This window comes from Callospermophilus lateralis, chromosome 8 (assembly GCF_048772815.1).
Source record: "Callospermophilus lateralis isolate mCalLat2 chromosome 8, mCalLat2.hap1, whole genome shotgun sequence".
NCBI lineage: Eukaryota > Metazoa > Chordata > Mammalia > Rodentia > Sciuridae > Callospermophilus > Callospermophilus lateralis.
Window position 1 is genome coordinate 76,141,820 of NC_135312.1, and position 72,089 is coordinate 76,213,908.

Here is a 72,089-nt window from a genome sequence, read left to right on the forward strand (position 1 = left end):
CGTGTCTTTTTGATTATAGTCATCCTAACAGGTATGAGATGATAACTCATTTTGTATTTACCTGACAATTAGTGATGTTGAGTGTCTTTTCATATACCTGTTGACCACCTTTAAATCTGATATTTCTTTTGTTGCTATTGTTTGATTTTTTATATATTTTGAATATTATCCCCTTATTAGATTTGTGGTTGGCAAATGTTTCTGTTCAACCTTTAGGTTGCTTTACCACAGTGTATTGTAAGACCAAATTTATAGAACATTTTTATTCAAGTACTTTCATTTTTTGGTCTTAAATTTAAATCTTTAATCAATTTGAGTAGATATTGTGTGTCTATGTGTGTGTGTGGGGGGGTATATGTGTGGAAGGTTACATTAAGAAATACATTTAAAAAGGACTGGGTTTGTAGCTCAATGGTAGAGTAGTTGCATAGCATGTGTTAGGCACTGGGTTTGAATTTCAGCACTGCAAATAAATAAATAAATAAATGTCCATTGACAACTAAAAAAATGAAATACATAAAACATTTTATAGTTGTAAGAGGCTCTTTTAGGTTAATAATGACTTAATTTTTATTATAAAAATCCATACAATTTTACCCCTTTTCCCCTCAGATTGTTTTTTATGTTCTCATATATATTTTTTTTATAATTTATATCCCTTACCAAATTATTACAACTCCATTTTTAATAGTTTTGCTTTTTACCCATTTATTTTAGAGAAATAATTGATTTACTCACCACCATTATAATATTGGAGTGTTTTCAATGTGACAATATGAGTTTTACATTTTCAATATTTTCATGTTGCTAAGTACCATACTTTTCATTCAACCCAAACAAATCCTTTTACTATTTCTTTTAAGATGTACCTAGTGGTACCTAGTTTTTTGTTTGTCTGATAAATTCTTTGTCATCCTTACTTTTTCATTTGCTTTTGGATGGAATCCAAGGTGTGCTTTACCATTGAGTTACATCCCTATTTTTTGAATTTTTTTGTTTTGATACAGAGTCTTGCTTTGTTGCTGAGAGTCTTGCTGATACAGGCCTTGAACATGCTGTACTCTTGACTCAGCCTCCCACATCACTGGAATTACAGATGCATGCCACCAGAACTGGCTATCCCTATGTTTTTTTAATATTTATTTTTTAATTTTAGGTGGACATTATATCTTTATTTATATTTATATGGTTCTGAGGATTGAACCTAGTGCCTCATGCATGCTAGGTGAGCACTCTACCACTGAGCCAAAATCCCAGCCCCTATCCCTATGTTTTTGAAAGAGGCTTTCTGGATATAGTATCTTTAGTTGGCACATTTTTTTTCTATCAGGAGGTTGAATATATCATCTCAATCACAAGGTTTCTTCTAAGAAATCTACTGATAATGTTGGGATAATTGCTTGCGCTTGGCAATTTTCTTTCCCTTGCTTAAAATTTTGTCAATTTGAAAATGTCTTCATGTGGGTCTTAATATGTTTGATGTGTGTCTCTTATATTTGGGTAATTTATAATATGTCCATCTGTGGCATTTCATTATGTAAGCACAGAATAAGAGGGAAACATATTTTTACATGTGTACATGAATCCATTACTAGATACATAATGTCTATTCACAGAAATAACACTATTTATAAAATACAAAGTAATATATTTTTAAAAATCCTGTGAAAAAGTATCTTTAAACTCTTCATTGCATGCATTCCATGTGGTATATATTTCCATTTATTGAATAAACATTGTTGGCTCTATAATGCACAAGTAACATATATGCCAGATCTTTTAATACATGTCTAAAATTACTTTACTCCATATCTACCATATATCACCACATAATCTCCACCACTACATTATCATTGAACCATGTTTTTTTCAGTGAAAAATTGGTTGATAACCTTTCATCATGTACCAATCCCATGGTATGTTGCTATTCATCATACTGCTTTAAAGGTAAACAAAGTAGCAATTAATTCACCAGTGGCATATGGATGAACACTTGTCTTCTTGCACACTGACATCCATAAGCCTAGAATACTCAATACTCATGCATTGTCAGTATATTTCCAAATGTTGACTTGTATGATTTGTGTAGGGTGGTGTAGTACTAACAATAAACATATATGAGTGGTGTGGAGGACAGTGGATCAAATAAAAAAAAAAAAACAAAGATAGTGGCAGAGAAACTTTGGATACAGAAGATTAAATTTTGTAAGTCCAGACTTCATAATGCTATTGTAAACTTTCTCAAATATAACATTCATCTATAATTACAAATAAAAACAACTAATGCATTACATTTTTAATTCAGACTAGAAAAATATTTGCTAATTTTTCACAAGAAAATAATTACATTGACTTGTACTATTTAATTTTAATGTGTCTTCATTATTATTCTGTGCATGCTTATCTTGCACTAAAGATTGTTTAGTAATAAATGATTTGGGGGTAATACTGGCACAATTTTTTATTTTCTTTTTTTTTCTTGTTTTATTGGTTGTCAAAACATTATAAAGATTGCAGAATCACATTGGTTACACATCCACATTTTTACATAATGCCATATTAGTAACTGTTGTATTCTACTACCTTTCCCATCCTCTAATATCCCCCCTCCCCTCCCATCCCATCTTCTCTCTCTACCCCATCTACTGTAATTCATTTTTCTCCTTGTTTTTTTTTCCCAATCCCCTCACAAACTCTTATATGTAATTTTGTATAACAATGAGGGTCTCCTTCCATTTCCATGCAATTTCCCTTTTCTCTCCCTTTCCCTCCCACCTCATGTCTCGGTTTAATGTTAATCTTTTCCTCCTGCTCTTCCTCCCAGCTCTGTTCTTAGTTGCTCTCATTGTGTCAAAGAAGACATTTGGCATTTGTTTTTTAGGGATTGGCTAGCTTCACTTAGCATAATCTGCTCTAATGCCATCCATTTCCCTACAAATTCCATATTTTGTCATTTTTTAGTGCTGTGTAGTACTCCATTGTGTATAAATGCCACCTTTTTTTTATCCATTCATCTATTGAAGGGCATCTGGGTTGGTTCCAAAGTCTAGCTTTTGTGAATTGTGCTGCTATGAACACCGATGTGGCAGTATCCCTATAGTACGCTCTTTTAAGGTCTTCAGGGAATAGCCTGAGAAGGGCAATAGCTGCGTCAAATGGTGGTTCCATTCCCAGCTTTCCCAGGAATTTCCAAACTGCTTTCCAAATTGACTGCACCAATTTGCAGTCCCACCAGCAATGTACAAGAGTACCCTTTTTCCCACATCCTCACCAGCACTTGTTGTTGTTTGACTTCAGAATGGCTGCCAATCTTATTGGAGTGAGATGGTATCTAAGGGTGGTTTTGATTTGCATTTCTCTGACTGCTAGAGATGATGAGCATTTTTTCATGTACTTGTTGATTGATTGTATGTCCTCCTCTGAGAAGTGTCTGTTCAGGTCTTTGGCCCATTTGTTGATTGAGTTATTTGTTTTCTTATTGTTTAATGTGTTGAGTTCTTTGTATACCCTGGATATTAGGGTTCTATCTGAAGTGTGAAAAGTAAAAATTTGTTCCCATGATGTAGGCTCCCTGTTTACCTCTCTTATTTTTTCTCTTGCTGAGAAAAAACTTTTTAGTTTAACTAAGTCCCATTTGTTGATTCTTGTTATTAACTCTTGTGCTATGGGTGTCCTATTAAGGAATTTGGAGCCCGACCCCACAATATGTAGATCGGAGCCAAACTTTTCTTCTATCAGATGCATAGTCTCTGATTTAATATCAAGGTCCTTGATTAATTTTGAGTTATCTTTTGTGCATGGCGAGAGAAGGGGATTCAGTTTCATTTTGTTGCATATGGATTTCCAGTTTTCCCAGCACCATTTGTTGAAGATGCTATCCTTCCTCCATTACATGTTTTTAGCCCCTTTATCAAATATAAGATAGTTGTAATTTTGTGGATTGGTTTCTGTGTCCTGTATTCTATACCATTGGTCCACCCGCCTGTTTTGGTACCAGTACCATGCTGATTTTGTTACTATTGCTCTGTAGTACAGTTTTAAATCTGGTATCGCTACACCTCCTGATTCACACTTCCTGCTTAGAATTGCTTTTCGTATTCTGGGTCTTTTATTTTTCCATAAGAATTTCATGATTGCTTTATCTATTTCTACAAGAAATGCCATTGGGATTTTGATTGGCATTGCATTGAACCTATAGAGAACTTTTGGTAATATCGCCATTTTGATGATGTTACTTCTGCCTATCCATGAACAGGGTATATTTTTCCATCTTCAAAGATCTTCTTCTATTTCTCTCTTTAGGGTTCTGTAGTTTTCATTGTATAAATCTTTCACCTCTTTTGTTAGGTTGATTCCCAAGTTTTTTTTGTTTTTGTTTTTGTTTGTGTTTTTTGAGGATATTGTGAATGGGGTGGTTTTTCTCATTTCCAGTTCAGAAGATTTGTCGCTGATATACAGGAATGCCTTTGATTTATGCATGTTCATTTTATATCCTGCCACTTTGCTGAATTCATTTATTAGCTCTAGTAGTTTCTTTGTAGACCCTTTTGCGTCTTCTAGGTATAGGATCATATCATCTGCAAATAGTGATAATTTAAGTTCTTCTTTTCCTATCTTAATGCCTTTAATTTCTTTTTTCTGTCTAATTGCTCTGGCCAGTATTTCGAGAACTATATTGAATAGAAGTGGTGAGAGAGGGCATCCCTGTCTTGTTCCAGATTTTAGAGGGAATACCTTCAGTTTTTCTCCATTTAGAATGATGCTAGCCTGAGGCTTAGCATATATAGCTTTTACAGTGTTGAGGTAAGTTCCTGTTATCCCTAGTTTTTCTAATGTTTTGAACATAAAGGGATGCTGTACTTTGTCGAATGCTTTTTCTGCGTCTATTGAGATGATCATACAGTTCTTATCTTTAAGTCTATTGATGTGGTGAATAACGTTTATTGATATCCATATATTGAACCAGCCTTGTATTCCAGGGATGAATCCTACTTGATCATGGTGCACAATCTTTTTGATATGTTTTTGTATCCAATTTGCCAGAATTTTATTGAGGATTTTTGCATCTAAATTCATTAGGGATATTGGTCTGTAGTTTTCTTTCTTTGATGTGTCTTTATCTTGTTTGGGAATCAGGTGATATTGGCCTCATAGAATGAATTTGGAAGTTCTCCCTCTTTTTCTATCTCCTGAAATAGATTGTGGAGTATTGGTATTAGTTCTTCTTTAAAGTTCTTGTAAAACTCTGCTGTATATCCATCTGGTCCTGGGCTTTTCTTGGTTGGTAGTCTTTTGATGGCTTCTTCTATTTCCTCACTTGATATGGTCTGTTTATGTTGTTTATATCTTCCTGACTCAATCTGGGTAGTTCATATGTCTTAAGGAATTTATCGATGCCTTCACTATCTTCTATTTTATTAGAGTATAGGGTTTCAAAATAATTTCTAATTATCTTCTATATTTTTGAATTGTCTGTTGTGATGTTGCCTTTTTCATCCCATAAGCTAGTAATTTGGGTTCTCTCTCTTCTTCTCTTTGTTAGCGTGGCTAGTGGTCTATCAATCTTATTTATTTTTTCAAAGAACCAACTTTTAGTTTTGTCAATTTTTTTGATTGTTTCTTTTGTTTCGATTTCATTGATTTCAGCTCTAATTTTCATTATTTCTTGCCTTCTACTGTATTTACTGCTGAATTTTTCTTCTTTTTCTAGGCTTCAAGGTGTAGTGTGAGGTCATATATTTGTTGGCTTTTCCTTCTTTTAAGGAATGAACTCCGTGAAATGAATTTTCCTCTTAGTACTGCTTTCATAGTGTTCCAGAGATTTTGATATGTAGTGTCTGAGTTTTTGTTTACCTCTAAGAATTTTTTAATTTCCTCTTTGATGTCTTCTGTAACCCTTTGTTCATTCAGTAGCATATTGTATAATCTCCATGTGATGTTGGATTTTTCCTTTCTCATTTTATTATTGATTTCCAATTTCATTCCATTATGATCAGATAAAATGCATGGTAGTATCTCAACTCCTTTGTAATTGCTAAGATTTGCCCTGTGACATAATTTATGGTCCATTCTTGAGAAGGATCCATGTGCTGCTGAGAAGAAAGTGTATCCGCTTGATGTTGGGTGGTATATTCTGTATATATCAATTAAGTCTAAATTATTAATTGTATTATTGAGCTCTATGGTTTCTTTATTCAACTTTTGTTTGGAAGATCTGTCCAGTGGTGAGAGAGGTGTGTTAAAATCTCCCATGATTATTGTGTTGTGGTCTATTAGACTCTTGAAATTGAGAAGAGTTTGTTTGATGAACGTAGGTGCACCATGGTTTGAGGCATATATATTTATGATCGTCAAGTCTTGTTGGTGTATGGTTCCCTTGAGCAGTATGTAGTGTCCCTGTTTATCCCTTTTGATTAACTTTGGCTTGAAGTCTATTTTATTTGATACAAGAATGAACACCCCTGCTTGCTTCCGGGATCCATATGAGTGATATGATTTTTCCAAACCTTTCACCTCCAGTCTGTGTATGTGTTTTCCTATCAGATGAGTCTCCTGTAGGCAGCATATTGTTGGATCTTTTTTTAATCCATTCTACTAGCCTATGTCTTTTGATTGGTGCATTTAAGCCATTAACATTTAGGGTTAGTTTTGAGATATGGTTTGTATTTCCAGCCATATTTGGTTATGTATGTTACTTAACATGATTTGTTTTTCCTCTATGCTTAGTTTTTCCTTTACTGTATTACATTCCGCTGTTGGTTTTTATTGTTATTTTTCATTTCCTCTTCCTATAATGTTTTTCCATGGATGTTTTGAAGTGCTGGTTTTCTAGCTGCAAATCCTTTTAACTTTTGTTTATCGTGGAAGATTTTTTATTTCATCTTCAATCCTGAAGCTTAATTTCACTGGATACATGATTATTGGTTGGGACCCTTTTTCTTTCAGTGTTTGAAATATGTTGTTCCCGGATCTTCCAGCTTTCAGAGTCTGTGTTGAAAAATCAGCAGTTATCCTGATTGGTTTACCCCTAAATATAATCTGCTTCCTCTCTCTTGTGGCTTTTAAGATTCTTTCTTTATTCTGTATGTTGGGCATCTTCATTATTATGTGTCTTGGTGTGGATATCTTATAATTTTGTACATTTGGTGTCCTGTAGGCTTCTAGTATTTGGATTTCTTTTTCACTCTTTAAATCTGGGAAGTTTTCTAGTATTATTTCATTGAATAGATTGCTCATTCCCTTGGTTTGGACCTCTATACCCTCTTGTATCCCAATAACTCTTAGGTTTGATTTCTTGATGTTATCCCATAATTCTTGGATGTTCTGCTCATGATTTCTTAACATTCTTGCTGAGCTGTCGATGTTCTTTTCAAGTCGAAAACCTTTGTCTTCGTTGTCTGAAGTTCTATCTTCTAAGTGTTCTACTCTGCTGGTAATACTCTCATTTAAGTTATTGATTTGGTTTATTATTTACTGCATTTCCAGGATTTCTGTTTGTTTGTTTTTTTATATCCTCTATCTCCCTATAGAGTTGATCTTTTGCTTCTTGGATTTGTTTATGTAATTCATTATCAAAGTGATTTTTCATTGTCTGAATTTGCTGTATAATGTCTTCCTTGAGACTCCCAATCATCTGAAGCATGTATATCCTGGACTCTTTGTCTGACATTGCATCAGCTGCAGATATTACCTCATCTTATGTTGAATTGACCTGTATTGTTTGTGGTCCTTTCTTTCCTTGTCTTTTCATACTGCTCATGATTCTTTCTAGCTTTGTGAAACTGTTGTGCTAATGTTTTTCCCCTTATATATTTGTATTGTTCTTGTACAGCTCCAAAATCCCTCTTTTGCAGAGAAAGACAATGTTAATAGTTCCCAATATCAACAGTACATTATCTAAGCACAAGTTTTCATTATTAATACATTTATAGTTAGATTCTAAGACTATAGATATTGGTTTTAATTATTACTTAAGAATATATTCATTAGTTTCATAAAAGGCATACCATATCTGGTGGCATATAGAAAACTTAACTTCAGACGAAGGATGTTATACTTAGAGGGAAAGGAGTGAGGGTATGAGGTAAAACTAACTTAGCACCTTTGGAGAACTCTAACCAATAGACTAGTAATTTATGGAAGAATGTATAGACTCAACCTCCTATCTGTATTTAAATAGTTACCCTATGTATAGATAGCAAAAGTTAGGAGATTGAAAGTGGGATAAAGAGAATATGAATGAAGAAAAAGAAAAAAAAGAACAAGGAAGAAAAGAGAAATAAGAGAAGGAAAAGGAAAGTAAGATAGAAATAAAGAAAAAATGGGGGGAAGTTGGGTATATGCAATTCCTCTATATTATATTACTTTGGTAATTCGGTTGTTCATGCACAGTTCTTGGTTTCACATATGCTGAAGTTGTGGAAGAGAGAGAAGAAAAGAGAGAAAGAAAGAAAAAAAAAGTCTCTCAGAACACTGTTTTTCTTGCTTCCAATAGGTGGCATTGTCTATTCCTAGCTTGAGCCTCTGTATTCAGGGTGGTGGGTATAGCCAGTGTGAAAGGAAATGAGCTTCCACCTGTATCTTCCCTACTCTAGTCTCTGAGGTAGAAACCAGGTGCCTGTACAGTTGTTGTTTTGCGTTGGTAGCTACAACCCCCAAAAGCTTGTGGGAAATATTTTGAGTTATCGTGGCTAAGGGTGGGGGAGTTGAACACCGGGTACCTGGATCAGCCGCAGAAACGTGCTGGTAGCCACACCCCTTTGATGTGCTTTAAGGGTTGATGGGCTTCCTCCAGACTAGCACTCGGGGCAGGGCCAGACTTCCTCCTCCGGTCTTCTGGCACAATTTTTTTAAAGAGCTCACATAATGGTCAGATTCCACTTTTTTGCTAAAATATTTGGCAAATAAATTGTGATGTTTATGCAATGAAGCATAATAACATCAATTCAATGAAATAAAGATTTATGACATGTTCACAACATGGTGATTAAGTGATATTTTAAGAAACACATTCGATTATATTTTTTCTTTTTATGGTGTTAGGTATTAAATCTAGGGCCTCATTCAGACATGCTGGACAAGCACTTTACCACTGATATGCATCCCCATCCCTACAAACATATTTAATTTAATTAATTTATTTCTTGGTACCAGAGATTGCCCAGGGATGCTTAACCACTGAGCAACATCTCAAGCCCTTTTTTAAATATTTTATTTAGAGACAGAGTCTTGCTGAATTGCTTAAGATCTCACTAAATTGCTGAGGCTGGCTTTGAATTTGCTATCCTCCTGCCTTAGCCTCCTTAGCCACTGGGATTATGTATGTGCCACCATGCCTGGCCCTAGAAATGTATTTTAAACTACCATCTTTAAATACTACATTATATGCATTTTAGTATATTAAAAATTTCCCAAACTATATTAACAAAGCTAACTTTCTTATATGTGTCTACAAGTACTTCACTACCTACATAACACCTAGTCTTTGAAACAACACTGCTAACAACACAATGATTAATAATGTAAGAAACATCTGAACATGTGTCTACAAGTACTTCACTACCTACATAACACCTAGTCTTTGAAACAACACTGCTAACAACACAATGATTAATAATGTAAGAAACATCTCTTAAGTAAATTTAAACTTTTAGTAAATATACTCTTAGGTAGATAACACTTTTTTAATGAACACTTTTGGAAACACTGCATTATACAATAGCATTCTAAAAAACATTTTTAAAATCTGTGTCTACAAAGAATTAAATGTATACATGATGTTAATTCACAAATATAACAGTATTTACAACAAAGGGTGTAACTGATATTCTAAGAACCATATCTGAACAAGTATATTTAAATACGTAGATACATGTATTCTAGCATGGTAAACACTTCAATTTACTGAATTAACAGTGTTAATAGGACAGTGTATGAGCTTTTTATTTTTTGTTTTTGGTAGTGCTGGTTGTTGAATCCAGGGCCTCACACATTATAGATAAGCACTCTATGAAGGAGCTATGGCCTCAATCCCCAAATAACATTCTTATAATTGTCTTTTAATATGTGTCTGAAAACATTCACTAAATCCACAATGTCTATTTACTGAAATAACACAATATTCAACATGACTAATAGCATACTAAGAAAATTCACTTGAAAATTCTTCTGAAACACTTCATGTATTAAAGTGTCTTAACCACTTATATTCAATGAATCAACAATATTAACAACATACTGTATAAATAACACCCTTCTAGTCATGTTTTTATTATGTTTCTATGACTATTTCACTACATAAATTACATTGTTACCAAGCTGCTCTAATATTTGCCTGGGAAAGAAGAGGCTAGATTACAATGCTTTCTGTTCCAAAAATATCTGGAGTCAAATTGATTGGAAAATAAGTTTTATTCTAAGTCAGCTTACAAGGAAGATAGAAGAAACTTAGTTGTTTTAAAGATTTAATCTCTGAAGTTCCTGAGTTGAGCAGAAGTTTTAAAGAAGATGCAGTGTGTTGAGAAAAAAGGGAAGGAAATATACCCATGCAGATTTACTTATCCTGTGTTAGACAGGCCTGAGTGGGCAGTCTCTGGTCCCATCTTCTTTGGTGTCTTGACAGGGTAGTGGTCCAATCCCCATTAGCTTTCACTCTCAGTAGGATGAAATAATTCCCAATTTCAGATGGAAATTGCTCCAAAATTCAGTCTGTTTCAAATTCCCCCTGTTTAGTGTCTATCTTCAATATTGAGGGAGTTGTGGTTTCCATGTCATCTGACTGATAGTCCACGGTGAACTGATATGCCGAGTGTGAATATGAGAGGTCAGATTCTTACTCCTGAAGGAGGCAAATTCTGATATATTTATTTAATAGCTCTGTGTAGGGGAAGGACTTCAACATTAGAACTCTCTTTCTATAACCTCACATCTATTTGTCTCTTTGGTGGACTTTAACAAATGACACTGCATGATTTTTCTCTCTGTCTCTGAATGATTTTCTCTGAAAATGCTGAAAATTTGCCAAAGCATCTTGGCCTCCACATCACAGGAACTTTGCCTCTATTGTTCATCTCAGTTGTCCCATCTTGGAGGGGAAGTTACAAGACAGTTTGAGTCAGCATCATTGTGTGGGCTCTCTCTCATCCAGAGAGGAGGTCCATGGAACAGGTAGAAGAGAGTGTGGCTGCGGAGTTACTAATCAAGACCTCTAGAGACGAAGCAGGAGGCAGGTCTGATTTTATTGCACAGTTACCATGTATATAAACTCGGGAAGTAGCTAAGCAGATTACACGCAGCCACCAATACAATTTCTGGCCAACTGTCCCTGCAGCGACCAATCAAGGAGTGGGCCATGGAGAAAACACAGGGATGGCAACACATGGCCTCATGCCCAGGGCTGTGCCTATGGTGTAAGCAGTTTGCTGGTCACATGCCTAGCACAGGGGAGGGCCTGCCTCTCAGACACCCTTAATGTATGCCATGTATGTACTCCATGCACTTGTCCCCCACACATCATAAGACCCCTTTTTAGTTAATTTTAAACAGAAGGTTTTGGAAATATTAGCTGCTAGGCCAGAAATATACAGACTAGTAATAATGGCAAATCAATTTATTCTGTGTATGAGACTTGAATTAATAAACACACCCAAAGAAAGCAAGTTGTTTGTGAATATACTTGTGCCAGATTTGCATTACAAAGTCCTTATTATCTAAATCAAGATTAGACATCAAATGGTTAGAAAACATCTTTAGAATTTAGATATAATCTCCAGAACTGTAAAAACTGTGAATACAGGTTGTAAGAATGTCATTTCATAAAAATTAAAACTACATTGAGATTTAATCTCACTCCAGTAAGAATGGCAGTTATCAAGACTACAAGTAATAGGCCTGTGGTTGTGGCTCAGTGGTACAGTGCTTGTCTAATAAGCATGAGGCCCTGGGTTTGATTCTGAGCACTACATAAAAATAAATAAATAAAATAAAGGTATTGTGTCCAACTACAACTAAAAAACTAAATATTTTTTTAAAGAATACAAGTAATAATAAGTGCATTTTAAAAGTCACTTCTAATTTTTCTAGAATTTGAGCATTGGCAAATTTATAAATTACTAGACGTTTTGATATTAGATATAGTGCAAAATCCACTTAATAAATGTTGGCAAGAATGTGAGGGATAAGGTACACTCACACATTGCTCATGGGACTGTAAATTTGTGCGATCACACTGGAAAGCAGTATGGAGATTTCTCAGAAAACTTGGGATGGAACCATCATTTGACCCAGTTATTCCACTCCTTAGTTTATACCCAAAGGACTTTAAAACAGCAAACTCTAGTGACACAGCCACATCAATGTTTATAGAAGCTGAATTTTCAGTAGCTAAACTATGGAACCAGCTTGGGTGCTCTTCAACAGATGAATGGATAAAGGAAATGTTGTATATATACACAATGGGCTACTACTCAGTCATAAAGAAAAATGAGATTATGACATTTGCAGGTAAATGGATGGAACTGGAGATTATATGCTAAGTCAAACAAACCAATCCCCCAAAACAAAAGGCTAATTGTTCTCTCTGATGTGTGGATGCTAACTCAAAATGAGGGGTGGGTAGGGAAGAACAGAAGTAGTTTGGATTAGACAAAGGGGAATGAAGGGAAGGGAGAATGAAAATATGAAAAATAGTAGAATGAATTGGAAATCACTTTCATATAAGCATGTATGAAAACACAACCAATGTAATTCTGTATCATGTACAACCAGAAGAATGGGAAATTATACTCCACATATGTATAATATGTCAAAATAATTTCTAATATCATGTATTACTAATAAGAATAAATTTAAAAGATCATTTCATTAATTAAGAACAAAAATAGTGAAATATACTTTGCAAAGAAAGTCACAACATAATGTAAAAGGTTCAATCAAAAAAAAAATTCCCCTTTAAAATAACCAGTATTGCAGAGACATAGCTTACATTATGACCACAAGAATATAGAAGGCATTATGATTACTTAGAGAACTTAGGATCTTAGCAAAAAAAAATTGTTATTTCTAAAGTATAAGACAACTATCATGATTAATACCACTGTATTTTGACCATCAGTATTGAAGTTTTAGAGCATTTGTACCAATAAATCATGTAACATCATTGTAAAAATATTAGTTTATTTAACTAGAGGTACAAAGATATTTTAGAACAAATGAGAATTTGGGTAAATTTTAACTCATTTCTTTTAAGCAATTAAAAATGTAATAAAATTAGCAAACGACATAAATTATCTCACTAAACATAAAATCTTTGTTCTTTAAGGTAGTTCTCTTGTAAACTTTGCTAAAATCAGTTCAATCATTGCCAGACTGTTGTAACTTACTTAATAATGCATTTTAAAAGTCACTTCTAAGTTTTCTAGAATTTGAACATTGGCAAATTTAAGTATTAGTAGACTTTTTGATATCAGATAGACTGCAAGATCCACTTAATATCCTAACAATATTTAGGTTACGTATCTCCAGGCTTCTCAGAGTGGACGGACCAGGTGGGGCTAGAGTTGACCTGAAAAATCTCCAGGGAATGGGTCCTGGGCCTTGCTAAACACCTCCACCCAATGCTACAGTGTGTCATCAAGCTCAATTTCCTCCACAAGAGCATTCTCCTCAATAACCTGGTGAGGTTAGATATTGTCATGAAGAACTATTTACATGTGAGTAAGCACAGGACTTGGATGAGGGGTGGAAGACTTGAATTGGGGGGTCAAGATTCTGAGGCCCAAGAGGAGCTAGCTCCTTGCTGACCCCTGGGCTCTTAGTACTTGTGAGAGCCTCAAAGGCCATCCTGTGTGCTAGGTAGCATGTCCTCCTACCTCATGATGATGTATAGCTTCCTAAATGTAGAGCTACAGGAGGGTTTGGTCACGTTTGACAGTGTATCCCTCACGCAGTTGCCATGAGCACAAGAGCAAAGCTGGGTTCTCCAAGGTCAGGAAGCACCTTCTGATCTGAAGATTTCTTCTCTGTATTATCCTAGAAAGTGTTGGGCAAGAAAACCTTCTCCCATGTCTCCTTGCCCTGTATTTGAGAGCCTGGTGTATGTGAACCCTGCCCCTTGGTGGGAATTCATAGCATCAGTGCATGAAACAGGAAGCCTTAACAGTGGATGGGCCATGAGCTGAGCTCCCATGCTGGATGCTGGTTAAGGTCTCTAGGATCACTGAGCAGCAGTTCAAGATGGACAGGGATTGAGGATATGCTCTCATCTACCTGTGATGCAGAATTTCTTTTCAACCTGGAGAAGCAATATGCAGATTAATGAAACTTGGTGGATTCACTGCTTACCTCTCGGGCCAAATAATTCCATGTTCTCTACTTTGCAGAAATAGACAGATGGACAATTTCCTCATGATCTGTGAAAGTCTTATGCAGAGCCAAAAACTTGGTGGGGTCATTGTTAATATTCTGGTATTGGAAAAAGACAAATACTGTCCTCCACAGATATGTACAGGTTTGCCTCCTAGGCTGGGGAAATTTTAATCAGAACACAAGATCTGGATGAATTCACCACTATTCTACGTGGATCATTCAGGGCCAGATATTCCCCTCTACAAATATTCATGGGCATCACATGCAACCCAAACAGGGAAAGCCATAATCAGAGCATTGAGGATTGATGGGATCATGGCTTGGTTACCAGGATCAGGAAGAGCCAGATGATTCCCTCCACAAATACTTGTAGCCATATCCCTGTCTCTCAGCCTCAGGAAGCCTTAAGAAGAGCCCTGAAGCTGGGTGGGAAGCATACAAGGGATTAATGCCTGGTAGATCTATTTACCATGCTTCCTGCAGAGTGATGCTGCTGCTTAACCTTTCTTGGAGAGTGTCTTCATGGGCTGAAATACAAAGCTGTGAATCATAAACATCTTCTTTATTTCCAACTAGCTGCAGGTGGTATAGGCTTGCTGTTAATCCTACTGTTATCAGTGGAGACAGAAGTGGGCCTCTTACAAGATGTCTCAGTGTTATGGGACACCTGAATTCCACTTGGGCTCTCTTCTCTCACTGGAGAAAAAAATATATTCTGGGGACTCTTTTGTGAAGAATGGAGAAGAAGTGTGGAATTGTTAAAGGGTTAAAATGAAATTGTTTTTCTGACTCTTCTAATTTGGCTATTCTCAGGCTGTCATTCAAGGGTTTTTTTCAGCTTCATGCTTGTGTTTGGGGATATTCATTCAGGTATTCTTGTCTGGGTGGTTGCTAACTTGCTAGATGGATATATATGAAGGAAACTAGAACTGAGGAAAATATATTCAGCCATCTTCCTGATGGCTTCTCCCTAAACAATTCTCTTTCAGCACTTATTGACATGTATTCTAGAGTTGTAAGCACTTCCATTCACTGAATTAAAAGCTTAATCGGGCACTTTTCAAGTAACATTATTAGAAGCTCTTCTAAACGTGTGTCTATAAATACTTCGGTTAATAACATTCACTCATTGTGATAACACCGTTTACAACGTAACATCTAGCATGGTAGGACTTACCATCTATGTGTGTATATATATTCATATTTCTTACTTATATGTATTCCAGAGTAGTAAGTACTTTCATGCATTATTTACATGGTAAATAACAGTGTACAAATGACATGCTTACAAACCACTTTTACTGCATGTATAATATCCATTTACTGAAATAGCACTGTTCATTATGGAGTAGGTAACAGCCATTGAAGCAAACATCTTTCAACAAATATTTTTACTCAGTTCTCAACAAAATTATAGTATTGTAAACATTCCCATTTACTAAATTAAAACTCTTATCAAGACAGTAGACAAGTAATAGTCTAAGGAACCATAAACATGTCTATAAGCAATTATTATATAAATATAAAGAAACACATTTATTGAAATAACACTATTAATTGTGTTATTTATTTTTTGGTGTTATATATTTTTTTCTGGTTTTTTTTTTGAGTTTTTTTATATACCCTGGGAATTAATGCCTCATCAGGGGTACTGGTGGTAAAGATTTTCTCCCAATCTGTAGGACCTCTGTATATGTTCTTGATTGTTTCGTTTGCTGTGAACCAATAAATATATTTTAAACAAGAACTTTTAGATCCTTCTTCATAAAAAATCCTGAGTGGTAATCATATCCATTTATTAATTACATTAATAACAATATAATATACTAGTAACAATCTTGAGAGAATTTATTTTTCTGGTACAAGGGATTGAATCCAGCGGTGCTTAACCATGGAACCACATCCCCAGCACAATTTTTATATTTTATTTAGAGACAGGGTCTCACTGAGTTGCTTAGGGCTGCACTAAATTGCTGAGGCTGGCTTTGAATTTGCAATCCTCCTGTCTCTGCTTCCTGAGCTGCTGGGATGGTTCCCAGTGTGAAAGCATCTTTTAAATTTCTGTCTACTAACTCTCATTATGTATGTAATATCAAATCAATAAAATAACATTTTTCACAATATAGTGTGTAAATAGAAATTTAAGAAACATTTTAAATAACTATCTTTAATCCCTCTCAACATGCATTCCTCTGTTGTAATCACTTTTATTCACTGAAACAACACTATTATCAAGACAGTTTAAAAGAAACATCTTGTAAATGGTTCTATAAATTATCACATATTATATAACCTCCATTCTACAAACTCTTTGTTAAATACACAAGAGTAGGTCACAGAGGTACTACTTTTCACAACACAGAGTATAACTAGCATTCTAGAAATGATCTTTTAAGCAAGTATCTTTATATGTATTTTTCAATGTTTTTCTGAGTAGAAAAAAAATCATTCATGAAATTGACATTGTTAGCAAGGTAATAGAGTAACATTTTTAGAAGCACCTTTAAAATATGTGTACAAATATACTATTGCATATAAAACCTCAATTCATGGAAAAACACTGTTCATAACACAGATGTGAAACTAGTATTCTAAGAAAAAAAATTTTAAATTTATTTTTATTGGTGTTTTATAAATGTGCATAATAATGAGATTCATTATGCCATGTTCCTACTTGAACATAATGTAGTCTGCTCAATCTCTTACCCCAGCACCTTTCATTTCCCTCTCTCCTCCCTCTCCACATCCATTTGCTCTACACTACTTATCTACCTTCTATAATTATTATTCTTATATTGATTAGTGCATTATCATTCTATGTATAAGCAGGATTTATTGTAGTTTTTGTTTCCTTCCCTGTGCAGAAGCCTTTAAATTTGATGCCATTCCACTTACTGTCTTTTGGTTTTATTTCTTGAGCTTTAAGAGTCGTATTAAGGAAGTAAGTGCCTGTGCACTCAATATTGGATGTTGCCACTGTGTTTTGTTCTAGGGTTTTACATTTATAGGCTAATTTCTTGGTCTTTATTTATTTATTTATTTATATTTATTTATTTATTTATTTTTATTTATTTATTTTTTGCAGAGTAAAAGACAGTGATCCTGTTTCTTTCTTCTACATGTAATATTCAATTTTCCCACCACCACTTGTTAAAAGGGCTACTTTCTTGAAGGTATATTTTTGGCACCTTTGTTAAGGATTAGATGACTATACCTATGTGGGTTTATCTATGTCTTCTATTCTATTCTGTTGGTATTTAGGTCTGTTTTGATGCCAATACTATTTTGTATTTGTTACTATAGCTCTCTACTATAATCTGCGATTAGGTATTGTGAGGCTTCTAGCAACTTGTCTTCTTGCTCAGAATTGCTTTGGATATTCTAGGTCTTTTATTCCTCCTATTGAATTTTAAGACTGTTTTTCTAGTTCTGTGAGAAATGTCCTTGGTATTTTGATGGGAATTGCTTTGAATCTGTAGATCACTTTTGATAATATGGTCAGTTTGACATTATTAATTCTGCCTATTGAAGAACATGTTCTAAAGGCCTTTTAAAATTTATTTCTTTAGTATTTTATAATTTTCATTATAGAGGTCTTTGATCTCCTTAGTTATATTTAGTCCCATTAGTCCAAAGGTTTTTTTTAATGTTATAGTGAATGGTATTATTTCCCCAATTTTGTTCTCAGCAGATTCATATTTGAAATATAGAAAAGTTATTAATTTTTATATGTTGATCTTGCATCTTGATACTTTGCTGAAATTGTTTATCAGCTCTAGAATTCTTCTGGTAGTTTTTGAGTCTTCTAAGTATAGGATCATGTCATTAGCAAACAGAGATAGTTTGAATTCTTCCTTTTGTCTATTTGTATTCCTTTAATTTCCTTCTCTTGCCTAATTGTGCTTGCTAGAGTTTGAAGAACTATATTGAATAGGAGTGGTGAGAATGGACATCCTTTTCTTGTTCCTGATTTTAGAGGAAATGCTTTTCATTTAGTATGACATTGGCTTTAGGTTTGTCATATGTACCATTTATGATGTTGAGCTGAGTTTTTTATAACCCTAGTTTCTTCATTATTTTAACATGAATGGGTGCTGAATTTTGCTGAATGCTTTTACTACCATTGTTGGGATGATCATGTGATTTTTGTCCTTAATTCTATTTATGAGTTACATTTGTTGATTTGTACATGTTGAATTAATGTTGCATCCATGGGATAAATCCAACTTGATCATCAAGTATAATCCTCTTAATGTATTTTGAAATGCAGATTGCTAGTACTTTACTGGGGATTTTTGCATCCATGTTCATTAGAGATATTAGGATATAATTTTCTGTGTTTGATACATCTTTATCTTATTTGGGTATCAAAGTGACTTCACAGAATGACTTTGGGAGTGATCCCTTCCTTTCTATTTCATGGAATAATTTGAGGAGAATTGGCACTAATTCTTTTTTAAAGGTCTCATAGAACTCAGTGAAGAATCCATCTAATTCTGGGTTTTTCTTTGTTGGAAGATATTTAACACCTTCTTTAATTTTATTGCTTGCTACTGGTGTGTTTAGGTTTTCTATATTCTTTTGGTTCAGTTTGAATGGGTAATATGTGTCTAGAAATTTGTTAGGATCTTTTAGATTTTCCAATTTAATTAAATGTAAGTTTCAAATAATCCCTAATTATCCATGCTCTAGATTTCAGAAACGTCTGTGGTGATATTTCCTTTACTCTAATTTTATTGATTTGGGTCTTGTCTCTCTTTGATAAGTTTGACCCTGTGTTTTTATCAATCTTGTCTATATTTTCAGAACAAACAAACAACAACAAAAAAAAAACACAACTCTCTGCCTATTGAAGAACATGAAATATCCTTTGTATTGGTTTTAAATCTCTATATCATTAATTTTGATTCTGATCTTAATTTTTTTTCCTACCTTATACTAGTTTTGAAATTTGTTTCTGTTTTTCTAGGGCCTTGAGATGTAGAATTAGATTTTTATTTAGTCTTTTTCTCATATTTAAGTTACTTAATGTTATAAACTTTCCTATACCTGCCTTCATAGTGACCCAGAAATCTTGGTACATCATATCACTATTCTTATTCATTTTAGGGATTTTAAAATTTGACCTCTCCTTTCTTCTATGATACCTTCCTCCTTCAATGAGTATTGTTCAATATTTGTGTGTTTGTGTGGTTTCTTGCTGTTGATTTCTAATATCATTCCATTATTTTTTGATAAAAATCAAGGTATTATATTGATGTTTTGAATGTGTTTATATCTGCTTTATGAACTATGACATGGTCTATTTTGGAAAAGGCTTCTTGAATTGTTGAGAAGAAAGCAAATTCAGCTGTTGTATAAAACATTTTAGAGATGTCTGTTAGGTCCATTAAATTTATAATATTATTTAAGTCAGAGTGCCTTTATTGATTTTATGTGTGGATGATCTCTTAGTGAAAAGGATGTGTTGAAATCACTGAATATAATTGGTTTGGGTTCTACCTGAGACTTAATGTCAATAAGTGTTTGTTTTATGTAGTAAGGTTCACTGATATTTGGAGCATTAATATTTACTATTGTTTTTTCTTCTTGTTGGATTTTTCTTTTTACTTGTGTATAGTGACCTTCCTGCCTCTTTTGATTAATTTTTCCTTGAAATCTGCTTTGTCAGATATAAGAATATGTACTCCGGCTTGTTTTTGGACTAAATTTAGATGGAATATATTTTTCCATCATTTTATTTCGATATGGATGTCTTTGTCTATAAAATGAGTCTTTTGCAAAGAGCCTATAGTTGGGCCTCATCTTTTAATCTACTCTGTCAGTCTGTCTTTTAATTAGAGAATTGAGAACATTTATATTTAGAATTATCATGAAAATATGTTTATTATTTCATACTCATTTTGATTTGTTTTATATATTTCATTTGGTATTAATTTCCTTTACTTAACTGCTCTTTTAGTGAGTTCCATGCTCTTCATTGTGAGCTTTTGGATTTGTTGTTGAAGTCTTATTTGTGTAGCATTCCTTTAAGTTTGTTCTGTAACACTGGCTTAATAGTCAAGAATTCTTTTACTTTATCCTTATCTTGAAAAATTATATGATTTGATTCTGAATGATCCTAAATTTTTGAGTCTGAGTTGAGACGTCAGAAGTAAGACATATTGGTTTATCTCCAATTATGTGACTTTAATATTCTATCCTTTTTTCTCTATGTTAAATATTATGATTATGATGTTTTTTGAAGGATTATTAAAAGAATATTGTCTAGTTTGGGTTCTATATGCCCCCTGTATGCAAATGTCCATCTCATTACTAAGTTTTGAATTTTTTTCTGCTATTATTCCACCTAAAAGGCTCTTAATTCTATTACCCTGTATGTCCATACCCTAGCCAGTCCCAATGACTGTTAAATTTGGTCTCTTACTGTTGTCCCAGAGTTCTTGTATATTTTCATTATGGTCTTTTAGTATGTTTTTTTCTTAACTGCCTACTGTGACTTTAAGTTTATATATCATGTCTCTGAGGCCTGAACTTCTGTTTTCTACATAATAAATCTGTTGGTGATAATTTTATGTAAATTTTATTTGATTTATTATGACTCTCATTTCTAGCATTTTTAATTGGTTTCTTTTCGGAGTCTCTATCTCTTTATTGAAGTGTTCTTTAACCTATATTTGTACTCTTCATTTATTCTTATATTTCATTAATACTTTTTATATTAATTTTTCAGTAATATTCATCTGGAATTTTATACCCTTCAATGCCTGTTTGCTCTGATTTTGGGGGGATTATAAATTTTTAAGTGGGTTGACACTTGTTCCCTTGTTTCCTCATGTTTTCAGAGGTATTATTCTTGCCTATCCGTTAAGATAGATTCCTCTTCCTTGTCTATGAGGGAGTCCTTTGGTAAGTATTTTCTCTTATGTGTTAAGTTCTGTGCTGTCTTCACAGAGCTTCAACACACAAACTCAATGTAATATAAGAGTTAATTTCCACATCCAAAGCCTCTTAGTTTACCACTGCAAAACTATTGATTTAAATAATTATTGTAGGGCTGCTAAAATATTGTGGATTCCTCTGAGTCTCTATCTTTAGCCCCCCCCCCTTTTTTAAAGAGAGAGAGAGAGAGAGAGAGAAAGAGAGAGAGAGAGAGAGAATTTTTTAATATTTATTTTTAGTTATCAGCGGATACAACATCTTTGTTTGTACGTGGTGCTGAGGGTCGAACCCGGGCTGCAGGCATGCCAGGCAAGTGCGCTACCACTTGAGCCACATCCCCAGCCCCAAGCCCCTTTGTTTTTGCTCTTTGGAACAAATGCTCTTTTTTCCAAAAAAAGGGGACTCAAGGATTCTCCCCAGTACATTCCTACTTGGGCCTGATCATCATAGTTTAATGTTTAAGTTAAATTAGTTCATGTGTGGAACAAGGTACACTGTCTGTTGCCTGGGATGTGAGTGTAGATTAGTAGCACTCTGCACACTGTGAACTTATAATATCCAATAAATTCCCAGAACCTCTTAGAAAAGGGGTAAACAAACAACAGCCACCTCATCGCCAAAAAATATACAACATTGAAGTAAATATTTGGTGCCTGCTATTACATATACAACATTAATGAACACAAAAATAGGAATGGTGAGAATAGCAACAATTGCAACAATACACTACCATGAACTAGATTTAGCCTTAAAGTAAAGAATATGTGCCAAGTACACCATCCACAGAACTAATAATAGCAACATAAATAGTAGGAATTATATAAACTTAGTAGTTCAAAAAGATAATAAAGTTACAATTCATTTAAAGAAAAGAAAATGGGGTAAAAGAATCTTTGGAATCTTCAAAATGTGAACAGAGTAGAACTATAAAGAAAGAAAATAAATAAATAAAGGAAGGAGAGAGAGAAGAAAATTTGTCTATTAAAGAAAGAATAAAGTAGAGAAACAAAAACAAACACAAATAAACAAAGACAAAAATCCCTAATTCTCAAGAGACAAAAGAAATCAAAATAACAAATGAATAAAAATATTATTAAAATAAAAATATATGTCTTTATATAGCAAGAACACAAAAGGGAAAAAGAAAAAAAGAAGGCAAAAATGATAGAAATGGAAGCTTTAATAAGACAAATGAAAGACATTTCTGCTAAGCTGGTCAGAGATATCAACAAGGATGGCTGTTCACTGCCTATGCCAGGCTGCCCAACTTACCATTTCTTCCTATGTATCCCTTACAGAATAAGAGCTTGGGGTGTTTAAACCTTTTTTTTCTTTTTGTGTTGTTCACCATGCTGCAAGCTGGAGTGGCCTGGAACCAAGGCTGAAATAACTCTAAATTTTCCTTCTCACAAGTATAAATTAGGATTAAACTGGAGGTACTGGCAATTCGAATTTTTGTCCAGACAAATTAGATTGATGGACTACCAAGGAAGCACTGATGCAAGATTCTACATAGAAAGTTCCCACAGCTGGAGTTTAGCTTTGATTGGAACTTTGGGACCTTGTTAGGTGGTATCTGCTCCAGAGATTAGATCAACACACCCCTAGGGCTGGGCCGATGGTGATCTATTCTGGACACCAGGATCTCAGGGCTCTCTCAAGAATTCTACACATAGGGTGGGTAGTCAATCATGCACAGGTCTCATATACTCCACCAACCAGGAATATGGCCTTTCCAGGCTTAATTCCCCAGTATAATCACCCTGCATGTCCAGGTATTGGACCCTTTTCATTTGATTCCATCAGCCACTGGACTCAATGGAAAAGAGAGCCATGTGCTCTTTTCTGAATTCCTAACCTGAATCTCCCTGGTACAATTCTTTCTGCACCTTTTTCCAATTGCACCTTGATAGCACACCATAGGACACAGAGTATGCACTTGCCAGGATAGTATTTCAATATTTGCTATGATTTTTTGGTCTCTTGTGTTAAGATGCCGGAGTATGGCCTTCATGATGGCTCCCTGTGTCAACTCTCTGCTTGCCAGTTGAGAAACAAAGAGCATCATTTTAATACCAGCTTGGTATGCAGTCTTTATTTTAGCTAAGATCAGACTACTTTTTCTGTTCTGCATGACAAATTTGTCCACCATGTTTGAGTTGTACTTCCCCAGTGCAGTGAACTGGTACCACTGCCACCATTAGCTTGGCTCTAGCGTACTTTTTTGTCCTTTGTTCAAAGTGTTGCAATTTCTGAGCCTCTATGCTTCTCTCTCTGACACTGAATTTCAGTGAATTCCCTCTGTCATGCACCTTTCTGAGAAACAGTACTTCCACTGCTTGACTCTGGAGCCTAAGGGAAATTGGAAAGTTCAGCCTTCACCTTACTTGCCATCTTTTATTCTCTAAAAAAAAAAGTGTTTTGAAAAGTAATTTTAAATACATATGTTCCTCCATCTATTCCAGTGTGTTAAACATTTTCATAGGTATAGAAAATAACTAGGAAGATATTGCACAAGTAATAGTCTTAGAAACATTTGTGTACAAACATTTTATGCAAATGATATCCTTTCCTAAGATTACTTTGCTCACTAGCATTTGAAATTGTGATCCCTCAAGGAAACACCTTTTAAGCGAGTATCTTTCAGTATCTTTTTTGCATGCACTTTAGTGTGATAAGCATTGACTAAAGTATAAAAGTAACACTAATATAAATGTCTTTTTAGCTTGTTTCTACAGTTTTTTTAATACAGATATAAAGTCTATTCAATGAAATTACTTAAAAGGTAGTTTGTAATTACAATTGAAGGAAACATTTTTAAGCAAACACCTTTTGATATTTCTTTGCTGGCATTATAGCGTAAAACACTTTAAGATACAGAATTAAAACTTTTAACAAGACAGTATAAAACTAATATATTTAGAAGTTTCTTTAACATATGTCTACAAATGTTTAACTATATGCATAATTACACTTGCTGAAATAACACAATTCACAACATAGTGTGTCTCTTCCATTTCAATAATCATTTTTGTGTGTGTGTGTGTGGTACTAGGGATTGATCCCTGGGTGATGATATACAACTGAGCTACATCATCAAGCCTTTTTATTTTTTATTTTGAGACAGGATATGCTAAGTTGTACAGGGTGGTCTCAAACTTGTTATCCTTCTGCCTTAGCCTCCTGAATCACTGAGATTACAGATGTGCATCATTATGCCCTGCTGCTAGAACTGTCTTTTAAAAATTGTATTTAACCACTTCTTTAAATGTATTTCACCATAGTAAGCACTTTGATTTATTGAATTGATAGAGTTAGCAAGGCAGTGAAAAAGAAACACTGCTAGAACTCTTACAATATGTGTCTACAAACCCTTCACAACTTTTGTAACATCCAGTCACTAAAATGGCACTGTTCAGAAGGTGAAGATAGCATTATAAGATATGTATTTTAAAAGAGTCTTTAGATACTTATTTACATGCATTTTAGTGTGATAAGAACATCCATTTATGGATTTAAGAAGTTAACAAGACTATGTATAAGTAAAACTGTTTGAGACACCTTTTAAGCATATTTCTACAAAATCTTCATTACACATATGATAGCTATTTACTGAAATAATACTGTTTATCACACACTGTAAAACTAGTATTCTAGTGAACATTCTTCAGAGAAATTTCTTTGTACAGTTCTCAATGAATTTCAGAGTAGTAAGCAATCTGTAAATTGAATAATTTACATGTTAAAAATACATACTAGATTTAACAATTACTAGCTATCTAAGGAAAATGGTTTAGAGGACAGAAGATGACTGAATAGAAGTGCCTGGTGCTTACCTCCTCTTCCAAGTAAATGAATTGCCATGTTTTAAGGTGAGTGGCCAAAGGAGTTCACTGAAAACTTGGCAGGAAGAATTCAGGAACCCTGTAAAATGTGGAGACCTGAGGTGGCATAGAGAGGTACAAAGTACATGACCAGCTGTGACACCATATTCATAGTCAGAGGAATCCTCCATTGAGAACAAAGAATAAAGAGGAGAGTCCCAGCAAAACCCACCATTACGCAGGCTGGCAATACTACATACAGAGGAGTTACAAAGTAATCACAGACCTGGAGCCCAGTTAAAGGAGCCCCTTAGAGCACACACAGAAGTCTGGTTTCAGAGAAGGAATTGGCATTATCTTTCCTCCAAACTCCAGAGCAGAGATTTCTGCAGCATGACAGTTGAGAAAGGAGCCACCACTTAGGACTTTGTATTGTCCAAGGGAACAGAATTATCTGCATATTTCCATCTTCAGGGACTGACAGACATTCCATCACACTAGTCTGAAAGGTTACAGACTCACAAACTCAACTAGACCAAACAGAGTGACCTTCAACCCAGCACCCAAGCTCTGTGCTATGAGACTATTGCAGCACAATTTGTGTGTTTGTGTTTATGGGGGGAGTTGCTTCCTGAAGACCTGAGAAGCTTGAGTGTTTACCCCTGGAAACCAATGCCCACCTCTCAATATCCCCACTGGAAAGTGCTGTGATTGAACTGAATGACACAACTGGTCTTTGAAGGGTAGAGGAGTGCTCCACACCAGGACCCTCATAATTCTCTGATCTCAGATTATGTACCAATGCTCGGTTTAGTCATGCATGTTCAATGTTCCTTCCCCTGTTGCTGGTGACTGTTCACATGTGTACTCTCATTGGACCTGAGGGGTGAACTGCATGGCCCTGCCCTCACTGCTGCTGTCATCTTTTGTAGGTGAAGAAGGTATAGGGAGACTACACTATGGCACTCAGTTTCAATCAAAGCCAACATAGTCTACCATACTGACACTCTAAGACACATTGTTAGGAGAAAGATTTCACTACAAAAACTATCCTACAAAAGAAGAAGAGATAACTTGTCTGCCAGAGATACAAAATACTACCACATGAACACACAAAGTATAAAAATAAGGTAATGTGATGCCACTTAAGGACAAAAATAACTCTTACAAAAGAACCCAAAGAAAAGGATACTAGCAAAATGCCTGATAATAAATTAAAAAGAATAATTTTAAAGAAACACAGTGATATAAAAGAGAATACAGGTATTTTGAGAAAATTGGAAAAAGAATTTATAATATAAATGAGAAATTCAATAAAGACATAGATCATTCAAAAGAACCAAACAGAAGTCTCAGAACTTAATAAGAAATATGATTGGTTAACAGATAACAAAAACTTCAACAACTTTAATTGGAATTAAAATTAAAACTACAATGAGATATTACTTCACACTTATCAGAATGAATATTATAAAAAATATGAAAGGTAAAAAGTATGGAGAGGATGTAGAAGAAAGAAATGTGTGCTGTTGGTGGGACTATAAATTATTACAACTATTATGGAAAACTATAGTAGTGTTACTGCAGAATATGTACCCAAAATATTTAAAATAATTCTATAGAAGAAATGCCTGCACTCTTATATTCATTTCAGTATTATGCACAACAACTAAGTTATGGAACAACCTAAGTGTCCATCAATGAATAAATGAATAAAGAAAACATGGTATGTATACACAATGGAAACCATTAAACTTAAAATTTAATGAAATTTTTTCATTTGCAACAAGGATGGAGTTGCAGAACATTGCGTGAAATCAATGTGGTAAGATCCTGTATATTTTCACTTATATGTAGTATCTAAAACAGTTAAACCCATAAATATAGAGGGTTGAATACTGATTACGAGGCTGATGGTGAGGGTAATGAAAAAAATGGCAGTTGATGCTATTTTTTAACTACCCCCAATTAGGAGGGCAACTTGTATTTTTTTTGGATCCACTTCATGGTAAATACAGTTAATATAAGTTATAGTATACTTCAAAATTTCCAAGAGAGTAAATCTCATATATTCTGATCACAAAAATAGTAAGTAGTATGATGATTGGCAGGTTAATTAGCTTGATTTAATTATTCAATATTGCATCCATAAGTTGTAACAACATTTTGTACCCTACAAATACAATTATAAATTATCAATTTTTTAAAATTTAAAAAATAAAAATTGATTTTATAGCAACCTTTTTGATTAGTAGCTAGATAAAGTAGAGGTTTTGTAGTCCAAATATGGACTTAAGTGAATGCATGAAAGCATAAGCTGGTGAGTACTGATGACTGGCTCATTTCTCTCTGAAAGGCAAGATACTTCATGAAAGCTAGAGGTAAACTTTGATGTAGAGATTAAATTTAAATCCCATCACTGGGATAGTAAACTGGACCAATAGATAGTTGACTTCTTAACATACAGAAAGTTGGAGTTCAGATGAAAGAACTTTCAGCAGTAACTATCTTTGTTATCTATTGATTATATTGATGAATAAATCTAGTTCACAATCTTGTGACTTAAATACCATCAATATTGATGTCAGCAAGGTTTCAGATAGTATATCACCCACTCATACCAACCCTAAACAATAAGAATTTTGCACCCATTTACAGGCAAAAGACTTTGTGAAAGTCTTGGAATATAGGTAGGAGGTTGTAAAATCCTGGTGTAGTTGAAGACATAGGAGGGTTGTTTTGAGAATGCACCCACGTGGCAGAAGTGCTAATCATGTTGCTTTGTTTAAATATAGAAACAGCCCCATTCTGCAAAGTGGCCCAATTTCTCTTTAGTCACTTTCTTACAAAGTCTGGGAAATATCACAGCTGTGCAAGAAGCAGCTGGGAGACTCAACCATATAAGCCTTTTTGACAGGTTTGCCAGCCTCCTCTCACAGGAAATCCTGAAGAGGAATTTTAGAACTGAAAGCACTCTTGTAAGTATTCTTAGGGACCACAAAGTCAGTCTGCTCAGAACTGACAGAAGGCCTACTGTAGAAGAACTGCCGCAGACTTCTTTAATGCAAAGGGATCAAGCACAATCTAGGAACGTCACATCACCAAGCAAATGAGGCAATGTATCAATGTCTGACTCTGATGAAATGGAAAAGTATAATATGCCTGAAAAAGAATTCAAAACAGCTTTTAAAGAGAAGCTCAATGAACTTTAAGAAAATATATAGAATTCAGAAATCAATATAGAAGATTGAAAAAATAAAAAAGATCAAACAAAAATCTTTGAATTGAAACATAAAATGAATAAAATGCAAAAATGCAGAGTAAGATCAGTGGAACTGATCAAGCAGAAAAGAGAGTGAGTTAGGGGAAAAAACACTATTTGAAAATAAACAAAGGAGAAGAATGAAAATATATAAAGAAAACCAGTGGGACGTATGAGACAAAAGGAGCAAATCTTGGTATCATTCAAGTTCAAGAAGGAGAAAAAAACGCATAGGGGTAGAAAGCATATTTAAAGAAATGATTGTATAAAACTTTCCAAACTGAAGGAAAAGTATAAATATACAGGCACAGGAAAGGTAAAGAGCACCAATAAATCCAACTCAAGATATGAATATCAAATTATGAAAACATCAATACAAAGAGAGAATTCTAAAAGCAGCAAGAGAAAAGAAGAAAATAACATAAAAGGGAGTTCCAGTACATTCACAAGTAGATTTCTTAGCAAAAAAACTTTTAGGTGAAGGCAATAGAATGATTTATTAAAAATGCTGAATGTAGTTAGTTGTAGTGGCATATTTCTGTAATTTCAGCTACTCAGGAGAACTGGAAGGAGAACCACAAGAGTGAGGATGGTTTGAGAAACTTAGTGAGAACCTGTCTTTAAATAAATAAATGTTAAAAGAATTAGGGTTGTAACTTAGGATAGAGCGTTTGCACAGCATGTGCCAGGCCCTGGTGCAATCCCCAGTAGCACAAAACAAAACCGAAAAAACTTCCTACCAAGAATAGTGTACTCAGAAATGTATTCCTCAGAAAATAAGAAGAGATAATTTCCTAGATAAACAGAATCTGAGGGAATTTATTGTCACCAGACCTATCATACACAAATGCTAAAGGTAGATCATAAAGGTGCAAATGAGGTACACAAAACATCTAAGGTGAAAGTAAGTATGTATTCAAATTCAAATAATTACAATAACTGTGATATGTTCCCCTTAAGTACAAAGATTAAAGACAATATTATTGTAAACAATAATAATTTATAGGAAATTTAAAAAATGTAAATTATGGTAACAAGACCAACATGTATTGGAACCAAAATAGGCAAGAAGACTAATGGAATAGTATAGAAAACACAGAAATAACCCCACATAAATACAGTTATCTCATATTAGATGAAGGCACCGTAAACATATTGGAGAAAAGATAGCCTCTTCAACTAATGGTGCTAGGAAAACTGGCAATCCATATGTAGTAGAATGAAATTTAACCCTATATTTACCCTGCATAAAACTAAAATCAAAGTGGATCAAAGACCTAGGTGATAGAACAGAAACCCTGCACCTAGTAGAAGAAAATATAGGATCAATACTCCAAAATATCAGCTTAGGAACTGACTTCCTCAACAAAACACCTGAAGCTCAGGAAGGAAAATCAATAATCAATAAATGGGCTGGTATCAAATAAGCTTCTTCACACAAAGAAAACAATCAAGAGCATGAAGAGAGAGCCTACAGAATGGAAGAAAATCTTCACCACCCACAGCTCAGAGCATTAATCTCCAGGATATTCAAAGAAATCAACAAACTTAACATAAAAAAGAAAAACAAGCAAATAAACAAAAACAAATAACAGGATCAACAAATGGGCAAAGGAACTACACAGAAATTTGTCAAAAAAAAGAAATATGAAGATTCAACAAATACATGAAAAAATCTTCAACACCTCTAACAATTAGATTAATGCAAATTAAAACTACAATTCAATTTCATCTCATGCCAGTCAGAATGACAATTATCAAGAATACAAATAACAATAAATATTGGTGAAGATATGGGGGAAAAGTTACAATCATACATTGTTGGTGGGACTGCAAATTGTTGCAACCACTCTGGAAAGCAGTATGGAGATTCCTCACGAAACTAGAAATGGAATCACCATTTGACCCAGCTTCTCAGTATGTTTCCAAGGAGTTAAAATCAGTGTACTACAATAACACATCCATATCAATGTTTTAGCAGCTCAATTCACAATAGCTAAGCTACAGAACCAACTTAGGTGCCCATCAATAGATAAAGAAAATGTGGTTTATATACACAATGGAATAATACTGAGCCATAGAGAAGAATTACTTTATAACATTTTCTGGTAAATGGATGATCTGAAGACTATCACATTAGTTGGTGAATAAGTCAATCCCTGAAAACCAAAGGTCAAATGTTCTTTCTGTTATGTGGATGCTAAGACATAACAAGGAGGTAGAATAGAAGTTAATTGAATGTGACAAAGGGGGATGAAGGGAAGTGAGGGAGGATAGGAATAAGAAAGACAGTAGAATGAATATGACACAACTTTCCTATGTACATAAATGAATGCAGAACAAGACTACATTCATTTATGTACAATTCCTAATTGGAATAAGATATATTTCATGTTTGTATAAATATTTCAAAATAGATTCTACTGTCGTGTATAACTAAAAAAAGAAACAGATGAAAATAAAAATTAAATAACTATATAAATTATGATATCATAAAAATGAAAATTAGAAATATGAAGTTAAAGTGTGTGGTTTTGTGTGTATGATTATGAGTTTTAAATGAACCATTTTCAGTATTTTACAATTTTTGTAAGCTTCAGGATAACCAAAAAATAAAAACCCTATAATAGACAAGATGTAAATATCAAGAAACCAAACTTACTAACAGAGAAAATCACTAAATCCTAAAGAAAGAATCTGAGAGGGAAAGGGGAGGGAGAGGGAGTCCACTAAACAAGTAGGAAATAATAAATAATAACTAAAATATTTATAAATAAATAATTATTTTGAATGTAAGTGGATAAGATCTTCCAATTAAACAGAATGACTGAATGGATTAAAAAAACAAGCATAATTAGGGCTGGGGATGTGGCTCAAGCAGTAGCTCGCTCACCTGGCATGCTTTTGGCCTGGGTTAGATCCTCAGCACCACATACAAAAACAAAGATGTTGTGTCCCCAAAAACACTAATAAAATAAAATAAAATAAAATTCTCTCTCTCTCTCTCTCTCTCTCTCTCTCTCTCTCTCTCTCTCTCTCTCTCTTAAAAAAAAACATAATTAAATGCTGCTCACAGAAGACTCTCTTTGCCTATAAGGATACATATAGATTGAAAGTAAGAGATTGGAAAAATATAATCCAAGCAGATTGAAACCAAAAAAGAGCAGGAGTAACAATAGTTATTTCAGAAAAAATAAACTTTAAGTCAAAAAGTATAAAAAAAGACAAAGTTATGTAATATAAAGTGATTTTATTATAGTTATGTAATATAAAGTGATTCACTCATCAAAAGGATATAACAATTATAAATATATATGAACCCAAAATCCATGTACCTAAATACATAAAGCAAACATTAATAGAGCTACAGAGAGAGGGAGACTTCAAAATAATAATGGTAGAAAACTTCAAAACCTCACCTTCACAAAGGACAGATAATGCAGACTAAAAATCATCCAGCATTACATTCAAACTGTTCTCTAGACCAAATTGGTCCAACAGATATTTACAATTGTCTTACCAAATAGCTGTAGAATACAAATTCTTTTCACAAGCACATGGAACATTCTCCAATATAGATTGTATGTAAAACCAAGAACAGTCTTGACAAATTTAAGATCAAAATCATATCAGTATGTTTCCTGGCTACAAAATTAGAAATCAGTAACAGGAATAATTTCTGAACTTTAGAAATACATAGAAAATTAACAAATGCTCTTCAACAACAATGAGTCATTGAATAAATTAAAAGTGAAATTAACTGGGTGTAGCAGCAAACACACCTGTAACCTCAGCTAATTGGGAAGCTAAAGAAGGAGGATAGTAAGTTGGAGGCAACTCTGGGTAAATTAGTAAGATCCTTTCAAAAAACACTTAAAAGATTAAAAGTCTGGGTTGTAGCTCGGTTATGGTAGATTGCATGAGCCTCTCTCTTGATGTAATCCCCAGGACTTTCAAAAAAAAAGGAAGGAAGGAAGGAAGGAAGGAAGGAAGGAAGGAAGGAAGGAAGGAAGGAAGGAAAGAAGAAAGAAAAAAGAAAAGAAAAAAAGAAGAAGAAAAATTTATTGAAACTGATAAATGCTCAAGTGATTGTAGAATGATCAAAGAGAAAGCAAAAATTATTTTATGAGCCTTATGGACTTGCTGACAGTAATAAGGTGCTACACAGAGACTCAAAAAAATTTAAAATGAGGGGTTGGGGTTGTGGCTCAGCAGTAGCTAGCATGTATGAGGCTCTGGGTTAGATCCTCAGCACCACATAAAATAAATAAATAAATAAAGGTATTGTGTCCAACTACAACTGAAAAATTAAAATAAAAAAACTTAAATAAAAAAATATTCAGAACATTGTCAATATTTAATGGGCATTTGGAACCTCCTGATGAATAGACTACCTCTGGTATGGATATTTCAGTGCACTTGCATATAACCACTCTAATTTGTTCCAGTATACCTTATTTAGCTCCAAAGAATATTTAACTATATGCCTCACCCCTAAATACTAAGCTGTGTGTTTTGTGTTCTCCTGCCATTTAAAATAAAAGCCTCAATCCTACCTCAATTCAGAACACCTGTTCGGTTTCTAAGGAAATTAGTGTCTCTTGATTTGCAATTGTATTCTGCACCTGAAAAAAAACTGCCTTTGCTTTAATTTTAACCTCATTTCTAATAGTTAGGTTCACAGTTTTGCAACCATGAATAGGCTTAGAGACTTATTTATGATACCTCCCTGATTCTCCCCAGCCTCTCAGACCTTTGAAACTGCCAGTGACAGCAACTCATTGCTCTTCCATCAATTCCTGGTTGCTCAGGGGAAACCTTGGCTAATTCTCTTAGCATCTAAATCTCCCACTTCTGGTTAGGTTCATTTTGTTTCAATTGATTTTACTCAGGTTCACTTCTCTTTTGGAAGTGTTTCTCCTTCTCATTAAAGAGAAGGTGGACCTCTTTTATGCCAGTGGTTTGAATATGAGGTGTCTCCCAAAATCTCATGTGAATAATACAATGTGAAAACACTGCATTGATGCAGCACTGGCCAGAATTGAATTCAAAACTGTGAAGGTAAACTGTCCCCAGCATTCCTGGCAATAACTTGGAGAAGGAAGTTCCCAAGATTGCTCCACTTGACTGGGATTCCTAGTCATATTGCATTTCATTTAATATTATTGGGTGTATACTGACATCTTGTGGCTATTTAAAAAATTGTAACTGGAACATTTTAGTCACTTGCCTATAGGAGGATATTTATGCTCAGATAAATGGAGAATACTTCTCTATCTGACTCCCTTGGTTGTATTTTTAGACATCTAGAGACTTCAGAGTAGTGTTAAAACTTATGGTTGATAACATATAGTGGTCTCAGAGGCCACAAACAAACCCCATTTCTAGGAACGATGGATCAATGTTGGTTCAGCTGTGTGGTGCTCACAAGACTGGTCATCTCAGCACCTTGAACACCCTTTCCCCAATGGGAATTTAGCTTCCTTCCTGAGACACATAAGAAAGTGGCTATTGACCCAGTTGGTGACACTTTGGAGAGAGAACCTTTAAACAGCAAATTTTATAACTCAAAACATGTATACTGGTATTATTCAACTAAAAGCAGCTTTCTTAAATTGTTAGTGGGCAGCTATTTTCTAAAAATAATACATTTCCTCCTGGAATATAATATGTTTGAAATTTATGATCCCTTATCTTGCAGGAACCTGTCACAATGGACTTGTATCATCCAGAATGATTAAAATTGTCTTGACCAACTTGAGATCTTTTAATACCATCCTAATTAGTCCATTCATTTGCTCAATTGGAAAATAAAATGCCTTGACAAAATCCCCAACATTTCCTGAGAGGGGCTGGGGATGTGGCTAAGCGGTAGTGAGTGCGACCCAAGTTTGATCCTCAGCACCACATACAAAGATGTTGTGCCCACCTAAAACTAAAAAACAAACAAAAAACCCACAAATAAATATTGAAAAATTCTCTCTCTCTCTCTCTCTCTCTCTCTCTCTCTCTCTCTCATGCTCTCTCTCTCTCTCTCTCTCTCTCACTCTCTCTTTAAAAACAAAAAGAAATTAGAAGATGAAAAATCTCACATGTTTTTAGATAGGCAGAATCAATATTGTTAAATAATTCAATTACCAAAAGCACAATATAGATTTAGTGCAATTCCTATTAAGATGTTCTTTGCAGAAAGAGAAAAGGCAGTCATGAAATTTATTTGGAAAAATAAGAGGTTCAGAATAGCCAAAGCAATCCTCAGCAAGAAACATGAAGCAGGAGGTATCACAATACCAGAACTTAAATTATACTAGAGCTATAGTAACAAAAATGCCATGGTATTGGAACCCAGGGTAGACTCATGGAACAGAATAGAAGACACAGAGACATACCCACAAACATAGAGTTATCTCATACTAGACAAAGTCGCCATAAACATACATTGGAGAAAAGATAGCCTCTTCAACAATGGTTCCAGGAAAACTGAAAATCCATATGTAATAAATAGACCCCTACCTCTCCTCCTGCACAAAACTCAACTCTAACTGGATTAAAGACCTATACATTAGAACAGAGACCCTGTGTCTACTAGAAGAAAAAGTAGGCCTTAATCTTTATCATGTTGGCTTAGGAACTGACTAAGCTCAGAAGTAAAATCAAGAATAAGTAAATGGGATTGTATCAAACTAAAAAATTCCTACAGAACAAAGGAAACAATCAAGAATGTGAAGAGAGAGCCTACATAGTGGGAGAAAATTTTAATCACCTAGACCTCAGATACAGCATTAATCTCCAGAATATATAAAGAACTCAAAAAACTTAACACCATAAAGACAAATAAAATAATCAATAAATGGGCAAAGGAAATGAAAAGACACTTTACAGAAGAAGAAAGAGGATTGATCAACAAATACATGAAAAAATGTTCAACATCTCTAGCAATCAGAGAAGTGTAAATTAATACCACACTGATATTCCTTCTCCAGTCAGTATGGCATTTATGAAGAATACAAGTAACAATAAATATTGGTGAGGATGTAGGGAAAAAGCTACACTCGCACATTGTTGGTAAGACTGCAAATTGGGGCATTCACTATGAAAAGCAGGGTAAAAATTTCTCAGAAATCTTTGAATGGAACCACCATTTGACCCAGATATCCCACAACTTGGTTTATACCTAAAGGTCTTAAAATCAGCATAGTATAATGACATAGCCACATCAATACTCAGAGCACCTCAATTCACAAAGATTGCTAAGGAACCAACCTAAGTACCCTGAAACAGATGAATGAATAAAGAAAATGTGGTATATATACACAATGGCATATTACTCAGCAATAAAGAAGAATGAAATTATGGCATTTGCCAGTAAAGAGATGGAACTAGAGATTATTATGCTAAGTGAAATAAGACAATTCCCCAAACCCATAGCTCAGCTATTGTGAATTGAGCTGCTCTAAACAATGATGTGATTCTGTCATTATAGTATGCTGATTTTAAGTCCTTTGACTAGAGACCAAAGAGTGGGATAACTGGGTGAAATGGTGGTTTCATTCCAAGGGAAAATGCCATTCTTAACTGCAATTATAGAATTAACAGAGGCCTTTTAACTTTATTTTACTTTGTTCTGTTAACATTTTGCCAATATTAAGATAATTTTGTTATTCAAGTTTGCTTAGAAATTGATTTCAACAAATCTTACCTAATATGTAATATCAAGAGTTATCTCAAAACACATTTGAGCCTGAAAAAAGCAATAAAATTATAAAAGGGAACATTTAAAACAACCAAGGTGCAATGGGAACACTTTTATCCCAAATTTTGGCTCATGGCCTTCATAAGTCTATCAATGCAATGGATCATTTTAAAGTTTCATAATATAAACAGAGTGTCTTTACCTTGTTCCATTTTGCCAGAAATATAAGTTGGAATGAATTGTCTTTCTATATCCTGGCAAATTTATATTACAATATTTTTTGTTCCATGACTATCACTCTAAAATCACTATATTTGTTTTAAGCAACAATAAATGTGTACAAGGATGTGGGGAAAAGATATACTCACACAATGCTGGTAGGACTGCAAACTGGTGCAACCATTATGGAAAGCAGTATGGAGATTACTCAGAAAACTTGGAATGGAACCACCATTTGACCTTGCTATTCCACTCCTTGGGTTTATGCCCAAAGGACTTAAAATCAGCATACTATAGTAATGTGGTCACATCAATGTTTATAGCAGCTCAATTCACAATAGGTAAACTATGAAACCAAATTAGGTGCCCTTCAAAAGATGAAGGGATAAAAAGTATATGGTATATAACACAATGGCATATTACTCAGCTTGAAAGAAGAATGAAATTATAGCATTTGCTGGTAAATGGATCGAACTGGAGAATATCATGCTAAGCAAAATGAGCCAATTCCAAAGGACCAAAGTCAAAATGTTTTCTCTAATATGTGGATGCACATTCACAATAAGGGGACAGAGCTAGGGAAGAATAGAAGTACTTTGGATTTCACAGAGCAAAGTGAAGTGAGGGGAAGGAGTACAGGGGTAGGAATGATAGTAGAATGAATTGGATATTATTGCCCTATGTGTATATATGATTACATAACCAGTGTAATTCTACATCATGGACAACCACAATGAGAAGCTATGCTTCATTTATGTATGATGTATCAAAATAAATTGTATTGTCATGTATAACTAATTAGTATAAAAAAGAAAAAGAGAACTAAAGGGGGAAGTAGAGAAAAGGGAAACCCTTAATGAGTGAAAAAGCTTCATAATTAGAATTTTTATTTTCTTTGTTATCATTGAAATAAAATAATGGGTTTATTAATAATAAAAAAGAAGGATGTGAATTTTCAAAGTTATGGGAGTGGATCTCCTAAAATCAAAGGGAGATTAGTTGAAGAAAGGAACCAAAGAGTGGGGGTTAGGGAGGGAGAGGGAAAATGCTGGGGAGTGATATTGGACAAATTATGTTGTTATGTGCAAGTATGAATATGTAGCTACAAATCCCACTGTTATGTACAGCTATAATGCACCAATAAAAATGTGGAACGAAAAGATCTTCATCTTTTTGTATTTTATGAATGTTACACACTTGTGGCAGTTACATGTTGTGTCTACATAGTAAAATTCCTGAAGAACTCTTGTTAGTTGGCTCACAGATAAATATGCTAATGTAAATTAAAATTATTAAATTAACCCAAAAAACTTTTAATTCACTGACTTAGGTAAATCTTTGACATATAAGCTGTTTTTAAATTTTCTGGTAAATAAAAACTTTATTAATGTCTTCCGAGTTCTGAAGCATACACTTTTGCCCAGGTTTGCTGGAGAGGCAGGATTAGGTTTATTTCTCTTTGTTGTAAAAAATTATAAAAATATATTTGTCCGAAGATCAAATAGTTCAGATAAAAGTACATGATATAATGTCATTTTTTGCATATATAAAAAACTGTTAAACTGTGGGTGTTTTTTTTGACAGATAAATAACTTGAAATGATGATTATGCTTCTTTAATATATTCTGATTTTCACAGATGCTCTAAGAATAATTTTCAAAAATAAATTAGTTAACATAAATGATATATACATTTTTAAATGAACTTTTAATGTAATTTAAATCTTCACAGTATGCTGTGTTAAGCTAAGTAATATTGCCTTCATATATCTTATATATTGCATATATAGATCTGTCAACTCTAAGATAAAATAAATTTTGTGGCCAGTAACCTCCATTCCCTATGAGCCAAAGGGGCTGGAAGGCAGGGCAGAGGCCAGGTTGTTTTTGTCCAAGTTTATACAGCTCAGGCAGATTATCTGATTTTGTTTTCAAGCCCAGGGCTGGTGTCCCTGACTCACAGCCAGATGATCTTCAGTCGTATGAGGTCAGGCAGAGAAACTGCTGTGATTGTCAGCACAGGTTTTAAATGATTTAATTTTTTATTTAAACATTTCTTCTGGTGCCCTGCTATCCTTGAATACCAGAGGCAGTGACTTTTTGTATCATCAACTCAGTTTTTGACTGTTCAAAACTCCTTATCACGCAACTACATATAAGTGTCTGCCCAGGCAAAATCTCTTCCAGACCAACTCTGAATGCAAGACAGTGCAATAATCCAGATAAAATTATTTAAAGGCTAGTGTTACATTAAAAAATATTTCTCATAGACAGGCTTCTACCTATCAGTGGCCCATTCAGCCAAGATCTCTCTCTGCAACAGGCTACTGGTAAGAACAACATAAAAGGGCCAGCAACAGATACAATAAAGAAAGAGAGAGAGAGAGACGACAAGAGAGGGTTCCTAAAACCATGACTGACAGACAGAAATTTTGAAACAGAAAAACTTGTATGTGCAAGCCAACTTCAAATGCAAGATCATGTAATAATTCAGAAAACTGTTCAATGACTATATCATTATAGTAGAACATTATCTTTTTCTTTGGTTTATACTCATAGATGACCCTTTCAGCCAAGATCTTTCCAACACACTTCTCACAGTATCAACACAGTATTGCCAATAGGTTCATAATTATAGCTGGCCTTTTCTTCCACTAACTTTACCTCTGACCAACAAATTCCCACTGAAATATTTTTAAAAAGTAAATACAGAGACATATAACCAGAAGGGGTCCCACAAAACTATGGCCAATAGATAGAAACACACCAGCCTCCAGGCACAGTGGCACACACCTCTAATCCCAGCAGCTCAGGAGACTGAGGTAGGTGGAGCATGAGTTCAAAGTCAACTGCAGCAATTTAGCAAGGCTCTAAGAAACACAGCAAAACCTTGTCTCTAAATATTAGAAAGGGCTGGGGATATTGCTCAGTGGTTAAGTGCTCCTGGGTTCAATCTCTGGTACTAAAAAAAAAAAATCAAAACAAAACACCCCAGATATTTCCAAAGAGACTATATATAGAATCAATGCAGTATTGCCCACAGCTTAAAAGGGCCAGTAATAGATCCCAACAAAAACACAGACAATCAGAGAGAATTTACAATACCAAGGCCAACAAATAGATAAGAATCTAGAACAGATCAGAAGGAGTAAATATCTCTTGGTTATTCTTTTCTTTTCTTTTTTTTTTTGTTTTAGTTGGAGACAATACCTCTATTTATTTTTATGTGGTGCTGAGGATCAAACCCAGTGCCCCACACATGCCAGGCAAGTGCTCCACCACTGAGCTACTAACTCAGCCCCCTAGGTTTTTGAGTCCCAATTTACCATAATTCCTATAACAGCAGTTCCAAAGACGTCCCTACAAAGAGGGACCAGATTTCCCACAAAGAGGAGCCAGATATGTAGAATCAAGTGCACACTAGAAGACTTAAGAGGTGGCTGGGGTGTCAGGACTTCATTGAGTTCAGTTTCTTTTTTCCCAAAGTGGACCAAGATGGAGAAAACTGTAGTGTCCAAGGAAAGAATGTAGGAGTTCCCTGAAGAAAAAGGAGCTTCAGCAGCTGCTATGAGGGTTTCTCAATCCTCCCCTTTACTCACAGGATAACTCCTCCTGTTTGACCCAAAGCAAAATCTTCTCTCTCTTATCTGTCCAGTAGTTGGCTGTCAAGATTTTCAGGCACCTTGCATCCTCAGCAGGGAAGTGGGGTTGCTTGGAGTGCCAGGTCTGCCCAAGAAAGCCAGAGCAAGGGCTGCTTTTAGATCCCTTTGTGGGTCACCAATTTTTCTATGAAAATCTTGGTCCTTGTCCCTTAAAAAGGAAAAAGAAGTTTTATTGCTTTGTTAATAAAGGAGAAACACAGGAGATTCCTGTCCCAGAGGCTGTGATTTGGGAGAACAGGGTAGTCTGTTTGTTTGTTTATTTATTTATTTACTATTAGGGATTGAACCCAGAAGTACTTAACCACTAAGCCACAACCCCACCCTATTTTATATTTTATTTAGAGACCGAGTCTCAGTTGATTTGGGCATCACTAAGTTGCTACACCTGACTTTGAACTTGCTCTCCTCCTGCCTTAGCCTTCAAGCCACTGATAATACAGGTATATGCCAGAATACAGGTATATGACAGCATACAGAGGGTGATTTAAAAGAGGATTCAAAATACCTGGTAATGGGCAGTATCACAGCCTCTGGGACAGGAGTGCTGTGTTTCTTCTTTGCTGGCAAAGCAATAAACCTTTTTTTTTATTTTCTCAAATGCATGTCCTCATTATTAGATTGACATCAGGGTAAAGGACCAAGATTTCAGCAAGAAATTTGTTTGGGTTAAACCAGAGGAGCTTTTCCTATAAGTAAAGGGAGTGAATGAGAGACCATCACAGCAGCTACTGAAGTTCCTTTTGCTTTGGAGAAGTCCTGCCTTCTCTCCCTGATAGGTACAGGTTTCTTCATCCTGGTCCACCTTGAGAAAAAGGAACCTGAACTCAGTAAACTGATGACATCTTTGGCCATCTTGTAAGTCCCTGGTTTGCATACCAAAACCCTTGATTCCATACATCTGATTCCTCTCTGTGGGAACATCTGATTACTCTCTGTGGGAATATCTGGTTCCTCATTCTGGGGACATCTGTGTCCCACTGGTATAGCAGTCATGGTTAAGCAGGAATTGAGAACCTAGGATATATTTTTCCTGTTTTGATTTGTTCTAGGTTCCTATCTATTTGTTGGCTTTGGGTTTTGGAATACCATGTGGTTGCCTGTGTTTTTGTTTTTGTTTGTATCTGTTACTGCTCTTTTTGAAACATGGCAAATGCTGCATTGATTTTATTGGTAGTCTCTTGGGAAAGATCTTGGCTTGACAATTTAAAGATTTCTGTCTAGTGGCTGTGACTTTTGGGTTTCTCCCTTGTTGTCTCTTTTTGGGTTCCACTCTTGTTGTCTCTGTTTCTTTTTTGTACAATTTTGCAATTGGAGTTTGTTAAAGGTAAAGGAAGTTGAAGAGTTACCTATAAGCATAAGCCTGTCTAAGATAATGTTTTATGTAGGCATTCTGACAATGGAAATGTACAGGGAAGCATTCCTCTTGTGAGCAAACTCCCAGGGGGTAACAGGTGCTCTGTTTTCCACTTTTAAAATGCCCAGTGGTTTTTCCTTGATGCTAGTAAGATAACTATACAGGTAGAGTATCTAGCTACAATGGTAATATCCTTAGAGAAAAAAAGGCTCTGTGTCTCATCAGCCTGGACTGTGATTGCAGTAACCTAGCACCTGGGATTAAATGAATGCTAAATAATAATGTAGTCATGGCACTAACAAAGGAATATAAATTTTGGTATAATAAATGCAGCTGCTTGGAGGAGCATCGACTTCTTTTCCTGCCTCTGCATCTTGTCTTTATGTTTCCTTTTATTTTCGTTACAATTGGTGCTCAGTGTTGGGGCATGAGAAGAGTTCTCTCCCCACATGGCCTCCCAGTCCACAGATAGTTTGGACAACAAAATCCACCCTAATAGAGACTCTCATGGATGTTTCAACAGGTAATGGGGAAAGGAGTAGCTTACTTATGCCTGGAACAGGCTTTTGAGGTGCATCTTTCATCAGCTGGTACTGATCCCTAATCAGTAATCTATGGGTAATTTTCAAACTGATGCTCAATGATGTCATTGGGTTGAGCTTTCTCTCTTACTTAGCAAGACTCGACATACTCTAAGTAATGCTGATCTTGCTGATCTTTCTGCTTTTCTGACAGAGATAAGCTTTTATTGTTCTTTTTATCCAGAAAGTGGATCACTAAACTTGAAATATTGGGAGAAGATAGGTGAGAGGCTTCATGAGGAGCCATGAGCACTGATACCTGTGCTACAAGCTTGGTTTCTTTGTCACGATATTATTGATAAGGCTTCTGTTTTTCAACCTGCCTGCTCTTTTCCTCCTGTGCCAGGGTATGCAGCCCTTTAAAGAATCAAGCACCACTCCCACCACAGCAGCACAGCTTTGGCAGCAACAGGATGCCTTAACTGTTCTGGAGCCTCCAGAGTGCAGGATTCCTTTAAGTAATTAATTGCTATTGCCTCCATGGCTGGCTATGGCAGCCACCCCACCCTCTACTAGATCCAAGTTAATTGAATATTTGGGACAAGCTGTGGAGGAAGCAGAGTATCATATGTTATCTGTCTGTCCTACTAAGCAACCAAAATATGAACAATTACCCTTTGCTGTATTTAAAGAGTTGCAACCTACCAACCCAGGAAAAAAAAGAAGGGAGAATTTATTTTTCCAACCTTCTTCCAAAAAAATCCTCTATTGCTCAATTTATTGTAATTTTCCATATTTCAGCCCAACAACCTTTAAATGAAAGGGGAAATACAAGGTTCCACTCTACAGTTATTGGAGCATGCTTATCAGTTACTGAAAATAGACCTATATTAACTTTTTGTTTAAATGAGCAGTCTATTACGGGGTTATCAGATACAAATACTAATGTCATAGAAATAAATATATTTATGGTATGGCCTTATACACAGCCTCAAGAGGGCATCCCAGTCTGGGGAGAGAAAACAAAAACAGACAAGTGTCTACATGGTAGCTCCCTGTGGCTACCATGCTCTGTTCTTACTGACCACAATAAAGCATTCCTTATATTCAACCATATGTGAAACTATTACAAGATTTGCAAGTTTTAAAACAAAAAGAAAAAAATTAACTCCCCAGAAAGAATATAAACTACAACACCATGCTTTAAGAGAATAGTCTTATTTTTTTTTTTAGTTTTACAAGAGTTTTCCTTACTTTTTAACTTCTGCAGGATCTCTAACTTTCCTAGCCTTATATTTAAAATAAGAATTAGAGGCCCTATATTATTTATTTGCTTATAAAACAACAACAACAACAACAGCAAAACGGTTTACACATAAGAAGGGGAAAAAAATGTCTGTTTTAAATCCAAGCCACTTGACTGGTTATCTTCTCTGTTTTCAACCAGCTTTCTTAACCAGTTCCTCCCTAATCTTACAGCACAGAAAGAGAAAAGTAAAAAGATTCCAAATGTATAAGCTTTCTTTTTTTTAAAAAAAAATACATTTATTTTTTTAGCTGCAGTTGGACACAATATCTTATTTTTGTGTGGTGCAGAGGATCAAATCCAGGGCCTTGCATCACGAAGCCATAACATCAGCCCCATCTTTCTTTTTTAAAAAATATTTTTTTAAAAGAAACTTGCAGGATTTCAACTGACTTTTTACACTCTGATCTGATAAAGAAGTTAGCATTATGGCGATGTAAATTTTTAAATATTCTATGTAAGTTAATGTATTTCTCTGATCAGTCTTGTTTTATTTAACTATAAAAGTTTTTACATTCTGTCTTTATCCAAAGGTCAAGTTCTCCAGAGTTAACTGTCAAATACATTAAAAATTTTCTTTTAATAAATTCTTAGTATGATATGAACATGGTTATGTTGGGAATAAGTCTGCTAACTATCAAGGAGAAAAATTTGGCTCTCTGAAACCTTTGATTTCAGTGTCCATCATGGCTGTTGGATTTTATAACTGACATTTCCAATTATGCAGGCCTGTCTTTTGTCTATATATTATATACTTGGTATTAAATTGACATTTAAACAAATGAGTGCTTATCACTAAAATTGAAAAAAATAATAATTTAATTCAAATCAAATAGTTAAATAAATACATAGATGTCTTTAAGGTTCTGACTCCTGGGTTTTTCTAGGTGGCCAAACAATAAAGTCTTAATTTCTAAAAAGTATCTAAAACAAAATATAAATTCCATTACTTCTAAAATTTTTATTCTATAGGAAAGATATGGTTAATACTATTAACCATGTTCCTCTGATATTTTTATTTTACAATTAATATAAGTAAATTAAATTTAAAATAAGTGGGATTAATCTTCATAAGTATGGTTTCTTAAATAAATAAACAAAAAATTACAGCTGACACCCAACTGATCTCTCCTTTTTTAATAGTTATTTAAGAAACAAGAGGACCCTGTCTCTCCTTTCTTTATTTTACTCCTTCTTTAAAACAGGTTTTACAGAAAATTAAGGATTGTCAACAATAATGGCAGGTCAACTTTCAATATCTAATGTGCCATTGTCATTAATATTTTTTGTTAAAATACCTTATACTTTTGCAGAGGTAGTTGCCAAGTATAATTGTATGTGTGTGTGTGTGTGTGTGTGTGTGTGTGTGTGTGTAATTTCTTTTAATAAATTCTCAGAAGAAATATATATATATATATATATATATATATATATATATATATATATATATATATATATTTGTCCTAATTTTTCAGGATGTAATTTTTGGCATTTTGCTGTTATGTATGCTCAATTAATTGCTGATGGTCATACTAAAATTTTATCCTTATCGGACATGGAAATTCATGTTTTATCCCTTATTTCTAAAAAAAAAATTTATATCTCCAATACTTACAGTTTTCTCTTACTATCAACTTGTATTTACTGACATTTTAGCACCAACGCCTTTAACATGTCTCTTGATGGCCAATTATCTTTTTTATATCAGGTTATTTAATTATATCCCTCTCCTTTAATTTCTACAATTTCTCTTGTAGATGGATTAATGGTGTACACAGATAGAGGTAAACAAGGAGGAGTAATATCTATTTATTTATTTATTTTTTTAGTTTTAGGCAGACACAATATCTTTATTTTATTTTTATGTGGTGCTGAGAATCGAACCCAGTGCCTCACGCATGCTAGGTGAGCACGCTATCACTTGAGCCACATCCCCAGCCCCATAATATCTATTTTTATTAATTGCAAATAAAATAACTATTAATCCCTGCCTCAAATCTCTCCACAGCAAGCTACATTAGCCACCTTTATCCTGATGCTGAGATTATTTTCTGCTACTTTAAACATCATTATAGATTGTCAATATAAATCTAAACTTGTTCCTCATATTTTTATAGCTGTGTTATGCCGTGATATGGATTCCAATTTACTATATCTCTTTTTTTAATACTTTAAATTATTTTGCAGCATTATATGTCTCCTAATTTCTTTGCTCATATAGGTAGCCACAACAAAATTCCTGGACCTTTGATGGAGGGCAATATTAATGCAGATGAAGCTGTAAAATTCCTTTGTCCTTTGTTTTCAGAAGCTGTACAATCCCATTGATTTATTTCATCAAAATGCTCAATCACTAATAATATTGTCTTCCATCTCTTCTCAACAGGCTCATGCTACAGTTAATGACTGTTCTCATTGTTTACTCTTTCAGGCCCCTATTTGGGAATCATTGAATCCATGGAGCCTACATTCTCATACACTTTAGAAAATGAATGTTATTCATCTCCCTTCTTTTCATCCTTGTTCCTTTCTTCATATTTTTATTGATATTCACTTTGGGGTTATTTAAGTTGATTCCCACAGGTCTACAAAAGTATCTGATAATATTTCTTATTTATTACTCTGCTTTGCCACTACAGGCAAGCCTTCTCATTTAGAAACAGATAATGCATATACATCATGTGTTTTTGCACAATTTTGTAATCAATGAAATATAATTTTAAATCATAGAATTCCTCAAAATCCTACTGGATAGGCTTTGGTTAAACAGCACTTTGTACTATTAAAACTAGCCTTTTAAAACAAAAACAAAAAAGGGGATCTAACCTCTCTCATATTAATAATGCTTTAAATATTGTTTTATTTACACTTAATGTACACAATATGCAATACAAAGTTAATGTTCACAATTGGTCATCTGCTTTGGGTAGACATTTTATTCCCAAACAGCCATTACCAAATTTATGTAAAATATAGAGTTCCACCAGACCCAGGATAAAAAGAACCTATGCCTCTATCACATGGGGGAAAAGGATAGACTGCTATGCTTACACCAACTAGTTCTGTTTGGACTCCAGCTTAATGCATGTGATTTATCAATTAAAGCTAAAGGAGCAAAGAGGCTTTGCTCATGTGCCTGGAGAGATCTCTGAGGAACCTCAGCTGACTCATAAGAGTAGATAGGAAAAAGGTCAATTTTGACCAACTTGCTCTTAAACAACTGGTAGGAGAGTATAATATAAGCATGGTCCAAAATGAACAATTTAAAAGAAAAACATTTTTTTTTTCTAAAAAAAGTAACCTAGGATGTACACTAATGGGCTGAGGCTGTGGCTCAGTAGTAGAGCACTCACCTAGCATGTGTGAGGCATTGGGTTTGATCTTCAGCACCACATACAAATAAAGACATAAAAATATTTAAAAAAAGATTTAAACATTTGAAAAAGATGTACAACAGCCCTTCCCAAAGAGAGTAAACCTGGAGGCTATAAGGGACAGGACAGCCAGGCACAGAAAGAGAAGAGTAGTGAGAAACTGAGGCCTTATCAATTGCATCCCTACAAAGAAACCAAGTTTGTGACATGGGTATGCAAGCACGTGCCTTCTTATGAATTATTTCACCTATTTCCTCCCAGTCTTTCAAAGTTAGTGATCCACTTTCTGGATAGAAGGGACAGTGAGATCTTATCTCTTTCAGCAAGGAAGTAACATTATTATCACTTACAGTGTGTCTAGCCTTGCAAAGCAGGAAAGAAAGTTCAGTCCAATGATGCATTTGTGCATCTGACAGAAAATTTCTCATGGCATCACTGATTAGGGATCCGTACTAGCTGATGAAAAGATTCATCTAATGCCCTCTCTGGGCCAGTGTCAACCACTTTCTTCCCTCATTACCTCCAACATCTGGAAGGGTTTCTGCCAGGGCTGATTTTGTTTTCCCAAACTTTCTGAACACTGGGATGACATGTGGTGTCTCTTGCCCCATGTTGGCACCAGCTGTAAAGGAACACCTGTGGAGAAAACCTGTGGGGAGATGCACAAAAGAACAGACACAGACACAAAGTATCAGTGGGCAGACAGAGATGGAGCAGAGAGGAGTGAGGTAAAATGCTGAAGAAGAAGTGTAGAAGTGAAGTGTCTTCTCCTCCCTCCCTGCCTGGGAGTTTATTAACTCAAAGAACACCTACCTCTCATTACCATGACTATATTAGTATTTCTTTCACTGGAGTTCTAGCTAACTGAGATGAGGTCCAGATTAATACAAACACAGAGCCTCTCACATCCAAGGACATTACTATGGAAACCAGGTAGTATCTGAATAGTTATCTTATTACCTCAGAGGGAGATAACTGGGCATCCTAAGTCTAGGAAGCAGGGTAAACTTATGAAGAAAAATTATGGTTTTTAAAATGGACATGTTTATTTCTCTTCCTCTCTCCTGATTCTCCCTAATCTCTCCTCTTCCCCAAACTCATCAAGAAAAAAGAATTATTTTTTTTCCTTGAGTATACATGCACCACAGGCACAATGTAATCCAGACTTTGGAGATGATAGCAGAAGATCTAAAAAGTGACTATCTCCCAAATTAACAAGTGAATTACAACTCCATCAGAGATCACATGGAATGTAATCTTTGAATCACCTGTTTAAAATCTATTTGTTCCTGCTAATGGGCAGAATCACAGCCTTTGTGACAGGAGTCTTCCTGTGTTTCTCCTTTGCTAGCAAAGAAATGAAGCTTCTTTTTTCTTTTTCTCAAAACTGTTACCTCATTATTAGGTTGGTGTGTACTCAGTAACAGGTAAATCTGTCTAGGATGGGAAAGAAAGTGAATTCTGTTTCTCCTGAGATTAGGAAGAGGGAGAGATTAGGGATGAGCAGGGAGAGAGAAAGAGAAAGAAATATGTCCATTTTAAAAATAAGTTGCAGTGGCATAGCAGCAAGGGTTATATTTAAAGAATAAAGTGAACACTGTTACAGAGCCAAGTAATTCAGACTTGGTGGGTGTGGCTCCAGAAGATCTAACGCATGGCCATCTCCCAAATTAACATGTAAATCATAGTTTTCCTACAAGGAATACCTGGAATAAATCACTTCATCAAAATCCCTCTGTTCTGGAGAAGCAGAATCACAGCCTCTGGGACAGAATTTCCTTGTGTTTCTTCTTTGCTAGCAAAATGATAAAACTTCCTTTTCCTCTTTCTCAAAACCATTTTCTTGTAATTGAATTGGCATTAGTTACAGGACTGAGATTTTGGTAAGAAATTAGCAACCCAAATGGAACTTGAGCATAGCCCCAGCTCTGGCTTTCTTGGGCAGACCTGGCACTCTATGTTCATGTTGAGGATGTTAGGTAAACTTGTTGAAGGACAACTGCTTGAGAGTTAGGATATGTGTGAGTTTGCCTTGGGTCAAACCAGAGGAGCTAAAATTGTGAGTAAAGGAAGGGAGTGAGTGCCTTTCCCAGCAGCTGCCAAAGCTCCTTTTGCTTGAGGGAACTCCTGCCTTCTCTCCTTGAACAGAACAAATTTCTCCATCTTGGTTCACTTGAAAAAAAAAGGAACTAAACTCAGCAAAGTCACAACACTTTGGCCATCTGGTAGTCTCCCCTAATGATCACACTGGAAAACTTTGATTCTACACATCTTGTTCCCCTTTGTGGGAACATCTCATTCCTCTTTGTGGGGACATCTCTGGTGCCACTGGTGTAAAAATCACAGTTAAGTGAGAGTTGGATATTTGGGGGAATAATCTCCTCATCTGGTCTGTTTTAAGTTTTCTGTCTGTAAGCCATGGTATTGGAGATTCTCTCTGATTGCCCGTATCCATATTTTTCTCTTTTCATCTGTTACTGACCCCTTAAGACATGCACAATACTGCATTGATCCTGTAAGCCTTCTCTTAGTTAGAACGACCTTAGGTAAATGGGCCACCAGTAGGTATAATCCTGCCTAAGAAAAAATTATAATGTTTGACTATAACAATCTGGTTTTTGGTTGGTTTTCTAAGTTGTTGTACAATCTTGCAGTTGAAGTTAATTTGTCAGAGATAAAATAAGTGAAAGAAGTCCTGTATGTACAATCATTTATACAATTGCATTATAAGAAGTTTGAAAGTTAAAAAGTAAGCTAAGAATGCAAAAAGGCAAAGTCTGTGTGTGTAAGGACAGCAGGACACCAGAAGAAAGGGATAAAAAATGTAAGCCCTTTCAATCCAGTGCTGGCAGTCCCAACACAGCTTCTCAGGCTAGCCACAAGGAGCTGAAAATTATCTTACTGCATGTCAGGGACACCCAGCCTCAGCCAAGGAAAACAAATCCCAGGGAAACTGCATGAGATGTAGATAAATGTGCAAAGAAGACCTGACCTCAGCTCTGCCTTCCAGCCCCTGTTTGCTCAGGGAAATAAAACCAGAGTTAAATAACAAGGGTCATTGTACCACTTTTGCTGGTGAGTGGCTTCTCAGTGGACTGTAGGCCTCACTGAATTCTTTCTGATTTCTTGTCTCATAGGTTCAAATAATAAAATCCAGTGATTTATTTGAATAAGAGGAGAAAAGATGGAACTCCTGTGATGTGAGAGGAAAACTGGCAGAAGGCTTTTTCATTTGAGTGTAGGGGGTTAGGAACTTACAGCCTCTGCTTGAAGGCATTGATCAGAATCCAGAATAATCAGACATTCAAAAGTGCTGGGGCTGGTTGCTGGAATCTATAGTCTAACTGATGTAATTTTTTTAGTCCTGTTACAAATTCATGAAAAGTTAATTTCTGTTTTACTATAAATTTCTATGATTTCTAAACTTACTTGGAATGCCTGCCCATGCCTTGAACTCACCCTTTACCTGACAAGATAACAACTCTCTCTGAAGCCTTAGTGTCACCACATAAATTCTGGTGTTGGGATCTAAATTTATTTGCTAACTTGAAATGTTGAACCATTTAGATCATTAACATACTATCTGCCTTGTATTATGCTTGTCAAAATCCTGTTATCTGTAAGTTCTCTAGACACCCTCCCTTTTGCAACTTTTTGTGCTATAAAACCATGCTCCTAGAGAGCTGGGGCACTTTTCTCTAACCCAAGGATTTTGGGAGAGACAGTCCCAGTCAGCTGGAATTACAAGCTTGCTTTAATTTAATTTAAAATTGAAGTTGGTGGTCCTTTCTTTGCACTGTGGTTTAACACTCAAGTCTTAATTTGTAACCTGTACTTACATGTTCCTGCCTGATAATTAACCTAATTCAGGATATAAAACCACCAGTCAGAAAAGGCATGACAGTGGGTTTCAGCACTATTAGATTAAAACCTGGGGACAAAAATGCTGTCTCCTTTTAAGATCTGAAAGGATGCCACATTTGACCAGGGGACACTTCCGAGTGCAACTGTGCCTGCTGCACACAGAGCTAAAATACAGGGGCCTCCTAGAGTGCCCAAGTATGCTGGAACCTATGTTTTGGCCTGCTGATTTCTTCGGAGAGAGGTCCCTAACAGTCTCTGTATGATCAATGTGGCCTTCATTGGACAGAGTGGCCTGAACATAAAAAAATGGCTCTGAATATTGTGGGAATCAGGAAAGAAGTGGCAAACAGAACTCAAGGAGTGGGAGAACTCAAACTTTATTTTATGCCAGTGGGCCCAGAGATCAGAATCCAAGTTCTGAGCACCCATCATCAGTTTTTCACAACATATACAGGTTATCTAATGTCATAAACATTCTAGTCTACATGATATATGGTTGTGCACAGGGATTCTAGTGGGAAGCATGTTTACAGAGGCAGTGTGCCATAAGGGGAAGAACTGGTTTCTTTTTCTCAGCCTTCAATAAATCTCTAGCCTTGGGCTTGGAGCTTGCACAGGGGCATTTGCACTTCAAATGGGAGTAGTTATAGCCTTAGGGGAAGTCATTTACAATCCAAAAGGTAGGGGTGAATGATGTTAATCAGGTTTCTTGAAGATGGAATGACTAGAAAGGGAAAGGATATTCTTTCTTTCCTAGACACTAATTGTTATGACAGTGTTCTCATAGTTTATTTTACAAACAGGGTTTTTTTTCTTTGTTTTTTCTTTTTCTTTCTTTCTTTTTTTATTAGTTGCTCATGACAATACAATGACCTTGACATATCATACATTTGATTCAAATGGGGTATGAATTCTCATTTTCCATGTGTACAGGTTGCAGCATCGCATGGGTTATACAGCCACGTATATACATACAGCAATACTAGTGTCTGTTGTATTCTGTTGCCCTTCCTACCATTACATGAGTACAACTGAGTGTGGAGACTGCTTGAAGTTGATGGTATTGTGAGAAGAGAGAGAGAGGTCAAGTTCCAATATATCATGTGCTCCAACCCTTTAAATCCAAACTGGAAAGAAATAAAATTAAGGCACAGTTTTTCTTTGTATGTGCCAGATTGTCCAAGTCCTCTCCTGGGATAAAATTTGATGTCTAAATTAAATGTACAGATAACATTTGTGAAAGGAAAGCAAGGAATCAGGAGACTGGAAAGTGAGAAATGAAAGATGAAGACCAGGCAGAGATACACAAGTGTTTATTTGCCAGAGCTGACACATAAAGGGCATATCTCCATACACAGAGAGAGGCAACACTTGGGGTTTGAGATTTTTATGAACAAGGCTCAGGTATTAGAGCCTGGTGGGTCCCAATGTAGGCAGTTAATGGTGGGGTTGGAATGAGGGAGTGATGAACCTCTCAGAAAGGTCTTTGGCTGGAAAGCAAGTTTTTTTTTTTTTTTAAATGGCCACCCAGATGTTAAGCAAGGACCTTACAATTCTCACCTAAAATACAACAAAGTGTTTTTGTAAGTGCCCCATGGGAAAAGAAAACAAAGCCTGCTATGCTGGAGGCCTACTAAGAGTGAATCGGCCTTTTAGTTCAAAGCAGCCACAAGTATTATCTTAACAAAGATTTTGTTTAAGGAAGAAATAACTTACTCTAGGGAGAAAAATAACCGCTTAAGGTAGAGGCATTAAAGGAGATCTACTCTCTTCTGGACAAATGTTTAAAACATAAATTGAGTCAGCTATGTCAGACCCAACAATATACATATTCTGCTTGTTAAAATCACCTCACTCTAAGCCAGGTACAGTGATGCATGCCTGTAATCCCAGCAGCTTGAGAGGCTGAGTCAGAAGAATCACAAGTTCACAGCCAGCCTCAGCAATTTAGTGAGGCCTGAGAAACTTATCAAGACCCTGTGTCAAAATAAACAACAACAACAACAATCACGAAACAGGCTGGTATGTGGTTCAGTGCTTAAGTGCCCCTGGGTTCAATCTGTGGTAAAAAACCAAACCAAACTAAACATTACAAACAACCCTTCCAAAACAAGAAAGCAAGCAAACAAACAACAAAAAAAAAACCTCACTCTGATGAGTACCAATCTGTGTAAGCCTTGAGGGATAAAAATGTAACTTATATACTTGTGTCAGCCCTACCAAGGGTAAATAAAGTTGGAACATATTAAGGAAGGGTTCATTTGGAAATCAATTACAATGAGCAGAAAGGAAATGGTATTGGTAGAAACTTCAGAATTCAGGTAAAACTGAATTCTCAATTCTGGAAGTTGGAAGTATTCCTTTATTAAGTATAATGTTCCCATACTTCTCTGGGACCTTATAGGCTCAGGATTCAGATTTGAAACCTATGTTCAATATGTAAACTGCTTTTCATAGGAGATGGGAAAATGTATTTGGAGGGAGCTTGTAGAAAAAGTATCTTGCAAAATGCTCCAAGCACATTAAGAATTTGTATATCATGAGAGCAAAGCCTTCATATTGATATTAAGGGCACTTAAGGCCTAAACTTAATGCAGCTGAATATGTGCATTTTGAAAATGGCTTATAAGAACAGGAATGAAATAAAAATGGCAGGCAGCTTCCAGAAACAGATTAAATTCACAATGGGGTCTTAATGAGTCTGATTTTTCTGCAACAAAGGCTTCATGTTCTTCCCAAGGGCTTCCTAGTTACCATACTCAAAAGGAATGAATATCTGCCATTGGAAAACAGCAACAATAAACAGAAGGCAAAAGTTCTGTTAAGAAAGCTTCACTACGTAAGATCAAGCTGAATTTTTAATTCTTGCATTTAGAGTTACTTCTTTGTTATCTATAATGTTTCATAGATCTCTGGGGCCCTATATGCCCAGAACTTAGATTTAAATCCTAGTTTAAAATTGTTAACTGATTTCACTAGGTTTAAGAAAATAATACGTGGAGGGATTTTTCAGAGGTAGTTTCTTCTGAAATGCTCCAGGTGGCATTAAAGAATCATCTTTCATCACACACAGATGTTCACATTTATTGAAGGGCACTCAAGGCCTGAAGTCTGTACAGCTGAATATGTCCACTTGGAAAACAGGTTATAGGAACAAGAGTAAAATGAAAATGGCAAACTGGGCATAGTAGCATGTTCCTGATATTCAAGAAGCTCAGGAGCCTGAGGCAGGAGGATCATGAGTTCCAAGTCAGCCTCAGCAACTCAGTGAGGCCCTAAGCAACTCAGTGAGACCCTGTCTCTAAATAAAATATTTAAAAGGGCTGGGGATGTGGCTCCACAGTTCAGCACCCCTGGGTTCAATCTCTGGTACAAAAAAAAGAGAAAGAAAGAAAAGAAAAAAGTGGCAGGGAACTTTCATTAACAGATTCATCCTTAGTTCAGAAGAGGGTCACATTTAATGGGCTCTTGCTGAAATGCAGGATTAACTTTATTCTCAGGGGTTTAGTAGGTGCAGTGCTAAACAAGGTCGAATATGAATATTTGCATTTGAAAAACAGCCAGAATGAGCAGAAGTGAATCAGTAAATGTAGAAATATAAAAGTCTTCACAGTAGAGGATCAAACTTAATTCTCAATTCTGGTAATTGGAGTTGTCTCTTTAATAAGTACAAAGTAAACTTATGTTATGTTATGCTCGAATTCAGGACCCCCAAATGACCACCAGAGACCAACATTGATGTAAACAGCAAAGAGGTGTTTATTGCCAGCTAGCTGGGTCCTCCGTGTGCACACATCACAACTGGTGACACTGAGAGGCCCCAAGCCAAGGGTTTGTAGCAGTTTTATACATTTCTTTGGAGAAGGCAGGGACTTCACATACATCATAGCATCTCTTAGAAAATCATCACACACCACGGGAAAATCAAATAGCAACTCTAAAACATGATTAGCACATTCACTGGTGGGAACAAGTGGGGTACAGGTGATTGGTCAGTACAAAAGGGGTATTCATTTGAACTGATTGGTTTAAGCCAAGAGGGTGTACGAGCTGAACTACATACATGGTTTCCCAACATGTTTTTACCACCATAAACTACTGGGAGGGTCATTTGGCATCCCAGGTATTTCTCTGTCTCATGCTGATTGGTGGCTGCTAGTGGGTTGCTATGGATCCCCACCTAGCCTGACTGAGTCAGGGACACCTGGCACAGCAGATCTCTTCTGTTATTTGTAGATAAACAACTTAGCAGGGTGGGAATATGCCTAGGAGTCCTCTGTGTTTTTTTCCAAGGACAAAGGTGACGTCCCTTCCTTGGACAGGCTTTGCTCTGACATAGAGGCTGGTTTTACATTACAAAGTTTAATCAGTACAAAAATGGAAAACTGTAACTGGAGTGAGTTTGCAGAGGTAATTTCTTGCCTAATCCTCAGGATAACATTAACAAATTGTCTTTCAACTCATCAGAACATTAGCTTTCCTGCTAAGGGCACCTCAATACAGCAGAAAATGTGCATTTTGAAAATGGTTTATTGGAACAGGAGTAAAATGAAAATGGCAGGCAGTTTCCAGAAGCAGATTTAAACTAAATTCACAAAAGTTATTACTGAATTGACTATTGTTCAAATGCAGGCTCTGTTATGATTGAATTCAGGATGCCGAAAAGACCACCAGAGACCCAAGATTGATGTAAGCAGCAAAGAGGTGTTTATTGGGAACTAGCTCAGTTCTACACACACACACACAGCAACAGGAGATGCTCAGAGGCCCTGAATCCAGGGTTTGCAGCAGTTTTATACATTTTTTTGAGAGGGCAGGGACTTCACATATATCATAGCATTCCTTAGCAAATCATCACACACCGCGGGAAAATCAAATAACAACTCTAAAACATGATTAGCACATTCTCTGGCAGGAACAAGTTGGGTAGGGGTGATTGGTCAGTACAAAAGGGGTATTCTTTTGAACTGATTGGTTTAAGTCAAGAGGGGTGTACGTGCTGAACTACATGGTTTCCCAACATGTTTTCAACCACCATAAACTACTGGGAGGGTCATCTGGCATCCCAGGTATTTCCCTGTCCCATGCTCATTGGTGGCTGCTAGGGGGCTATTATGAATCCCCACCTACCCTGACGGAGTCAGGGACACCTGGTGCAGCAGATCTCTCCTGTTATTTGTAGATAAATAACTTAGCAGGGTGGGAATGTGCTTAGGAGTGCTCTGTGGGTTTTTCCAAGGAAAAAGGTCATGTCCCTTTCTTGGACAGGCTTTGCTCTGAGATAGAGGCTGGTTTTTCATTACTTTCTTTAAAGTGGCTTCCTAGTTACAGTGCTCAAAATGCCCAAATATCTTCCTTTGGAAAAACAGTAGAATAAACAGAAGGGAAATGCTACATATAGAAAGCTTCACAAAACTGGCTCAAGCTGAATTCTCAATTCTTGCTTTGAGATTTCTCTCCTTTATTAAGTATAAACTTCCCATTCTTCACTGGGGTTCATTAGGCCAGGACTAAGATTTGAAGCCTGTACGTAATTTGTAAAATGCTTTTTGTAGGATATAGAACAGTGTTAATGGAGGGAGTTTCTAGTGGTAATCTCTTCCATAATGCTCCAAGTGGCATTAAAAGGCATTGTCTTTATTGGCAGTACAACAGATTAATTTGTCTCACCTGGGAGTGAGGGGCTGGATGAAGAGTCCCACCCTGGGTTTACTGCTAGAAGAGAAATAGGGTGAACTGATATTGGTTCCTCCCCCCACACACACACACAGAAGCAGAGTACAACCAGGATGGAAGGGTGCCAATTTCAGGCAGTTTGAGGCCATCCCTGGCAGAACAGTGAGGAAGAAAAGGAAGAAATTTCTGGGAGGAAAGGAAATGTTTCTTTCAGGTGGAGTCCTTGGCTTGGTCTCAGGTTGTGGTTGCTATGTGAAGTGTCCATGTGCAGAAAACTGCACCCAGACTTCTGTTCTAGAAAGACAGATTTCTGAGGGTTCTTATGATCTAATCTTTGTGCTTTGCAATAATTCTCCATGGACAGATTTTGGGGATATATTGGTCACCACTGAGGAGCCAGAGGCTGAAGAATAAAACAACAGAACAACAACAATAAAAATGAACTCACCCTTGTTGAATCTCTGGACAAGTAGGAGGGAGAAAAGGTTTTTTCACAGACTTATTAGATATCCATGATGCCAGGGTGCCAGTTTCAGGGAGTCTGAAGCCATTCCTCTAGAAGCAGGGTAAAGAAATGTCTGCTGTGAGAATAATTTTTTTTTTTTTTTGAGATGGTGGTCTTAACTCAATTTCAGCCTATGGTTAGGTCATGAAGTGAAGGGCACATTCATATAAACCCACACCCACTATGGTGTCCCAGAAAGCCTCTTTCTGAGGGCACTTCTGGCTTAGCCTTGGTGGGGGGGGGGTAAGAACTACACTCCTCTGGACAGGCTAAAGAGGGGTTTGAGTATTCTCAGCTAGGGAGATAGGAGCTAAATGAAGAGACTTATCCCATCTGAATTGTTAGATGACTCTGGAGACACCCAAGATTCAAGGATTCCCTCTGTAGGAAACCACTTCTGTTAGAAATAGTTATAAGGAAAATCCTGGAAATAGATGAAATATTTCCTCAAGCACGGGAGCATGGCTAGACCCAAGGTTGGTTGGAGGCAGGATATATGCTTAGTCCCAGCTCCCAGACTGGGATCCCAGTCACATTTCTGATGATTCCTTTGTCCCAAATGTAAACATTGGAATAACCCTTTCCTGGCCAGACTTAGGAGAGAGTTCAGTCACATGCAAGCAGTCAGGGAACACATGAAGGGCCTTGCCTGTGATAATGTTGGGAAAAAAATGAAATAAAGAATTCACTAAAGAAAGAGGGAAAACCCAAACAAAAACTTTTCATCTTCAGGCAACCTGAGGCTATTCTGGGTAGTAATCAGGATGAAGAAGTTCCCAGAGTAAGGAAAGCTCTTTGTGGGCATTCAGTGTGAATTGGCCTGAGTTTAGGGTTAAGATGTTAATCGGGCATGTGCCAACCCTAGGGCCAAGAATTGGACTCCCCAACCCACTTTTCTGTGAGTTTTGGGACCCAATCTTTGCTGAGTGAAACAATATTCCTCTAGCCAGACTTCAGAAAGGATTGATTGGTCAGAGCTAGGAAGAAAGGGACAGTAACTTATGGCCATTTCTGGTGGGAGTAGGGATGATAAAATTTTGGAGTGTGAAGACATCTTTCTCCAAACAAGAAAAAAATGATTTGTACTAAGATTGGTGCTGGCATGTGAAGTTTGCTTGAGTAGAGCTCTGCTTTCAACTGGGATCCCACCCACATTTCTTTGAGTTCTGGCCTCTACATGAACATTGGAATTACTTCCCACTAGCCAGATTTAGGAGGAGAGAGTGGTTACATGTGGCAAGCCAAATCCCATATGAAGAGCCTTACTTTGTGGCAACCATAGGAACAGCTTGCTAAGGTTGAGGTGAATATTTTACTAAAGAAGTGGGGCAATGAAGAATACAAATTTGGTAACTTGAGGTCATTGCTCACAGAAATAAAGAGGAAAACTTTTCAATAATGAAGAGAACAGGCAGGGTCTCCTCAGGTACACCAATCCTGTAAGGGTGCCAGTTGAAGGCAGTCTGAAGCCACTCCTGGCAGAAGATTGAGGAAGTAATCCCTTGCAGAGGACAGCTGTTTCTCTCAGGTGATGGCCTTAGCTTGGCCCCACATTATAGGTGGGCTATGAAGTGCTATGCATGGAAATGGCAGCCAGTCTGATGTCCCAGGAAGCCATATTTGTGAGAATTCTGGTACATCCTTGGGACTTGTAAAATTATTCTCCCATAGGCAGTTTTAGGAGGAGATCTAGTATTTATACCTGGGTATCCAAAGACAGGATAAAGAATCTTTCCTGACCCTCACCACTAGGAGAAACTGGAAAAGCTGAAGTAAATTCTTTACCACAGAAGTAGGAGTCAAACAAGACCCAAATGATCCACCTGCCAGAAACCTAAGGCTAATTCTGGGAGGAAGAAAGATATTAAGAAATTCCTGGGAAGAGAAGAAATATTTTTTCCAAGTAAAAGTGCATGATGAGGCCATAAGTTTGTGGTGGGATGTAAAGTTCACATTCAGGGAACATTGTACCCAGACTGGGAGCAAACATAGGCTCATTCCTGCAGGTGCTTATGAACCAAACTTGAACACTGGAATTATCCTCCCTTTATGAGATTTAGGAAGAGATTGGTTATATATGGGAACAGGGCCCACATAAAGAGACTTGATCTATGGTAACTCCAGGAGCAGCTTTCTAAAGCTGAGATAAAATTTTCATTAAAGTAGACAAAGCAGGATGCAAAATTGAACTTTACAGGCACCCCAAGGACATTCCTGGTAGGAATAAGGAGGAAGAAAATCCTGAAAGGAAGAGAATAGTTTCTTCTGGTTAGTGCATGTGGCTTGGTCCCAAGTTGAGGTTCAAATGGGAAGTGGGCATGGGTGTACTCCCGAACTCAGGATGGGGCTCCAGAAAGCCACATTACAAGGGTTGCTCTAGCCCAATGTTGGGACATTGGAATGAACCTTCTCTGGACACACTTCAGAGATGCATTGGTCACAGATAAGAAACCAGGGGCTGGAAACAGAAAATTGCCCTGCATTAATCACTTGTACAAGGATTGGTAAGCTGAACTAAATGTTTTCTCACAAAAATAGAGTGCAGCCAGAATTTAAGGGTGCTGGTTTCAGGCATTCTGAGGCCATTTGTGACAGAACAGGTAGGAGGAAATTCCTAGAGGAAGAGAAGTGTTTCTCTAAGGAAGGTGATTGGTGAGCTCAAAAGTGTGCATGCGTGGAAACTGGCATCCAGTCCCTTAGGTTGCCATAAACTCACATTCCTGAGGGTTCTCCCAATCTAATATTGGCATGTTGGACTAATAATACTCTTCTGGAGAAGCATAAGAGAAGCTTGATTGGTCACAGCTTGGGGAATCAGACATTGAATGAAGAGCCTTGCCCTAAGCAAACCCTAGGAGAAGTAGGGTTGAAGTATATTGTTTTTTAATAGAAACTGGTCACAACCAGGAAGTAATGGTGCCAGTGTGAGGAAGTATTAGACTATTGTTGGCAGGACAAGGAGGAAGAAATTTCTAGGAGAAACAGAATGGTTTCTCTGAAATGATGGACTTGGCTTGGTCCTGGGTTGTTGGCTGACAGCATCCCATGCATCCTTAGTATACTGAAAAAAACTGGAGAAGTGTTAGGTCACATTTTCCAATACAGAATATTGGGTGACACAAGTACTATTAAATTCAGGGTTACAAGTGAGCCTCTGCAACACAAACAGAATGCTTAGTTGTTCCTGGTAGAGGTGTAGTTCTTGCTGACTGACTAAAATAGTGGCTTGGGACAGTATATTTAAGTCATTTTGAATGGTGAAGGATTCTGCCAAGGCAGTAGACTATTTTTTCAGTCTGAGCAGTGAAGATACTCTGAGTGAGCAAAGCGGTGGCAGTGGTGTCTTGGTCAACAAGACCTTTGATATCACCCCAAGTTCCTTTATGTGAGGTTCGTTTGCATCATTGAGTCTCTTGTTTGTGAGGTTTCTCCTATAGAGTTAGTTTCTTCATCTTCTTGGTTGGTAGTTCTGGAGGTCCAGGGTATGACTTTCTGGCAGGACTTAACAGGTTAAACCTTTAGTATCTAAGAGAGTGTGCAGCACTTGCAGCTGTGAGTCTTGGTGGAACTCAGTAGGTTCCCCCTTTCCCCTTCCTTACCGCTCTGTTAGGGGCCACAGCCTGTCTTATAGATGTACCTCAGGTCCCTGTTCAGGTGCCAGTTGCATGGGCTCTCTCTTGTCCAGGAAGGAAGTCCACAGAACAGGGTAGAGGAGAGTGTGGCTGCAGAGTCTCTAATCAAGACCTCTGGAGAACAAGCAGGAAGCAGGTCTTTCTTTTATGCAGCTGCCATGGCTAAGGCCAGCAGAGAGGCTTGAGCTGCTTGTGTCTCTAATATCCTGCCTGGCCAAAATCCAGTCATCTAGCACTGCTGCTCTGTGTTCCTTATTTAGTCTGTCCCAGATCAATTCCTTGGCTAAAGCAGCCCTAACTCTTTCATGAGACACCTTTCCTTCTACCACCTTGTTTTCTCTGTCAATAAACTGTGGCAAGTCCTCAGTGGCTTTCTGCCTTAACCCCGGTATAGAAATTGTACCTTGCTCAGCAGGTACCTCCTCCAGGCTCTTAGAGCACAGAGCTACACCTAATCCAAATAATTTGGTGGGCCAGTGGCTTGTACTGCAAGGGAACTGTAGATTCCCTCTTTCTGCAAGCATTCAGCTGGAGGTTAACATTTGTGGTGTGGTTATGATCCCCTGCTGTTCATATTCATCATAGAAAAATGCCTTCCACTTCAAAAATATTGCGTGCTCAAGAGTGTGGCTCTGGCTAGGTCTTTCCAGTCTTGAGGGCAATTAAGTTCAAGAATGAGTGATTCTAGAATTTGCTCTGAAAAGGGCCCCCAGGGCCCATCCTTCTTTACTGCCTTCTTTAACTCCTTTATGGTACCCAATGCATGTGGATACCAAGTGGCAGGGTACTGTGGTATGGAGGCTGTGTTGACTGGGAAGGCTTGTATTCCCTTACCCCACTTTTCATCTCTTATCCTACATGGATCTTGAAAAGGATCTCTGGCCTCCTGGAATGGGTTTCTGGGAGATTATGGCTTGGGCCTGTCTGGTGGCCTGGTCATTTCTAAGCTGTCATAGGTCCTTGCTGGCATTGGCATTACCTCATAAGGAGGCAGTTGCCATTGACTCAGGGAAGGATATAATCTTTGCCTGTCAGCAGAAGGCACATTTGCACAATTTGTGGTCACCTATTCCTGAACCATGAAGGCTATTGGCACTGTTTTCTGCCTTTCTCCCTCCTGCAACTGTTGTGGTTGCTTACTTCAAAGTAAAAATTTTCCCCTACTCTCCTGTGCCTTTTGTGGTTGCTTGCTTTGAGATAGATTTTTGCCCCCACTTTTTTACCCTTGTCTGTCTCTCACAGCTTCATCTTCCCTCAGGGACATCATTATATGACAAGGATTTGTTGCAGGGTTCCCTAAACTTTGCTGAATGGCTGTCACAATAGGGAAAAAATGTAGTGGTAAAGTATACCCCTGTCTACTTTAGCTTGCCACGCATTTGCCATTATTTTGTCTCATATCCTATGATCAAAAACATTAGCAATATTGATCCATGGTTTAATGTTTATTATTATCATATCCCTGAACTTCTAGGCTTCTCTCTTATTCAGGGTTAAACCTCTAGATTCTAATAGATTTTGCAGCACTTGCAGCTGCAAGTTTTTGGTGGAACTCAGTAGGTTCCCCCTTTCTCCTTCCTCACTGCTCTGTCAGGGGCCACACCCTGTCTTATATACCTCAGGTCCCTGTTTGGGTGTCAGTTGTGTGTGCTCTCTCTTGTCCAGTGAGGAAGTCCATGGAACAGCGTAGAGGAGAGTATGGCTGCAGAGTCACTAATCAAGACCTCTGGAGACCAAGAAGGTAACAGGTCTGATCTTATTGCACAATTACTATGTATATATACACAGGCACTATCTATGCAGATTATAGGCAGCCACCAGTATAATTTCTTACTAACTGTTCTTGCAGTGACAAATTGAGGAGTGGGCCATGGACTACAACACATGGCCTCCTGACCAGGGCTGTGCCTACAGGGTAAGTAATGTGCTGCTCACATGCCGAGCACAAGAGGAGTGGCCTGTCACTCAGATGCCCTTAGTGCAATGTATTTCATGCAATTGTCTCCACAATAGTAATTTGTAGAAGTGTGCTTGCAAATGCAAAATATGATAAAAAGAACAAATTCTTTAACAAGGCCTCTGACCTTGAGCTGGAGCTTCACAGAGATCTCTACATTTTTACAATAAGAGAAATTAGAAATTGGGCTCCATGGTTACAGCTGGCAGTGGGAGAAAGAAAGGGGAGAAGAAGCTCTTCCTTTCTCAGGTGTTGTTTTGGAGAATTGACTTGCCCAGAACAGTGAAAGAAAATGCTGCTTTTATGTGAATTTTCACAGGTGTTGTTTTGGAGAATTGACTTGCCTAGAACAGTGAAAGAAAATGCTGCTTTTATGTGAATTTTCACAGCTTTACACTTCTGAGCCCCTCACCTTACATGCTGAGTATAAAATTCTGAAAGTACCTGACCTCAGGGTTCAGGTGATTAATTGATTACAGAAAAAGCTGTGCTCTGCAAGCCTGGCTGCAGCCTAAAAAACTCTTTCTTGATATCTTTGGTGCCTTTCCTCATCTGTCTTATAACATCTCAACATAAAATACAAAATAGGGCAGTGGATGTGACTCAGTAGACAAGTGCCCCTGAGTTTAATACCCAATACCCCCCTACCCTTGAAAAAAAAGAAAAATCTATTGCTGCTCATCAGGTAGGGCATGGAGCATATGGGCCTTCCTAAATATAGCCCACAGACTGTCTTTCAGGCTAGCTGTTATCTGGAATGGTGGTCCCAGTAGTGATGGTTGTCCTCATTAGCTATTCTCATTTGCCTAGAATGTAAGAGGAATCCTAACTATAGAAAAACTTAGATGTCACTGGCATTTACCAGAATGGGAGGAGGCATGCCTGGGAGGTGCTTGAAATGCTATCATTGGAAGTGTTCAGGTACTACCCGGTGGATTCTGTGGAATGGGGTTCAAAAATGTGGTATCTAAGGTCTGTATCTCTGACCCCTTTTTTGACAGAAATGATTGTATTGTCAATTACCACCATTCATTTGTGGCCAGACTGAGTAGCAATTTGAAGTCCACATAGGTTACATAAGCCATGATATTTACCACCTGGTGATTTATAGAAAATGCTTGTTAGCCACTACTCTAAAACAGCACCATTCAGTATTTTTTTTTTTTTTTGCTTTTGTGGTAATGTCCTATGTCAACTGAGTCTAATCCAGTAGCTTCCAGCACATGAAAGTCTGAAATGTAGCTCCTATAACTAAAGAACATAGTTTGTGCTTTTGATAGATTGCATGGCCAATGGCTACCATATTGGATAGCATCAATATAGAACACAAAAGCAGAAAATGCATAATGGATCACTTAAGTGGTGCCCAAGTTTCAGCCATCCCCAGTATCTTACTCATACACAAAGATTTGCTTAATTTTTATTGTCTTTTTCTTATGGAAACATTACCTTCAAAAAAAGTAAAATTGGACATAAGGAGAATATGGTGGCCGAGTTTTTTTCTTGCGTTGATAATGTGATTGACTTTGAACACACAGATGCTACCTAGTGAAAGCACTGAGTCTTTACAGGGGCTTCCTAATTGCTAAAGAGGCTTGGATAATGAGTGGTGTTGTGTAAGGCCTGCTGTGTTTGGGTCTGTCATGGGCTGAACCAGAGGGGTGTTACCCATAACATGACAGGGCAGACTATCATTCAAGGATGATAAAATATGCAAAAGAGGCCAATGTCCTGGGTAGCAGTGGCATTAGTATCTATAGCACAGTCCAGAGAAGGTAAAGTATGGGTTTTCAGGTGGTTCCCAGAAGCAAGGGACAGGAGACTGAAGGAAATAGGTCAGAGTACACCTAAAGATGTGAGTTGAATCCTGTGCAGGAAAGCATGCATGCATAGACACAAACACACACACACAAAGAAGCATAGCCTTACCCCCTCTCATTTTAAAATGAAACATCTCATGTACTTTCTCTGAGTTGGAAATTGGGAGTGTCTAGCTGGGTGGTTTGGGCTCAAGGTCCACATGAGCTTGCAGTCATTTCAAGGACAGACTGAAGTATGCACTTTCAAGTTCATGTGCAAGGGTGATGGTAGGCTCAGCTCCTCACTGGCTGTTGTGCAGACACTTTATTTCTCTTCCATGTGAGCCTCTGCACAGTTATGCACAAAACAAGGTAGGCTGCTTCCTTCATAGAGATATACCTTTTTGAAGCAATGTACCACCATTTCTGATGTATGGTCTTGACCACAGAAAACAATCTTGGTAGAGTATGGAAGGGGAACATAAAAGGATGAGAGTGTCAGGAAGCAGGGTCATTTGGGGGTATCTTGGAAGTTTGGAACCACACAAGTTATTGTAAGGAAGTTGGATTTTATTTTGCAGAGTATGAATTGAGGAGTGTTATAATGTAATTCATACTTTTAAAATACTTACTTAGAGATTTTTTCAATTAGACCTTGGAGTGGACTTATTTAATTTTGCTACCAACCCCCAAGGTGAGATTATTTTAAATACTGAATACTGAGGTTCAGGGACTTGCCTATACTGGCACTTGGCAGAGGTGGGATTTGAATGTAGGCCTTAATTCCAATAGTTAACTCTTACTTGACTGCAATCCTCTTCTTAGAAAGTCAGTTGGAGGATGGAAAAAAGAAAGAAGAAATAATAGACACAAGGTAATTGTAGTGGTTCCAATAAGAGAGAATAAGAGCTTTAGGTGAGTAAATAATTGTTACAAACAGTTGGCTACAGAAACATTTGGAATACATTTACATGTTTCTAGGATGATGTACTTATTATTCAATACTAAATGCTAATGCAGGTAACATCCAGCCTAAAGAGAGGTGTCTTTTATTTATTCATCTCTCATTTTTGTTATTTGTAAAACATTAAAAGAGAAAGCATAATTTAACAAATCTATTCTGAATAATGAGATTTGAGTCACAAAGCATAATAATTGCTTTTTGTTACTATCCATACTCTCACACCTAAATTATGCCATGTCATCAATAAGCCACAGGCAGGGCTAAGTAACAATTTTTCCTTTTTTTTTCCCCTGTGGAAACAGCAGCAATTGGGGAGTAAGATCTGAACTTTTCTGCCAGGTTCATTCATGCAGAAGGAGCTTTTCTATGACTTCCCCATAGATTGGGGCTTTGGATGCATGCATGCACAGACTGTGGCAGTGGGGTTGGCAGTGGATTTCCCCAGTCAGGTCACATGGAGCATGTTTTTGGGAGTCTTTTTCAGGCTTGCAGATGGAGCCTAGCTACAGCATAAGCATTTGATACTGTGTATTGTCTCCCTGTAGAGTTATTTCTTCCATGTTGGTGCATTTCTTGATTCAGGGAAGCTAAATGTGGATTTGCTTACATTAAGCTGCTATCCCTAATCACTCTGTGACCATTAAAATTGGACTTCTTCACCCAGGTTCCCCAAGTCAAATTCATTCTTTCTTTCTTTCTTTCTTTCTTTCTTTCTTTCTTTCTTTCTTTCTTTCTTTCTTTCTTTCTTTCTCTCTCTTTCTCTCTCTCTCTCTCTCTCTCTCTTTCTTTCTTTCTTTCTTCCTTTCTTTTCTTTCTTTCATTCATTCCTCCCTATGTTTTTTTTTTTTCACCAGGGGGTGAACCAAGGGGGCACTTAACTACCAAGGAACATTTCCAATCATTTTTTTATTGGTTTAGAAACAGGGCAGGCTGAGTGTCTTTGGGGCTCAGTAAATTTCTGGGGCTGAACGTGAATTTGTGATACTCCTGTCTCAGTTTCCCTAGCCACTGACTTGACAGGTGTGTGCCACCGCACCTGGCTTGTTCTCTCTTTCCATAGCTGACATCTCTTTAGTCTACACTGCCTCTCTACTTTGCTGGTGCCTGGGCTGGTGCTTCGCTAATTTTTTTCTTACATTCCAGTTATTTACTTTGTGTTTCTGTATAATTTAACAGTTCAAAGTTAAGTTTCAGTGAGTTCCCTTTTGTTACCAACCTATCTGAGAAGCTGTCTTCTTACACTGGGAGTCACATGCTGAGGGACAGCTGTGTGCTTCTTTCCTTTATCTGCCATCTTCCTTGCCATGTTTAGCCTCCCTGGATGCATATTTTAGTTTTGTGTCAAGGCTTTTGGAATAGTTTTTGTTTTGTTATCCAAGGTACACTGAATATAATCCTATTGCAGACACTTCTGTGACTTCACAGGAGGCAGAGCATACTTTCTTATGTCCACTAGCATTAGCTACACTCCAACTGATTGCTGCTCTGATATATTTCCCTTGTTCTTAGGGAGCTGGTAAGAGCTAGGATGTCTGTATGGTACTGGGGCAGAGTCACAGGACCACCATCGAACTAGGCAGAACCACCCCAACCCTATCAAAGCACAGGTGACTCAATTGTTCCTGGAAGACTGAAGGCTTGGGTGTCCACCTGAAGTGTCTGTCCCTGCCCCCACAGGCCTGGGCCAGTAGACCAGCAACACAGGAGTCCAGCACCCTCCTGGTGCTGAATATAATGCTTGAGGTCTCAAGTTAGGCCACCTGAAACAGGGAGGGTGTCTGATTTTCATTCAATGGTCAATGGTCAATGGCTCCAGGGTGCCTGAGGCTGGCTGCATCTCAAACATCTAGTAATGGCTCTTCGGTGTGTTAGTAGAATCTTGTTATGTTAACCTGGTGGCTAAACCATACCTGAGTTCTCTAGAGGTCATCCTAAAGTTGCTGTGCCTTGACCAAATGGCTTTGGCCCTACAGAAATCCCTTCTGCCATACTCCTACCCTCTCCTCAAACATAAAAGCCTTGCCCTGATTTGGATCCAGAAGAGCCACATGAGCATTGATTGTGGTTGGCCTATTGCAGTCTGAATGACCTTGGGGCTGAGGCTCACTGCACTGGACAAGCAGAACCTCCTTAGGTGTTAAAGAGGCCTGGACACTGTGCCAGAGACCACAGGACAGTGTGTGTGCCTATTGTGTCTGTTCCACCCCAAGTGTGGGGTGGGTTCTCAACCCCTGTTCTTAAAGTTTTCATGCTGCCTTGCAATGCTGCCACCAAGTGTTAGGAAGGGATTTTGCCAGACCATATCCACCCTTCATGCATTTGGCCATGGGCCACAGCCTCCATGTTGGAGCCTGCTTCCAGTCTAGCATGTTCAGTTAACCAGGTCACACTGCCCTCTCTTTAGCTCCATTCAGCTTTGGCTGCATCCTGCAAATCTTCAGACAATTAGGCAGATCTCCTCACTATCTGGATATTTTAAGGACCAACACTACCTGAACAGTGCCTCAAGTTTCTGCCTGCTAGTCCCCTGTCTTCTACTGGTACTGCCTGGATGCCCTCCCTGGTGTGGGAGCACACACACTAGACTGAGGCTGAAAGCACTCTTCTGGCACTCAGAGTGACTAGGAGTAACCACAGGGTAGAAGAGGAGGGGAATGCCCAACCAGAGTGGTACCATGTCACCTGACATATTCCACACTCCTTCATGTATTGCCCCTGGGCTGTGACTGGTTCAGGGAATGACATGGAATGAGGAGACAATGTGCTCGAGGATGCTTCTGACCTCTGTCCCAGGGGAAGTCTGGGATCTGGTGGGGCAATGCCACGACCTTCTCCCAAAGACTTTAGAAAGTGAGTCCTGTTAGGTGTCACATTTGAACTCCTCTTTCTCCCTCCAACACAGTGAAATTACCCACCCTGCTTTCCTCTTATTGTAGGAAAAAGCTCACTAATGCATAAGGGGAAAGAGATTGACCACCAGTTTCTTCCACTTTGGCATAGGGCTTTTAGGGTCTTCCTGAACAGACAGATCAGCACATCCAGGAGCCCCATAATCCCTGAGCAAGGGAAATCAACATGGGTCATTTGCATTTCAGAGGCAGGTGGTATGATCTCCTAAACATCATTCATTTTAGGGAAAGTTCTTGGCTTCAATATTTTTTCTAGTCATTATTTCTACATTCTCATACACTTTGACAAATGGATGTTATTCATCTCCCCTCTTTTCATCCTTGTTCCTTTCTTCATATTTTTATTGATACTCACTTTGGGGTTATTTGAGCTAGTTCCCACAGGTCTACAAAAGTATCTCATTATATTTCTTATTTATTACTCTGCTTTGTCACTACAGGCAAGCCTTTGCATTTAGAAACAGATAATGCATATACATCATGTGTTTTTGCACAATTTTGTATCAATGAAATATAATTTTAAATCATAGAATTCCTCAAAATCCTACTGAACAGGCTTTGGTTAAACGAGCACTTTGTACTATTAAAACTTGCCTTTTAAAACAAAAAAAAAGGGGGGGATCTAAACTCTCTCATATTAATAATGCTTTAAATATTGTTTTATTTACAGTTAATGCACATAATATACAATACAAAGTTAATGCTCACAATTGGTCATCTGCTTTGGGTAGACATTTTATTCCCAAACAGCCATTACCAAATTTATGTAAAATATAGGGTTTCACCAGACCCAGGATAAAAAGAACCTATGCCTCTATCACATGGGGGAAAAGGATAGACTGCTGTGCTTACACCAACAGGTTCTGTTTGGATTCCAGCTCCATGCATGTGATCTAGAAATTATGACTAGTAGAAGAAAGCTAAAGGAGCAAAGAGGCTTTGCTCATGTGCCAGGAGAGATCTCTGAGGAACCTCAGCTGACTCATAACTGTAGATAGGAACAAGGTCAGTTTTGACCAACTTGTTCTTAAACACCTGGCAGGAGAGTATAACATAAGCATGGTCCTACATGGAGAATTTCAAAGAAAAACAATTTTTTTTTTCTAAAAAAAAGTAACCTAGGATGTACACTTATGGGCTGAGGCTGTGGCTCAGTAGTAGAGCACTCACCTAGCATGTGTGAGGCATTGGGTTCAATCTTTAGCACCACATATAAATAAAGACATAAAAATATTTTGAAAAGATTCAAAAATTTAAAAAAAGATGTACTCTTATGACAGCCCTTCCCAAAGTAAGTAAACCTGGAGGCTATAAGGGACAGGACAGCCAGGCACAGAAAGAGAAGAGTAGTGAGAAACTGAGGCCTTATCAATTGCATCCCTACAAAGAAACCAAGTTTGTGACATGGATATGCAAGCACGTGGCTTCTTATGAATTATTTCACCTATTTCCTCTCAGTCTTTCAAATTTAGTGATCCACTTTCTGGATAGAAGGGACAGTGAGATCTTATCTCTTTCAGCAAGGTAGTAAAATTATTATCACTTATAGTATGTCTTGCCTTGCAAAGCAGGAAAGAAAGTTCAGTCCAATGATGCATTTGTGCATCTGACAGAAAATTTCTCATGGCATCACTGATTAGAGATTCGTACTAGTTGATGAAAAGATTCATCTAATGCCCTCTCTGGGCCAGTGTCAACCACTCCTCTTCCTCATTACCTCCAACACCTGGAAGGGTTTCTGCCAGGGCTGATTTTGTTTTCCCAAACTCTCTGAAGACTGGGATGACATGTGGCGTCTCCTGAACCATGTTGGCACCAGCTGTAAAGGAACACCTGTGGAGAAAACCTGTGGGGAGATGCACAAAAGAACAGACACAGACACAAAGTATCAATGGGCAGACAGAGATGGAGCAGAGAGGAGTGAGGTAAAATGGTAGAAGAAGTGTAGAAGTGAAGTGTCTTCTCTTCCCTCCCTGCCTGGGAGTTTATTAACTCAAAGAACACCTACCTCTCATTACCATGACTATAATAGTATTTCTTGCTAGCTAACTGAGATAAGGTCCAGATTAATACAAACACAGAGCCTCTCACATTCAATGACATTACTCTGGAAACCAGGTAGTATCTGAATAGTTATCTTATTACCTCAGAGGGAGATAACTGTGCATCCTAGGTCTAGGAAGCAGGGTAAACTTATAAAGAAAAATTATATGGCAGCCAGGCATCCCCTGATTTTGCATAGGAGTTTCCCAGTAGCTAGGTATCTCCTAGCAGCCAGAAATTCTGTGCCTTTACACAGAAACTTCCTAGTCACCAAGCATGTCACAATCACAAAGTTTGTAGACCACAATCCTAAACACAGAACTCCCACAGCTCCAGTTTTGGTGACTCTCTTTTTGTATCTTTTTGACATTGATTGATCCATAAAGATGTGGGCCATGCTGAATAGAAATTCATGGTAGGACTTGAGCAGAGATCTTGGCTGGATGGGTCATCTATATGTATAAGCATGTGTACAAGAATGATGGTTTACTGTAATGGAGCCTTTGAATAGTTTTTCTGGATAATTATACAATCTTGTCATTGAAGATGGTCTGTCAGTGGTAAAGTATGTGAAAGAGATTCTGTATGTATAAGCATTTAGGAAATTGCATGATAATGGTTGTGAACAGTCAGGAACTTAGTTAAAGACATCAAAAGGCACTGCTTCTGGTGTGCATGAATTGCAGAACACCAGAAGAAAGTGTAAAAAAGATTTAAATACTTTAAACCCAGTCCTAGTAGTCTCTACACTGTTTCTCAGCCTGCTCCTGGTAGCTGAAAATTATCTCACTGTGGGCCAAGGACACCAGCCCTAAATTAGGGGTGGGAGGGAATTCTAGAAAAGTTACATTTGTTGTAAAAAAATGGCCAAAGAGAACCTGGCCTGTGCCCTATATTTCAGCCCCTTTTTTTCACTGAGCGGTGGAGACTTCTGGCCACAAAGGATGTTTCAGCACTGGTTGTTTATGACTTGGGGACAGAAATAGTCTCCTCTTTTAAGATCTGACAAGACACCCAATTTGGCAAGGGATGTTGATCATTGGGGCAAAGCAATTCTTGCTACAACAGCCCAATAAGCTATGCCTGAGGAGACTGACAGAATAAATAATTGTATCCAGAAAACAAAACAAAACAAAACTGAGGACAACTTGTGTTTTATAGGCAGTCTCTGCAAAGGGACCTCTAAGGAAGCCTAAGGAAAAGGAAGGAAATGGGGCCTCCTTCCAATATATATTAATATGCCTAGTATTTTTAAAAAGGGCTAAAATGGAGGGTCTGGGTAAAATTGACAGTGGGGAACTCACTTAGATTTGATGGCATTATGATCAGGATAAGGCAGACCAGTCAGGCTCAAAAATGTTCTGAGCACCAAACCCTTGAATGCCATCTGGAAAACGAAAGATTAAGGCACAATTGTTGTATGTGCTGGATTGTCCAACCCTCTTCTGGGATAAAATTTATTGTGTAAATTAAATGCACAGACACCACACATAAGCATTTTTTCAGACTATGAACTTAAGAAAGAATCCAAAACTAGAAGAGATAAAAGAAAGTTATTGGTATGGAAGCATATTTTAGTATGGAAAATTAGAAGGAAAAAGAAATGTTTCTGGATGAGAAAGTAGCTAAAGTTTAAGATGAAAGAGGACAAAACTAAGGATATAAATTGTGAAAATTTAATTGTTACAGAAGGTTTGTGGAAGGTAAATCTCAAAAAATTTGTGCTTGTGATTAATTGTCTATAATTAGCACAATCAGTTAAAGTCAATATACTGATATGAAGCAAAGTCTGAAACATTAACTGCTTTTATCTAGCAAGATAATTTTTTGTTCTTGTTAGTTTTTATTACTCAGGAAAACTAAGTCTTCAAGGAATTGGGGCTGTGTCTATTTTCAATTCATAAATAATTGCTGTGTAACTGGTTAAACAAACAACTAAGTGCTATGTAAAAGTTAAAAAATGAAAGTTTATGTAAGTTTACTGGCAAGATAACCTATAAATACTCTCTTTTATACATTTTATCTTATATGGAAGTGCCACACTGTCATTTAAAGGCCTGTATCTGGGCTGGGGATGTGGCTCAAGTGGTAGCACGCTCGCCTGGCATGCATGCGGCCCAAGTTCTATCCTCAGCCCCACATACAAAAACAAAGATGTTGTGTCCGCCAAATTCTAAAAAACAAATATTAAAAAATTCTCTCTCTCTCTCTCTCTCTCTC